A 72,089-nucleotide genomic window follows, 5' to 3' on the forward strand; every position below is an offset into this window, starting at 1 on the left:
CCATCCGGCTCGTTGGCTCATGAGGTGTGTGCAGACTACATCACACACTACACCTCTCAGGCTGTTAGTGAGGCTGCAATATGAGAAAGAAAAAAAGCCTGCCTGAGGTTACATATGACGGAATCACTCAGTGGATGAATCTTTCTCAATAAGGGGGCACTCAGAAAAGCCAGCGCTATACTGTTTTGATCCTTTATCAGCACTGCAATGGCTTGGCTGCAGAATCGATAGATAGTTGCAAATCGTCAGAGGCTGCAACATAGACCATTAAATGGATGCACACTCCAGATAAGCGCATAGCAATGGGGGGAAAAGTTAATGGGAGACAACATGGGCCTTCCGTTCCTCTCTATCGGCATGTGTGTGTTTCAGTGATGCCATGACAGATGTTGCTTTAAATGTTGTCGACTGATGAACTTGACAGAATCAAATCGTGCTGCTATTCTGGACCTTTGTGCAAAAGAAAAATGTCTTGTCAGTGCCAAGTGTATTTCAGATGAAAGTCAGTAAAGATTTACTGGCACAGACCGAACATCACCTACACACATGTCTGACCAGATGACTTCAGAACATTCCTGCTGCCATAGACTGTGGCCATAGGCTGGAAGAGTGGAAGACTCACCCCAAATAACATGCATACACACACACACACACACACACCCTGAATTTAAACACACACACACACACACACACACACACACACACACACACACACACACACACACACACAAATATAGTATAAACAAATAAATACGACGCATTATAAGGCCTTAAACATGTTTACACTTTTTTTATGATTTTATTTTATTTGAATAACTTAGTCTCATATTAATTTCATTTTTAGCTTTGAATTGAATTGAACTGAGCTGATTTTAATTTGATTTAATTGACTGGGGGCAAGAATCTAACTAGAGTAGATCTGCTGTCCCTGAAACCAGCATGTGTCACACGGAGGTGCAGAGTGGATTCACGCGACGGGTTCAACTACAAGTCTGTTTGTTGCTTGGAGGACCAATGGTGTGTCACTTCAGATCAGATGAATGTCCATCAAGCTGACTTCTATGAGGGCTGAATCAAATGTGACGATACATTGATGAACCAACATAACGGAGGTAAAACCTAAACTGCCTGAAGTCTGTTTCACTGAGGCTGTTTTTAGCTCTGTGCACCGTCTCTTGCTCGTGCAAATAAAACACTTTTGGTGGTGTTTAAGAAATATATTTCCTACTACACAATGTCAAGATAATTACTTGAGACTTTGATTGCTATCCAGTAAAAAAATTCAGAGACATAATCCTCTTCCTCGTTTGTATTGGAGTGGATGGCGGGATCAACTTCTGGGCCCGGGGACAGCTATAGACAGGCATTATCTTGCAATAGCTTGGCCACTATACCCATGGTTGCTTAGGAAGCTGACACTGATCCTGGGGGCCTAGTTAGCATGCTGACTTTAGCCTTTAGCTCAAAATGTGGCTTCATTTGAACAACCTCATGTGGGCCTCGGGGCTTTGAAGATTGTTTCCCTGTTAAAAAAAAGATTCTATAGGATGTACATGCAGAAGACAACAGGTGGCAGATTGACATTATGAAAACATACATTCATGTGCATGTTTAATACTATTCTACTTTGCACTGATTCTGTTTGTCCAATACCAAAGACTGTTAACTCCCCGGTCCTCTGGAAACATACATGTTTGCTGCTGATACCTAAAGTGCTGGTAAATGTTGACTCTGGTTCAAGCCATTCAAGCTGAAGGGATTTCTCTTCTTCTCCCTGCAAACAGGGCCAGCGTGTCCAGCTGGTATTCGGAAAAGGCTCCATATCCAGGCTGTGGCTCCAATCACAATATTGCAGCATGTTTGATCAGTGTGGGAAACTTCCAAGTGTAGGCGCAATGCAAGATGTAGGCTAGTGTGAGCCCGGGGCGAGGGAGCAGCAGAAGGCTTGGCTTGTGTGCAGTCTGGTGGGACACATGTCTGGGTCTGGGCTGTAATGAGGACACCACATAGTCACAGTGTGTAGTGTTGACAGAGCCCGTGGTGCAGCGCAAACTCTAAGGGGCTAAATCAGACAACAGAAATTGACATCTTGTCTTTTTTTTTATATCAGAGAAGTTCGAATTTTCGACTGCCATATGTTGTAAATTGGTCTTGAGCTTTGATACTTTTTGTTCTTACAACAAGCAGGACATACACACGTTTTGTTTTCATAAAAATAAGAAAAGGCTGCATACAAATGTACACATAATTAATTTGATTGCCAAATGTGCACATTAATTCAAACATTTCTGGAAAAAAATTGTGATTCAGAAAATAATTGTTCTGATGTAGCCTGGTTAAACCATCCTATAAAATGTTGAGATTTTTCAGTGTGTGTGGTCTAAAGTGGTGGGCCGAAAGACATTGCCATCCAGCGTGGCTGATAGTGTCTAATAGTGTAGCTGAACTGGAATAATTTAAATGCAGAAATAAGAATGCGCCATGGACCTACAGTAATCACACAGGATTCATCACCAAAAGCTGTTTTGAATTGTTGAAGTGTTAAGGGCCTTTTTTCTTTTGCCAGAGTATCACACACAGGTCAGATGAGGAGCCGCTCATTAACCACAGTGAGCAGGGTAATCATGTTCACAGCATCATGACTGCAGGGGCTCAAGCCATGCCGAGTTGCACAACATTCTGAGAGTGCACTTCTTGGTGCTAAGTGGCTAACGGTTACAGCAGTGATTTAAACGGTAGTTCAGTTGATTTTCTAACATTTGTCAATATCACTTTTCTATTTACAGTGCAACCATCAAATGAAATAACTATTTGGAATATGGATTTTTTTTAAATGTAAAATATCAAACAGGAAATGGCAGTGATTTTTGACAGTTGCAGCCAAGCGACTCACACAACCCCCATAATACATCAATCAATTATAGCCGTTTTGTCATCACCATGTTAGCACATTTTTAGCTTCTTGGTTAACTATTTATTATCAGTGAGTCAACAGCAAAAACATCAAAGATAATGCTAAAGATGAGAGACAACGAGGTGTATACAATAACAGATTAGTGCATGACATGTCCAATTGATAAAGCAAATATAATATTTTTTTTATAAAAGTGTCTAAAGACAAATGATGAAGTTTTTTTTTTCTTTTTTTTAAGGTATTTTTTGGCATTTTCATGATTTATTGATAGTGTAGACTAGAGACACAGTTGAAATGGGGCAGAGAGGGGAGTGACATGCAGAGAACGACCACGGGCTGGAATCGAACCCGGGTCCGCTGCTGGCCGAGGCCCATGGGGGGAACACCCTACCAACTGAGCTAAGGGCACCCCCTACAAATGATGAAGTTTTGTTAAAGGAAGCATTCAGGATTTTAACTAGAATAGTATAGTCGAGAATTTAAAAAATATATATATACCTGATGATGTAGATGTAAATTATACCTTCATTGTAAAATGTTCTGACCAAACACATTGACACAATGTATTAAGGTATAACTATAGGTTTGTTTAAAAGATGAACAAGATGATCCTCAAATAGCCTCTCTGTTGTTTTATTCAATCTCCCTCATGTTTTGTTCCTGCTGTCCATCCGATTTTTGACGAGCAAGGTAAAAGTCTGAGCTGGGGCTATGTATGAGGAAGAAAAAAAAAATTGCGAATAATAGTGAAGGCTTAGTGCCAGCGGCTTGAGTTTTTGACTGTATGGAGAAAAGAAGGGAAGTGTTGTTCTAAGTGCTGAAAGTAAACCTGAGAATTCAATAAGTCTCCAGCCACTTCTATTATTCAAAAGACACAAGAAAGAACACAATGGGAAAAAAATGTGTGTTTTTTTGTGTGTGCGTGTGTGTGTGTGTGTGTGTGTGTATGTTGCAGGCTTATACGTCTTCCCATCCACACCACACTAGAAGGCTTGTTGCCTTTCGGTGCATAATAAAGCTGTGTTGTATCTGTCAGCACTCTGTGGGACATCATTGTTCTACCAAGTTGACTGAACTGTAAGAAGTGCGTGTGCCGTACTGTTACATGCTGGTCTATCTGTTCCCTGGACTACACAGGCTGTTACATATATGTATATAGTAGTCCTCCCTCAACCTTTGACATTCTGTGTTTTTTAGCTTTTATTAAGCAGGGTCTTGTTTTCTGTCAATGACACAAGGTAAATGTGGACCCAAGATTATTTGAATCATTTATTTAATTTGGTACTGTTTAAAACCTACGTGAGTTTAAGAAGGTTTTCTGTTTTTAGACTGATTGTACTGATATATAAAACTTTATCACTACGAAGTTTTATTTAAATTCATGAGTGGATTATACTGACTTTTCTCCAGCACCACCAGTTAAACATTTCACCCTTAACACAGTGAATCATGTCAACATCTACAAATAAGATGGACACAGTATTTTGTACATGCCATTATGGAGATGACTTATACTCATGTTACTCTAGTGCCTCCATATATGGTTTACATTCTTTTGTTTTGGATCTGGTGAGCCATTCACCCACACAAGCAACATCATGGTCTTAAACATGTTTGAGTATACTGTACTTTTTGTTTAGTGATTATCATCTTATATTAGCACGCTGTTCGCTAAACTATGAAGGCGGACATGGTAAAAACTATACCTGCTTAACATCAGCATGTCAGCTTTGTCATTGTGAGCATGTTAGCATGCCCAAGATTGCATTTACAGTTTTTCAAAGCAATGTAAGAAAAGCCTCCCAGAGTTGCTAGCGTTGCTGAAGTCCCTTGTTACACTAATAGGATTAGAATTTGTTAAGCTGGGTTTTTAGTAACATTTGTTTGTAATGCAGAACTGGCTTTTCAAACTTTAGTCGCTTGAATCCAAGAGACTCCTGTGATTCAGCAGGTTGTAATTGATTCAATATTTTCCCCCCACACCAGTTTCCATGTACGGAGGCAAGACATTGCCCAATTCAACACGTTTAAGTTCTTTATTTTCAATTAACACAAGCAGATTCACACAAGGTTATTGAACTGTGTCTTTCCGCATATCCCCTCCCACATCTCTAACACACCACATACATGCAATTCTCCAGAGGGGGTCATGGCGCAGGGTCGCGAGGCAGCCCTGGAGCAGTTTGGGGTTAAGTGTCTTGCTCAAGGACACTATGGTAGAGATGGTGGACAGCATAGATGTAATACCAGCCACCCTCCAGCTGCTAGTTTTACAACTAGCACCCTCCTGTCTGTGTCTGTCACTACTTCAGCCAAAGTTTAGTTTTTCATATGTCTGTTTCCTGATTCTAATCTCTCATGTCATTTCAGACCCGGCCACTCCCTCCTGCTCTGCACTAGCTCCTAATTACATTCACCTGGCCTTCCCATACTCACCTGCTCCCCATCAGCTAATCAGCCCCTCAGTATATATTCCACTCCATTTCCCTCAGTTCTCTGCCAGTTTGTCTTATGTGTTCACATAGCGCTCCAGCGTCCTTATACTAGTCTGTCTGTCTGTCTGTCTGTCTGTCTGTCTGTCTGTCTGTCTGTCTGTCTGTCTGTCTGTCTGTCTGTCTGTCTGTCTGTCTGTCTGTCTGTCTGTCTGTCTGTCTGTCTGTCTGTCTGTCTGTCTGTCTGTCTGTCTGTTTGTTTGACCCACCCCTTTGGATTTTGGATTACCCTTTTGCCTGCCCCTATTGGACTTGTTTGCCACGCTACTACCTGGTTTGACTTCCTATTAAACTTTGTTGCTGCACCTGAACTGTTTGCGGTCCTGCTATTGGGTTCTTGCCTGCCATTTTGTGTAAACCTGACAGTCGGCCACTCTTTCCTCTAGGCCGCCCTACTACCCTAGCAATAACAAAAGCAGTTTTGTTATAATACACATTTCGTGCTCAAGTTAATTCAACATGTTTTACACATACAAAATAAATAAGGATGCAAAGTACATACAAAAATAATTTCATTAATTCAATTCAATTGTACACTGGAGTTGTATTTGGTCTGAAGGAAGGTATACTGCCATGCCCTGTTTGGCTGTGCAGGATTAACTTGGCATGGCAGCAATAAAAGACTGGAATTCCAGGTCCATTGGGATGACATCACGTATTACCATCTGGCTGCTTGATCCATGGATGACTGTCTTTGTCCAAAGATAAATACCTTCCATGCAGGAGGGGCTGTTACCACAAAAGGCCTGTCGGTCTTAAAGCTGAACGGGTGAAATAAAAATAAAAAAGTGGCCATCCAAAACAATTTTTTATTTTTATATTAATTGATGAGACATTTATATTGGATGTACTTGTTCAATGTATGACTGAAGTACAAATGCACTCCTCTCTATGTATCTAACCAGGAGGTCTCCCTGGGATTAAAACTCTACTTAGCCTTTCTTAACTGTTTAGGAAAGACCCGGCCAAGAAATAAGCATCATGACAAAGAATGCCGCCGCGGTGCACACTTAGCATAATTGCATAAATATTCATGAGGAAAAAATTACAATTAAAGTCCCGTGGAGGTAAATACTGAGTCAAAAGTCTTTCTGCGAGCAGTAGTGCAACAACATGCTTATCAGTAGCAGCAACAGGAAACAAAACTGAAGGTGATTTAAACTAAACAGAGAATGATCAGTTTCTCATTGAATCTGCCTGGAAATCCTTCCCTAATCGTTTTAAACTTACACAGAGATACTAACTCTTTTCCCTATAGGCTGTGGGAGCAAAGTACATGAAAGCCCTTTGGTCCAATTCTTTTTTTTCTCTTTCATAAGACGAAGAGAGAGAGAAAAAAAAAACACTGCCATGATCATACGCAGTTACTGTACATTCCCACAGGTCTCACAGCTAAGAGAAGGGAACGCGACGACAAGTTTATTGGCTACAACGACTGGTGAGATGTTCAGTGTCAGTAATAAGCCTAACAGTGCCAGTGTCACACACACACACACACACACACACACACAGGGAGGAAGTATGTGTATATTAAACAAGGTCAGAATAAAGAACATGGGCTCTCCAGAGTCCAATGAGCAGAACAAACACTAAAGTTAAACTCTGGTTCCGTCTCCAGTGATGTGTTGTTTTTAATTGTTTTAATCACATTTCATACTGATAGAACTAAACCTTTTTTAGCAATAGACATACTGTATGAACATGTCAGAGCAGGAATTTTTTTTTTATGACACTATAGTGCCGAAGCGTGTGCCTGCATTTGTATAGGAATTGAGGTATTTATATGTGACTTTGTAAGATTAATAATGGTAATATGATAGTGGTGAGCAATGTCAATTTTGATTTAATACTGTTCAGGAAACACAGGTTGTTCTGGTCTGCCTGTCGTAAATCGTTCCTGGGAAAAATGTGAACCGTGCAAACGCATTAATAACATCAATATGGTTGTTTACGCTGATGGTCTTTTGCTGTTCCAGGTCATTTCTGATCATCAGGAAATTGGTAGCTTGGTTTTGATCAGGACTGAAACTGATTGAAAGATTTATCTCAAAAAATTGGAAAAAATATAAATCTGTTATATTTTTATAGCAGCTTTTGGGAACTGACATTTTTGTCCGTTAATGGCCCAAAAGGGTATTATATTAAAGTGATACTTTGAGGGTTAGTGTTATTTGTAACACCTGTGCCCATGACAAATCAAAGTGTGTGTCTTAATGAATGATCCTTTTCTGGATCATAGTGAAACCGCATAGAAAACATACTTCTGGTTCTAAATAAATTATGATAATAAATACCTATTTATTCAGCGGTTGGATGTAGAATTTGCAGCTATTCAAATGTTCTTAGATTAAAAGCAATTTTGAGTAGGATCAGGTTGCTATGTGATTATGTTGTTAACATAACAGCAGTAAAAACATGACCAAACAGTAATGTTGTAGTAACAAAAGAATATTAATAAAAAATAATGTTTATGATGATTTTGAATGATAGATCAAGAAAAAAGGATTGTGCATTCAAATAAATAAATAAAAAGTAAAAATAAACTGCTTGCTCTCTGAAGAAGTGGAGCAGCCCAGGATAAGCCCTGCGCTATCTGGCCACATGCCAAAACGACAGAATCATTTCTGATGATAATGTTGCTCTAAGAGACAAAGTTTCTTTTCCTTGTGCTCATGTTATCTCAACTTTTCTTTGATTCCACCAAGAGGTTTCAGATGTGCATTCACCAGGGCAGACACACACAGCATACATGCTCATGCAGAATGTGTGTCTATGATAACCAATCAATTGCTTACATTTTTGGTAGTGAGATGACTTTAGGAAACAGACTTCACTCACTGAATTTGTCAAGTAGGCCTAATTATATATTCTGATTTAAATTGTATTTTAGTGTTTTCATTCAAAGAGTTGTAAGGCTTTTGTTTGCACATATTATTTAATATTTTTCTCAGTCAACTTTATCTGCTCTTGTAAAAATGGAGATGGCCTGCTTGGGATTTCTTGGGGTGTTTCTAACAATCCCTTGTTTATATAATATCGCCTCTTTTCAGGGTCAAAAAGACACATTCAACATTGTAACACACGCGACTGCCACACGTTGACTTACAGCACAAACCTAGAGAGCAGAGCCTGAAGGCAACAGTGTGTTTAAAACAACCACACCTGGTTCATAATAGAATCTCTGTTGAATCACAGATTTGCATGTGTTATGTAATACAATTCTTATGCATGCCAGCATAATTAGACACGCTCCTATATTTAGACATAATTACCGGCAGGAATGAAATATGCAGGGGGACTATCGCAATAATTCCAGATATACATTTTAGAAATGGAGATATCCAATGTTGGTACGCACTTTAATGATCATGTAAAACAGTCACAGATATTAGTTAGTTACAGCACACATATTCAGATCCAACCTTCTATCTGTCAGCCTGCTGTGGCACTGTTTGGAGAGGTTGAATAGTGTGTGACGGGCATTTATTCCAGGCTGCATCAGCTGTCATTACAGAGTTATACCAGGGCTCAGTAGGGAGAGAAAACTGCTTGATGTAAGCAACGCATGTCACTGGACCTGGAGCGAGGCCATATACCATAATATATCCACTCTGACAAAAACAGGACTTTACAGACTGCGCTTGTTCTATCATGTGAAAGGGATAAGAGAGCTCCGGGCTGACATGGCCGTAGTGCCTGGCTGTCACTGAGCTGACCTACAGTCCTCTGACAGCACTGTGATTTAAAGTATGGCCAGGGAAAGATTGTAAGTGAATATTTTATTGAAAGGCTGCCAAATTATATACAGTGTTATAGATCTATGGAAGTTCAAATAGACACACACAGACACACACGTGTGCACACACACACACAAATACACACACACACACACATAAACACAAGTGCACACACACACGTGCACACACACACACACACCCACACACACACACACACACACACACACACACACACACACACACACACACACACACACACAGACTTTGACTAGCCTATTTATTTTTCAATTTTGTTTTTCAATTTCTGTAGGCTACAAGAACCCCAAACCAATGTGTTAGTCACACTCAACTGTGGATTTATAGTGAAACTATGCCATACCAAATAGCAGGGCTGGAGCTGACATTGGGGGTGGACCAAATCTGTGGGGGTCCCCCCTCCCCCTTGATAAAGTTCAAAACTTCCTGTCCTTCCAAAATACTTCCCTAACATATTGATTGAATGTTTTAAGTTTGGAATTTGTTAAAATAGCCTAATGCCTATTCGTTCGGCTTTGCCCCCTATGTCCCCCCCACCCCTTTTCGTGCCTCTCATGTTCTGAAATTAATTCTTATTATTGGTCCAGTGGTACAATAATGTGTCTCAATATCTACTGATAGGATTTTTAATCCTTGGACAAACCACACGCAGAACTGCAGTAAACAATAAAAGTAGACCTAGTAAATAATGGCCATTTAAGTTTACTTAAAGCATATTAATATTTACATTTGATGATTATTATTTAGTTTAACACTGCATGCCTGTCATAGCATAGCACTTTCTTCACCTATTCATAGGCTATTGGCCTACCTTGGCTATTTTATTTATTTATAGGCCTACATAAGCCTACATTAGGAGGGGGGTATTTAGAGCATATTGGAATAACCTATTGCGTGGGACCGGTCTAGGCTAAGGCTATTATAAATAGGCTTTAACCTTGCCAAATAGCTTTAATGATAAAATTAGGATAGGGCATACAGCTTTAAATAACTAACTTATAACTAAGTTATAGATCCTCTTGACACTTTTCTTTCTTTCATTTGAATACGGATAAGTGTGAATGCTTTCTTTTGAATGCACTCTGTCGCTTCTCTCTCTTCCATCTCACAACCAACAAAAGACTGGAGGCTGGTGGTTTCCTATCTGAGCTCCCAGCTGCAGCTGCTTAGGCTACCTAGGCTACAGTAGTAAAAAGCCTCCCACATCGTGTCACCAATAAATTCTTGTCCGCGTGAGTGATGCTTTCGGTAGCTATGGAAACCTAATATAATACATGCCCCCTCCCTCCCTCTTTCGCTCGCTCGCGCTCAGTCACTGCTTATGTCTCTCTCCCAGTCTGCATCCACTCCGAAGCTCTGTGGTTTACTTTGCGCATGTACGGCCAGTCAAAGCGAACATTGCATCGACTCCAAGATGGCGAAAACACGTCTGGCTTGCCTCCTGACTCTCCTCTCAACTCACTGTAAGTACAAAAAGCACGTAAACTTTATTTTGTTTTCCCCTGCTCTCCTCGAGGAGTGAGACGCCAAATGCTTTTTACTTTCTGCTACTGTTTGGTCGAGATATGCTAGCGTTGTTTAAATAGATTCCGCTTCACAAGTAACCCTATCTGGACTCAACTAACGGTCAAGTCAAGCCGGACTGACAAGCAAGATCACTAGCTCTCTCTGACGTGAAGTAGTTATTATTTAGCCTACGCGAACGAAATGACAAATGTAGTCGTCATTTTTTATACAACTTGTCAACAACACGACTGGCAAACGTAGCCAACGGCTCGAGCTCGAGCGCTGGTTTTTATACAGCTATTGTTTATCCCATCCATCGCTTACTATCCCTCACTGCTTTATTCATGTTAAATTACGACTTGTGTGGACGTAGCCACGTATTAGCATAGCGGGGGCGACTGGGCGAAAGGTTCAGTTCATCAATTAGCGGTTGGATACATTGTTTATTTGTTTTATTTTTGCATTCACGTTGAAAAAGTTTCAGCCTCTCAAGTTTTTTGAACAGAGGGTTAACATAGTATCCTATTTGAATTGAGGCTTGAGAGTTTCTTTGCCCCGCGCCGTTAACTATTTAACGTCGCTCCGGAGCGGCGGTGGTGATGGCCGAGATGTTGGAAGTAGTGATGCGGAGATAACGGTTTTTTCCTGAGGTGGAATAAAGCAGGCTGTCCTGCGGGAGGAGCCAGCCAGGCCAGAGAGCGCCCCCCACCGCTACACCATGCCTACCCCCTTCCTCCGGACCCTTTCAAACCGCTCCAGAGCCGAGCTGCTAAACAAAAACAGCCGTCCGAAAATCAATTCGACTCAGTTTTCCGCTCTTCAAGACCCCCATAACTCCACTTTATCAGTCCGACACACGCTCACCTGTAGCCTAACAAAGCAGTTGAGTTCAATGTAACGCAGAGGAAAATCTCTTATCATGCTTTTAATGATAAGTGACGTGACGCACGTGTTTGGACGATATTTGGAAGAATTGCTGAGTTAAATTGCTCCTCATAGGTGACATTCTGTGATTAAGGAGGACATATTAACTCCTCCGAATGTTTCTCACGTGGTATTTATCTAATTAAAGCGATGAGCCACTTGTTGCTGTGCTGTGGCAATTGGCTGACACATGATTTTGTTAAATTCCTCTTTGACAAAGGGTTTTTCTCAGCTGGTCCCAAACGAAGATTAGGCCTATGTAAAAACAACTGTTTACATACAATTTGCTTCATGTTAGAAATCTTTTTATTTTTTATCCCTCGTTGCATATCTTATATAGACAAAATAATATATCCTCTGCTTGGCCACACATTTAATGGTTTCGTTCAGGAAATGGTTTTGAACCTTGTCTGGATCAGAATGAGGGCACGGCACCTTGAAATGTTATAAGACATTTTTTCTTCTGCTCAATACATGAATTAGGCTACCGGGCTTTGGTCATACATTTCACCATAACAGTTTGCCATGAAATGTGGTGCTGGTTTTTCTCTGGTTTTTACACCTTGCTTGAATATGTCTGAGGGGTGAGAGGACAGACGTACAGATGAAAGGGAAGCACAGGCATTAGAATCTCCTGTGATCTCTCATGCGTGTGAATTGGCTTATTCTCTTTGCTTTAATTAGTGGTGGCATCGGAGCTGGTTTGAAATCTGTTGCTGTACTATCAACACTGTCTCTTCTACTGACACACCCGGAGGCTGTGTGCTAGATGGTTTGATTGATTTTTTTCTTCTTCTTCTGTAGGCGATACATTTCCAAGTCAGTACTCTTAATGATGTTCCCCTGAGTGAATCTGTGACAGCCATGGTAGCGGCACAATTGACTTTTTTCAGGGGGGTAGTGAGTGAGTAAGCTGGCCAAAGATTTAAGAATTTCTTTTGTCCTGGCCTGGACAGGGCTTAACCATGTGGCCGAGTGGCTCCCAGCCAGCATCGCCACTCTCTGCACGACAAATCTGGCTAGACTAAAGCTGACTGCGGGCCTTGTAACGAATTACTACAGATAGCAGATAGCCACTTTATAGATACTGACTGTAATTAAAATGCTTCTTGTATATTTTAATAATCTTTTTTGTAATCTCTACTCTAAATTAAATTTTTGATGTATTATAAAAATGAATTCTGATGTAATTTTAGATGATCTATTTTTAGAAGGACATAATAATTAACAGGTGAGTATATGAAAAGAATAAAAAATTGCATTTTATGGGGCTCCTTGGTAGTGGCAATTGCCTATCTTTGCCTAGTGGTAAGTCCGCTTCTGTCTGTAGGTCACGCTGTTATTTCTGTGTCTGTGAGAGATGTGCTTGTTATTTTCAATTCATGACATTCTATGGGTAGCAGCTATATCACCTTAATGGCCACGCAACCCCGGTTATACCACTTGAAGGGTAAACCCAGCACCGACTGAACAGAGCTGCAAATATCAGCCCAGTCATCTGTCAGCGCAGTGAAAGACGAGGGGGCCATTGTTATTTTAAGTACACATGCTCACAGCGGACTTTCCATTCTCATCTAATGGAATGCACTGACTTTTTTTTTTTACCAGTGTTGGCTTCTTCACCTGAGCCAATTTCACTTTGAATATTCCCAAAGAAAGTGGTTCGCACTTTAGGCCGACAGCTGCCAGAATCCTCCCTGCCAAGTGAAGAAGAGCATGGCCAAGATATGTGGAAGCTTGGAAGATGCTCAAAGTAGATTAGTGCTCAGCAAAATATAAACCTTGAGATCATTTGCTCTGACTCCTACAAGAAAACACCTGTGGACATCTGTACATTTCAGACCTCGCTGCTGCATTTATTTTCACTTGTGTGTGCCAAAACAATTCACGATTACAGTAAAACCCGAAAAAGGAGACTCATTTTTGCAAAGGCAGTTTATCAGCTTTTGGACTGCTCAAGTTTATCAAATGATTTCTTTTCATGGGCAATTTACATTTCTATGGCTTGAAATGATCTTTTTCTTTGACTTGTGGCTGTCAACCCAATCCATTCCCAGCCCGTCTCTTTTATCTGAATGGATAAGATAAGGGAGGAAGCTGTCTGCTAGATTGTTGTCGAGCCTCCCCTTGTGTTCTCTGCCGATAAGTCATTGCATCACCCAGTGGGAGAGCTTTGAACCTCCGCTGACACACACACATAACTGGGATGCTGGTCGGGTGACGTTACCCTGCTCCCATCTTCAAACATTTGTCTAAATGAGAAAGCCAAGTGTCTGCCTTTCCTCATCGTGTGGCATGTGTGGCATAGCCGTTTTGGCATGGCAGGGGTGGAGAACTGTGGATAGTGGCTCCCCTAGGAGGTGCATGTTGTCAGATGTTTTCCCCTACCCCACCCCGAGCTTGTGAGCAAATGTTTGGAGCACTCTCTGAATGGCATGTACGGCCCCCGTGGGCAAGTCACATACAGTCTGACATTTGACTGCAGAGACAGTAAATGGCAGAGTGGAACAGGGACAGACAAACAAAAAGAAGTCCCTGGCTGCTGAGCATTTGTTTATCAGTTAGAAGTTGTTCTCTCCTGACGCCCCCCGAGGTGTCAGTGGCATTAGGGTTGGGTCGATGGGGCCGATGGTGTCATCCATCGGCGGTGGATTCGTGACCATCGCCACATAGTGATTTAAAATAGCTCTGCGCCTGCTTGAGCAAATCAAGGGCGAGTCTTTTTTAAATATCTTAAAACGTCCAGCAGTGAAGGTATCCTGAGGTACTTTTAGAAGTGGCTTCTTTAAGCTACTACACTGAAATATGCTTAGTTTATTTTTGTCACTTCAAGACTTTATCAGGGTATGCGGGTTGCATGCGTAGCCTACAATTAAATGTAATATTCCCTCCAGGTAAGACTCCCTTACAGTAACAGTTGTCTGTTGAAAAAGAGAGAAGATGACACTAGCATTTACCGTAAAGCTCACAATACGGTCGCACTTTAAATATCGGAGCGGCCAGTTTGCCCAATCAAAGACGAGAGAGGGCTGGCATGACTGCAGTCCATAATTCCTGCCCCCTCCCATCACAATGTTTTACAGTGGAAAACATCGTGGACTTGAGTGGCATTTAGTTGACTAAACACATTGAGTTGCTTTGGTCTCAGTTTAGATGTTACAACAGGAAATAATTCTGCATTTCGCAATTAACGTGTTTGTGCTTATTGGATAACTGAGGATTGTGTAATAACTTTAACAAAATCACACAATTGCGTTGTCGTTTTCTTTTTAAACCACTGCTGTCAGCCGTTTAAATAGATGTGCAACAACAGTCCCTCCATGGGATAAAGTGGAAGTGGCACATGGCCTGTGCTGTGGAATGAGCCCAAACAGCTGAGCAGGCGTGGGTGGTGGTGTTTTGAGTCGCAGGCGTAACCAGAAATATCTGCTGCGTCCCTCCCAAACCTGAGTGTGTGTATGTGTGTGTTAGCAAATGCAGCATTCCAAATAGAAAACACATGGAGGCCCAAGCCTTCTCATCATATGTGCACTGAGTCACAATCATAAGCACCTGTTTTCCTTAGAGATAAAAGGGCGCCATGTTGATGAGTTGGCTGAGGTCAGAGCAGCAAGGGGGAGAGTTGTGAAGAAAACTCAGCAGTGTTGCAAGTTGAAGGCTTTTAAATGAACAAGCTGGGTGTGACCATACATCTCCTGAGACACAAATCCATTTTAACTTGACACAGAGAAGGATTCAGCACATCAGTGTTTCACTCGCTGCAAGCAAGCAGCAGCAGATGCTGAACACTAACACGCTCACGTTACAGAAATGGCCCTGGCATGTGCGTGCTTCAAATGTCAATAAGACTACCATGTGAGAAAAGCATCGGCCATAACCTACAACCCTGCCCCAGGGCACTACATGTACTGAACCAAAACTCCATACGTAAAACGGAATATTACAATGGTCTCTCTGTGAGGAAATGGAATGTCAGGGTTTGTCCATAAACCTGGTCAGATATTCTGGAGAAAAAAAAAAGTTAATTGTGGTCCTGTTTAGGGTAATGAGCTTTTGGAAATGACGGCTTTTCCTCAATAGAAGGCTTAAGTGGTTGTTTGTTTTGACAAGACCTCATTATTGTATGTTTAGGCCAGATCAACAGGATAATCTCTGAGATGTCTCGGCACTGTCTGCCTGAGCTCAGAGAGGTTTTCCTGTTGGGTGATCTTTATCTACTGTATACGCTCACATAGTCCCTGGAGGGAGGAAGTGCCGTAGCAGCTATGCTCCTGGGTTCACTGGATTCTGACGGAGTGCATCAATATGTCAAAAGGGACTGCTATCGATCACACATCGGGATGCTGTCAGCTTAGTGAAATAATTAGAGGCTTCATTAATGACATGGCAGAGGCAATGAACTACATGCGGCTGAGCTCTGAAAGGAAAGCGCTCGGGGCTGCTCTCCCACTGAGAGTCATAACCAGATAATCGCTCCGGATTCATCTTTTGTTTACCAGGCTGCAACCAAAAAGGCCAATTATTTTCTAAAAATAGCCATTAGGCAGAATCACGTGACAACATCAGGTGTTTGATCACAGTTCATCTCAAACCGTTGGGCCCACCATTAAAACAGTCATTGTTTTATAATGATTGTCAACAAAACACACTTATATTTTGTTCGACTGTGGTTTGAAACTAACTTGCCTAGTCACACCAGGATCTATAATAATGTTGAAAAGCCATATGTGACCTTTAAATGTGTACGGTGTGTGAACATTGAACATAAACCATCATTACAACTCATCCTGACAATGTCAGGTCACATGGATTTTGAAGGACTAATAATTATGGCAGGAACCAAATGCAGGTGAGTCCTTAAATCAATCTAAAATATTGACATCCACATTAAAGGTAGCCAGTGTCTGGCTTAATGATTTGCTGCCCCATTTTGCATGAGTTGGGGTCAGCAGGCAGGCTTTTAAGTTTCCTTGGAGTTGACAGTTTCAGTAATGAAAAGAAATAAAGCAGGGAGACTTCAGGATGATGAGAATTTAAAATGACTTTGAAGAATTTTTCTTGGCAAGAGAATATATGACCGCACAGTCCTTTTGACCTGTTCATCAGAAATGAGATCTGGAGATTTCGTGTAAATCTCGTTCTCTTTTTGGGAGTGTCCTGATGTGTATCGGAGCCTTGGACGGTGTTACGCTGGTTTTGGCTTACAATTTCAACAAACTTATTTTCCACTTCATGCTGTTTTGGAGCATTAACAGACAGGCTGCAGCAGCGTATTGAGATTTCATCTAAAGAGCTGTACTTGTGATCCACAGCAAATAAGATTGGTCCATCATTATTATTACAACAAGCACTCTTTCAATCAGAAACAGTCAAACATGCATTTCCTTTCTTCCATCTTCTACCCTATAACTAGGGGGTTTCCACAATTCCATCCACCACCTCCAGGTACATGTCAGGTCTGCTACACGCTACTGCGGAGGCGCAAGATATGTGGCTATCAAAATAATAAGCGTGTAACATCCAGAATGTTAAATCATTTCAGGCTCATGCTGTGGTGATGTCCATGTTTAAAGCAGGGCTGTCTGACAGGGGGCCGTGCTCATGGTTTGGGGTAAATCCAGCCAGTTTAGCAAAGACACTAAATGTCAAAAAAGAGGACCTCGGGTGAGTTACTGGCACCCTTCAGGGAGGCAGTGCTAAATGGGTTCTAAACAGCACAGCTTAGAAATGATAGATGGGACTTGGTCAGAGAGCGAGACCTAGACCTTGATGTTCTCAGCTTAAAAATAAATAAAATGAGCAAATTATTTATTACATGCTTGCAAGCCTGGCATCTCCAGACTCGGTACTCATTGTAGAGTAGGAATGACAAGCAAGTTCTACAAGACAAAGTTATCATTAGTGGTTAGAATCCCATGTCAAAGATTGATCTTAGCCTTCATTTTTTCAGAGAGGGTCTCAGTAGCTCCATACTTGGCAGGACAGTCTGCAGGGAGGGGGTTTTGGAGAGTGCTTGGGGTAAGACATGACACAGTTAAGGGATGATTAACTTGTGTGGGTGGGGGGTGGGGTGATACAGTGCATTTCTCTGTAGAATGTTTCTTGCTGACCCCGTATCGGCTTTTTGGTTGTATCACCTCAGTGAGACATTCACCATTAAGGCACAATGAGGTAAAAGCTCAGCATCAAATCATCTGCAGGCATTCTTAACACTGTCTCAAGTTCAGTTTAAAATAATATAAGACACTGCTGACTGTGAAAATAAGCCACAAATTAGATTTGGGTTCAAATTAGTTTACTGCAACTGCCATAGCTCATCTAACTAAAGGTATTCAAATGTCTCTGACTATTTCTGAGAACACATTACACTTGATAACTAGTCATAGTAAACCCAAGATGTATTTTCTTCATATTAAAGGAAGTTCAATATTAGTTCAATATTTTGGGAGAGGTACTTTCTTACATATACTTTCATGTGAAGATACCACTGTCATTAATGTCTACTTCATATGAAGCTAAAGCCAGCAGCTGCTGAGCTCAGCTTAGCACAATGACTGGAAACAGGAGGACACAGCTGACCTGGCTATAAAGAAGGTAACAAAATCTAACCAAAATAGCACCTTCAAACTGAGCTTACTGAATAACATGTAATATCTCATTTGTTCAATCCATTCAAACACACCGGTGTAGAATTCTCCCTCTGACTGGGGATTATTTAAAGGACTATTTCTTGGCTGGGAGCAGTAACTTCCTGGAGTCTCCACTGGTTGCCCAGCAACAAGTTCTTGCTCGGAGCCCAATAAAAGTTTGCCACATAACCCCCAGTAAATGTCAAATTGTACAGATGAAACAAATGAAACAAGAAAAATATATAACATGTGAGCTTCGTGGGTGCAGTAAGTCGTATATCTATAAATTTAGACAGTGTTTTCCAGTCTTTATGCTAAGCTAAACTGCTTGCTGTAGCCTTCTGAGATTGGTATCAATCTAATTCTCCACCAAAAAGCTAATAATTATTTCCAGAAATATTCAAGTATTCTTTAAATGAGAGTAAATGAGAGTAGTAGACAGCATACATCATATTTTGCCAAGTAAACTAAAAACGCTGTATTGTAGCTATGGGCAATAGCTCTGCTGCTGTAGAAACTAGAAAGCCCACCAGCACTGTCAGAATGCATTCAGCTGACTGGACAGATAGAGTTGACAGATTGTAACCAGACCAGACCATGTGGCCATATGGTGTCAGGCCTAGCGCTTCTGGGCTACTCTGTGCTAAATATGTTGAGATTGAGCTGGAATTGATAGCACTGCTATGCTGTTATAGAGCTCACGATGATATATTTTCACAGAAAATTATCCAAATGGCATTTATCTGAGGCCATGTCCTAGGGCTGCACGATATGGACAAAACTTCATATCCCGATATTTTTAGGCTGACTGGCGATATACGATATATATCTCGATATAAAGCTATTGAGGAAAAACATATAGATTTTCAATAGATATTTTCATATAAAATAGCTTAAGCATTAATATAACATTTCAAGAGGTGTGTCCTGTATTTTCTGGTCTCGTGATGTGTGAAGCTATTTATTAATTTGTTAAATAATGAATTAGGCCTACACATTTTACATTAAAATGATTCTGATACATGAGCCATGACATTTAGCCTATAATATTACAAATGCAATGATAAAAAGTCTGCATGGAGGTATTGAAAAACATCAGTTCTGTTTTATTGACATCAGGACAGCAGAAAGTCTACACATCTTCCACTACAGGCTAAAACACATTCACTTCCAACTGCACCTTGGCTAAGAAGAATATGATGGTCTAAAAAAAAATTATAAAATAGCTTGAAGCTAATAAGCTACATGCTTCTTGCTGTTCTGGGTTTGCTCCCTCATGGTTGAATTAACTAATTGGAAGTCGCTTTGGACACAGTGTCAGCTTTTTCAATGTAAAGTTATGTGTTGACAGTCCTTAGAAACGCTGCCGATGAATGTCAGAACGCCGATTGTCCAACCTAAAACTAGTTACCCGCGCTACTTCATGCTGCTGTTGTAAATGCTAGAAGAGATTGGCAGTGCTTTGCAACGTTTGCAACGTGTTTCTGTCATTCTCTACAAACGCCCCGCTTCTGCAACTCGTCTGTTCTTTTAAATCAGAGCCGATTCCAAGTAAACGAGCCGTTGTTATATTGCCGTTTGGTTTAATTCTACCGGCGCTGTGTCACTATGCCTAGCTAGCTTCCCTCCATGCTTGTTGTGTTGTGAACGGAGCGGAGATGTGCAGAAAATCAGAGAGGGGAGGGGGAGGGCTCACTCCTCTGGAAGTCTCACACACACAGACACTTCATGCGATGCGAGGAAAACACAGACGTTCGAGGCAGAAACTAATTATTTTAGCGCAGAATGACGTGTATCGATGTAAACGATAGTGTCCAATTTTGTATCCCCTTTGGATTTATATCGATATATCTTACAAACTCGATATATCCTGCAGCCCTACCATGTCCACACGTCGTACACGGGTATATATTCATGACCTTATCTATTTTTATATGCGGTTTGGCCTTTTGTCCACATGCAAACATCACAACCGGACACTACAACCATGAATGTTTTGAAAACTCTGGCCAAGTGGGCATTTTGGAAAACTTGTTCTCTTCCCCCTGCTACCACTGTGTGTCCTCGTTCAAAGTGTGGGTTGATGGAACAGGAATGAATAGTTAAAGTGAGGTAAAATGCTTGATATCTAGAAGCATTAATGGAATTTCTCGATCCTGTCAGAAGAGATTACGGCTGCCTGGATTGTCCATGCTTTTTAGGCTTTGTTGTGAATGGTGCTGGAGGAGAGGTTCAGCCCACACAGCGCTGTTTGCCATATGTGTGTGAGGGCATACTTTGGGTAAGTAGGTGCCTCACATATTTGTCAGGATGCCAGACATAGGCTGCGAGTTTGTAACATGGTTGCTGGCCCCTGTCTGAGAGCTCAAATAGAAGGGGGCTTTGCATGTGGGGCTGCTTGCCTTCTGTGATAGAGGTGAAAGAGGAGAAAGAAATGTGGGTGGATTCCATGGTGACTCAGTGGTTTGTCAGGGCACTGGTCAGGCCACAGCCTCAAAGCTGATCAGAGATGTGTGTATTAAGTTGTGACTGTTCTATATCATTTTAGCTACTAAACAACAATGGAGACTTAAGTTAACCGTTGACATGAACAAGACTGTCAGACAAAAGGCAGCACAGTACTTAAATGTATTTTTTAAAACACTGTACTCTGTATTGGTCTGGGCTAAATGATGGAAAACAAGAAGAGGGGAATAAATGGCATAAAAACAGAAGATGAGCCTGTGAAAATTCCACAGCCCATCTGAGTTAAGGGATTTCCTGATGGTATTGCCGTTAAGTTTGTAATTAAACTAAATTGTCAGTTTCTCAACATTAAACCTCATATCCTGTAAGAGAGGATGTTATCTACTCTGCCATTTCCTTTCACAAGACCAAAGTCAGATTACTTTATTTATACAATGGCCATTATCAAAGCTTAAAAAGTAACCTTAAAAGAACCCAACAGGACCGTGCCAGCCTTCACAGCGCCACCATAAACACAGAGGGGATTTTACAAGACTAAGAACTACTCTAGCAGCAGAGTTACAGATATCTTAACAGTCAGAGGTTTATTAATAGCTGTATATTTTCGCTTTAACAATAATAAATACATACTGTAAGTTGACAGTAATAAGGCCAGAGTTGTTTCCACTGTTGTCCCTTGTGAATCTCCTAATTGAAACTACACATAATGGGTACAAAATTAAAAGGAGAAAAAAATCAAAGCAGGACTATGAGGACAATCCTTTTTGAACTTGCTGTCATGTCACATGAACGAGCCCAGCTCTGTCTGTGATCATTTGGAGTTAAAACAAAGTGAAGCAGTAGAAATTGAGATATTGTCTTATTCATTACACTTGCTGCCGACACGACACACAATGCAACTTGACTGCCAAGTGACACATCGCTGGAGGCAATTCTTAACTTGGTACAACTGTTTTCACAGTAGTACTCCCAACGTACTGTGAACCCACTTGAAGGTGGAACATTACACAACAGCAGGTTTCACCCTTGCTAAGACAGACTTGTACCTGGTTTTAAGGTGCCTCGACTAGTGTCTTGATCAGTCACATTAGATCTTGTCTTGCTCATCTATAATTGTATGGATAAACAAAGGCATGTCTCAAAGTGATATCCCTAAACCCAAGAATCAAGACAGATGTGCGGCGGTTCCTAAAATATTCAACATACAAAGGCAAAGAGCCAACGAATAATTTATGGAGGACCAAAAAAAACAACAGCAGAAAACACAAGAACAAAAGCCATTTAGTCAGAAAGGGTCAAGTTTATGGTGTGTGCACACTAGGCCTCAGAATATTTGCATGATATGTGGTGGTGAACAAGACGGGAAGCCTACAACAGGCAACCAAATCCTTGCACTCCTCCCCAAAGTTGAACCCAGAGCTCCCTCACAGCTTTTCATTCTGGCCCAATCTGGTTTTTAGCTGGAACGAGGATCTTATGCTTTTGTGAGCTTTCCACCAGACTTTTCAGAGGGGATCTGTATCTGGGTGCTGACGAGTGTTAGTGAACGGCCTCCGTCCAGCAGCCAGTGCCCCCCTACTCACCCGCTCCACCCTTCCCTTCCCTCGCCAAGGATCACTCATGCAGAACTGAGCCACTACAGTACAGTTTTATCTCAGATCATCAACACTCAACATCATCAGTGTTCACATCTGTGGGCGTCTTCCTCTGGGGCCATTGTTAGCGTGGCAACCTCCTTCACTGAGAAGTTGGCAGCTCTGCGTTGAGAGACTGCTGTGATGACAGATTGTACATAGAAGTACAACAATATTATGATTAAGACTTAAACACATACATACTTTATTTTTTAATTGTTTTAATGTATTAAACTGCAGACAGAGCCTGGCGTTTTGCTATTCAGTGGTGGTCATGGTTTATTGGGAGGGGTCCTGCTGAGCACACAGTCTGGATAATTCTCACTGGAGGCCACAGGCAGACTACTGACTCTAGTTTCTAATTGATGGAATATTCTGCTTACTGTGACTAACGTTAAAGTTGTTCACTTAAAATGACTTAGCCAGTCATTTGTTTGTTTTGCTTCCCTGCATCATTCCTTATTGATGCTGTAAAGCAGCAAATCTGTATGATTTGGACCGAGATAAACTCCAGGAGGTTTGGATTTCCTCTCTGGACCAAGCTCCAGATGTGTGCAGGTTTTTGTGTAGCGTGTAGTGTACACACCAGGGAGTGCGTTGTAATCTGCTTAGTAAAATAGTCTTGCATTCTTAGCTGTAGGATCAAAAAGATTCACTCAAGAAAAAAAAAAACATTTGAACAGGACATCACATGTTTGCCATGCTCAGCCACACAGCAATTGAGTTTGATGCAGGCAGAGACAGCAGACGACCGAGGTCGCCAGCTGTCCTCTATTCTTACCATGAAAGCACTTTGGAACTTAGCCATTGTTTCCCCGGAGCAGTAGTTCATACTGTAACTGTGTACAGCACACCTTTACTTCCTGTGTGAGTGTGCGTGGGGTGGCATAGTTGACGGGGCCTGGAAACAGAATGGGAGGCATGAAATGCTCAGTCATTCGGCTGTCTGGTATTTCCCACGGAAACCCATCAAGGATTCCTTACTGAGCAGGTGATGGAAGTGCAGCTCCATCATGGGGTGTGTGTGTGTGTGGGGGGGAGGTGGGGGGGCTCAGATGGTTTCCCTACCCAGCTGTTGTTGAAGCAACATTCCCTGTCCCACAGCTCAGCCAGCCTGTGCAAACTATTTGAGTCTAGAGTATGCCTTTATGCACATTTGTTGTCTGAGGGGGGCTGCTTGTTGGCAAATTCCTGCTTGGCAATCACACACTTTGATGTCTCAATATTTATTTTTGATTTACTGTGTTTTGTTTTACAGGGTTGGTAAGCACATAATACAGTTTCGGGGAAATGAGTAGCATACATGATTTATTCACAGCTCTGGTTCTTGCGAAATGGGATTTGGAATCCTGTTTCCAGTATGTGGCTCATGAGAGCAGGCGTCTCCACCCTTTTTTAATGCTGAGTTATTTCATGTGAATAAACACAAGGCAAAAACAACATTTTAGTTCATCTCTAATATTCAGTTGCAAATTTCCAAAGTTCAAGCTTCCCCAACACCTAAGACATGAAAGAATTGTTTGCTGCTTAATGATACAAGTTTGCCAATGAAACATCCAAAGGGCTCCTAAACAAACACAGAGAAAGTCATGTCTCTATTTCCTAATGAGCGTGCCCTTGTGCCATTACTTTCTCCATTTAAAGTCTTGTGTTTCTCCAATGCGGGGGCATGCAGTGACCCCCCAGTCCCCTGGACCACGCCTGCCTGTCAGAGCTCAGTTCACCTGTGACCAGCCGTCCCACACAGTCACACACTTTTGGCGACCTCACATTCTGCCCTCCTCCTCATGTACGCAACATTAGTGCTTAGTAAGGAACAATGAAAGACTCACAATTGCTTCCCACAGCATTATACAACACTCAGACCAGTTGCCGTAGTTTGTGAGGGGGCTGCGTTAAAGGAAATCTTTGTCAGAGTAAATCTTTGAGCGGTAACATGTTTGACCCTCGACTCCCGACTTGACCGTGCTGATAGACTTCTTGTCTTTCTCACAAAGTCAGCAGACCTGCAGCACTCCCTTCCTTCAAATCAAATCAACAACTTCTATATTGTATTCCCTTTAACGGCCTAGAGTGTGTTACTTGGGTTTCATAGACAGATCATTAAATGTACTTAGTCAGTACATCAACTTTTAGTGCTGGAGACAGTTACTGGTCTAAATGGTGTGTGGAAACAGTTCAATAGAATGATGTTGAATGGTCCTTGTTTGTGAAATATACCTGTATATTATTTTTACTTGTAGAATAGGTAAAGGCCATTCCACCAAATACCATATTTATGATTTGTAGGTCACATATTATGCTCTTTTTTTAGGATAAAAATGTTTATTCATGGTGTACTGTCCAGAAAATTCTTCATATTTATAACAGTGCAATTGCTGAATCTCCTCTTTTCAGCCTCTGTCTGACAGGGTCCGTTTGAAAGCCTCTGGTCTTAAATCTAACTACCGGTGTGGAACTATCTGCCAGTTAGATTCAGGGCGACTCGGGGATGTGCTTTCATACATTTCTATGCTACGTTGTCTTAACTTTCATTCTGACTTTTAAGGAGCTTGTGCTGGGTTAGTGGTGACTTACAGTATGACTAATTTATGAGCCATCCGTTGAAAAAACAAAAATCATGCTGAATGAGCTCTGAATACACATTTCATTGCCAGTAAACCTTAAAGAGGTTCTTACTGTAACACATGTCTCCATCAGTGACCAAAGAGGGCATTATGTCAATCTAACCACCATGCTCTTCCAGTATTCAGACTTCTTCTACACAAGATGGCTTTTGTCCCACAGCGGAAACAAAGACACAGTTATTAGTCGAGGCGTTGGGAAGCCAGCGTTGTAAGAGCAGACTTTAGACATTGTGTGGTTTGTCGTGGGCCTGCTGTTCCAGAGCTGATATCATCTTGATGACTGAGCTGAACGCTGCTGGGAGGCCCTATTATAAGACTTTACAAGCTGCTTCCTGCTGCCATCTCACACGTTATGCTCCTGAGTGTAAAATGTGCAGCCACACAATTCCAGACATGAGTGCATTTGGCTACACTCTTAATGAGCGTGTTTAATGCAGTGTAAAACATGTTCTGATGGCAGTCATGCTTATGGTTAGTGTTATATAGTCACAATGAGCCTAGCTGACTTAGAAATCCGTTAAAAAGCCAATGTCTGTACCTTTTTATTACCCTTAATATATTTTGTTCTTACGCTTATTTTATCATCAGAACGAGGGTCTAATTAATGTGAATGAATAAAATGTGTTAGTCTTGTGTTGATCAAATATGCGGCGCAGGTGGGTCTGGTAGAGGCAGCTTTTGTTTAGGGGCAGCGCTCCTCCGTTTGCAGTGTTTAAGTGCCATCGCCTTTTCCACTTAACCTGTAGCAGTATTGGTGATTTGAAGGAGCGTGCTGCCCTGGCTAATGAGTTTAAATGTAAAGCTGTTAACACACATTACGGGTAAAACAGTAGGCTATTACAGAGTTTGTAAAACAGCTCATCATCTGAGTCATATGAGCCAATCTGATGTTGTTCCGCCCTTTATTTCAGCATTGGAGTCAAATTCATTTATTTTCTTTGACAACTTTGACAACTTCTGCGTTTTTGTTATCTCTGAATTCATAGGGCCGTAGTAACTACAGAATAACCCCGGTCCATTCTGTATGCTGTAGTTGGTTAGGTTTAGGGAGTGAAAGCAGTTCAAAATCAAAGTCAGCAGAGTTGCAGCAAAAGTTGTTGTACATCCCTAAAGGCTTGCATGACAAACAGCACCCTTTCAGGCCGGCTCTTTTCAGCGGGCATCCTTGGAGCAGGCAGGAAGTGAGGCAGATTAAACCTTTTGGACCTGCTAAGTCAACATGTCTCTGCTGTGTGCTGTTGTATTATTGTTCAGTTGTCAGTTGAGCCTTAGCTCATCGTGGTCGACGTCCACCCACTCAACAATGAGCGCTTATCTCTGCAGGCCGGGGCAGAGTGGGGCTCAGCTGCCCCCCCCCCCCCCACACACACACACACACACACACAAACACACCTCTCTGTGTCAGTGTGCCGGGCCACATGAGCATTATTAGCTACAGGAACTGCTGGCTGGTCAAAAAAATAAAGTAAAAAACCCACCACAGTGTTAATGTCCCTGTATCCAGATTAACCTGATATCTGCAGATGATGTGAGCGTTTCACTTCTTTTTATGATATAGAGGAATTATTAGTTAATCCTTTGTGGCATGCTGATGGAAAGCTTTAGGAAAGGGGGAATTTTTCTATGGAGGACCGAATGTGTGTGCGTGAGTGTCATCGGGTGGGGGAGGTTCTGGTGTGTGTGGCTGAAAGGACAGGCAGCAGAATGTTATCCAGGGATTTACCAGCATGTATTATTATCTGACCAATTCATTGTTGACTCACAGGGAGGATATAGGTTAGTGCACAGTAGCAGTAGTCATTTAAAACCCTGCTCTCTGGTGATTGGTTTAAAATGCGTCACAATCAGTGGACTCGTGGAATCATGAAATAATACTACCCATGAGCCATTGCTGTAGCCGCACAAACGTTTATTTTGATCATGCTTGAAAAGGGCCTGTGCGAACTGAAGATTGCATTCCTAATTAGGATTAAGGAAGGGGTCAGGCAGCCCGGACTAGAATGTGAAGCATTTGCAGCGAGCGCCGCTGATGCCATCTGTGCAGAGTGTGGTGAGGAGCTAATTCTGGCACTGAGTGTGGCGCGATTTAACACAGATTTTTGTGCGGCTCCAATTGAAGCATGGGATTTGGACTCTTGACTGCGGCCCGAAAAACTCTTGGAGTGGGTTGAATTTGCCCCCCCCCCCCCCCCCCCCTTTAGATGTGCTTTAAGCTGACGCCATGGAGCTCCCCAATTCGCTTGGACATCCAACATGTGTGGCATGTCAGATGGTTCGCATAGCAGAGATGCTGCGCGAGGGGAGGCCCGCTCACCCTCTTGGCCTTATGCTTCGATCTGTTTTGACAAGGCGCTCTCACTGTCTCCCTCAAGAGGCTGACCTGGGCCAGAAAAATATGAGCGGCCAATTATTCCATCATGAAGTATGATCACGGTTTCCCTGGATGCCTGGGAAAGGCGGGAGCTAATGCTGCTCCACACTGCTTACCTGTGAGGGATCCCAATTAGCAGACTGCGTGGGCTCTGGCTGGTGCTGACAGCCCCTATAAATAGTGTGTGGGCATTTGAATGCTAACCTGTTCTCACTCTCGTGAGGAGCAGCTAATGATGGTAGGATATTACCTACAATGCATCATTAAAGTGCCGTTCAGTTTCAGGACTGTGTCACATGTCATCATTTGTAGGCTTGTTATCTCCCTTCCAGCTGCTTCCAGACATTGGCGTTGTCACTGATAGAGTGATCTCAGTATGATTTACTCAATGGTGGTCAATGGTGGTTTAAACTGATGCTGGTAAGATACTGTAGTTTGCTGCTGACTCGTCACTTACTGGCCTGCTGCTTGTCGAGGCTCCACTATCAACACTGGGTGGGGACTGTCATTTCTTTCCTTCTGCGTGTTCAAAAATTGTCCTAATATTGCTGCTGATATTGACACTGGTTGTGCTGTTGCCTGTCTTAGCTGTCATGTGTCTTAGCTTCAGTGTTTGGAGTGCACTGAGGGTAAAGAGTAGCCTGGCTCCGCCCGCCCGCCTACTTCCGGCCAAATTTAATTTTCCCTTCAGTAGTCAGTCTGGGGCTGGGTGGTATTAGTGGAATCTAGCTGGAAAATTTCCGGCCGTCCAATCAGCGAACAGAGCGAGTGGCTGAGAACGATGACGTTGAAGTCGCGCTCCAGTTTCAGTTGAATGCTGCATTCCTTTATACTCGGAAGAAGGAGATTTCCGACTTGGTAGTTCCGAGTTCCGACCTGTCTGTGTTCCAGTGCATCTGCTCGCGAAAGTATGGGCGCCGACAACCTTTCTCGTCCAAATAACTAAACGTTAGGCTCTAGCAAGTTACCGTTGCCAGGTACCGGTAGATCCATAGACCACAATATGTAGTGATTGTCAGAAATTTCCGAGTTCCCTGTCCAACTTGAACGCACCGTCAGAAGCCGGCTCATGACACACGTGACGACCAAACGTTATGCGATTGGTTGGCTAATCCAGAGTGGCACTGGGCAGATCCAATAGTTTTAAACTTCAACAGACACCCGCATCCAAGTGAGTGAACGTTTGCCAATTACAGCAGTTCCAGACCTTCTGTACAAATGAAATGAAGTACGATGGTCTGGTTGGACCAGGCTAGGTAAAGAGTCAAAATACCTCCAAACTACTGAAGTCAAGTGACCTTTCCTCTTGTTGACGATGGCTTGGTCCTGCTACCAGCTGCTCATGGCCGAGGCCTTCTCTTTAATGTTGCTTGTTATGAATAAGTATCTCTGTTCTAACTACAAGCCTGTAGGCCAAGTCTACCTCTATTCATGTTACATGATTTACTGTGTGTCATTTTCTTCTTCTGTTTAATGGCAGGTGGCAAATAGCGATCAAGGAGCATTAACACCCCAGTCTAGTGTGGTTTAAAGTCACAATATGTAAAAGTAACTTCAGTATCATATAACTGGATTTCTGTTCAATAGGTCTATGCTTCCACCCTGTATGTGGTCCATTGTTATTTTGTGCTCAGTAACAATACCCATCGACCATTGTTCTGCTTAATTAAGCATTCATTCACTCCCACTGCCTGAAACTGTGTCACAAAACAAAGGTCTCCATTGGCATGCACTGGTGCTGCTGGGGCCATGTGAAGAGGCAGTCTGACACTAAACAACAGTACTATTTTTATCTGATTATCTCAGGGACAAGATGTTTCACATGACTTAATGAATGGGTAATGTTATCATTGAAGATCATCCAGCATGGAAGCAGCATGCTTTAAGGTGCTTACACACCAACTGTGTAATGCTGCATTATGTGATCAACCTATTATTTATGATTATAGCGCATGGAAATATTATAATGCACTTTTGTAAGACAGGCAAATGTCCACAGCCTTACAACTATGATCCATCTTTGTTATGCAAATTCATGTGATTGCATGGCTTGGGTTTGTATAGTCACAAACATATGGCAAAATGAAACAAAAAAGAATGTTTGTGAGACAGTGTTATAGGTATTTCTATAGCTCCACATGTCAATGTCTGCTCTGAATTATCAAACAAGCTTGGTTTGGTATTTTTATTTTGATCAGGAATAAAATACCTTAATGCTCAATACTACAATATCATTTTAACTTTGTTGTTCAGAAGATAAGTAAGTGTGACTTTGTGAGAACAGCTTGAAGTTGATCCATGAATATACATTTTCAGATACATTTTCCAAACTATTTAGCGAGTGTGAAATCCATGGTTCCCCTGATGTGAAGGGACTGGCATAGTGCCAAGTGCAAAGCGCTGCGTAGAAGGTGGAAGAGTAAAAGTTGCTTTTCCCCACTCTCTGGTCCAGTCCATTTAAGCTAGTCGTAGTTAGCTTGAGGTTAAAGTGAGATCAGGCCAGATGTAGACGCTAACACTGACACACAGTGACAGGTTCCCAGGCATTCAGTGACACCATCAGCTTCCACTCTCTCATTGGCTCAGACCCAGTCTTTGACCCTGGCTGGATCATAGGGCTCAACCAGCAGCAAGGCACATGGCAGGCCCCGGCCTCACAGACCAGCGCCCACGGCAGCCTCATATGCTAATGCAGAATAAATGAATGAACAAGGAGCCGCCGTGGGGAAAGCTCAACCGTGTTGGAGAGTGCACCTGCAAAAGATAGGATGCATTTGAATGAACTTCTGATGCCGGGGTTCAACTTTTAGTCAGACAGAACCAGTTTATCCACCAGGGGTAGAAAGTGTCTGGGACATTACCCTGAAAACATATAAACATATTAAAAGGGACGTTTGGTTGAGCTTTATGTCTGGAAAAAGTTACTTCATTAAAATGCGGCCTTTCCGATATTAGATGAGTTAGATGACTTTTTAAGCATACTCAGATGAATTATCAGTATGTATACTCATTCACCAACCTTTTATTTATACTCAAAAGATAATTGAGGGGTGACCCTGATTACCAATGACGTCGCGTCAGTCATTTAAGTTAGGGCTGTGACTTAATATTCGAAATTCTAATATTCATTCAATGTTCGGTGAAAAGTTCATAATGGAACTGTAATGATTAATTTGAACAAATTACATGTCATTTTAAATGTGTTTGAACTTTTTTTTTTAAAGTGACAGCCCTTATATTCGATGTATACGGTGCTCTCTTTTATCTTTACCTGTCTGTACTTTGCTCCCCTGCCAATTAATGCTGATTGTTTGTAACCCATCTAGCATTCTGGACACAATGTTAGCCTGACCACTTTCATCTCTGAACACTATGACTCTATGGGCAGTATGCTATCTCCCTAATAGCCACAGAGGCACTCTGTGACTGGGCTAATCTACGCAGCGTGCTGCTGGATGCTGCACTTTTAGTTTGAAGAATAGTTTGATGTTCTGAGAAATATGCTTTTTTTTTGCTTTGTCGCCGAGAGTTAAACTCACATGTGATCTGACACATGACCCAAATACTGATATGCTGTTATTAGAAAAGCATGACTGTAGCCAACCACTCCACCCCTCTTCAGCATGTGAATGGTTTATACACAGGTTTAATATAGCTGCATATTCTACATACACTGTGCTGCTCCCACAGTGCTAGGCTACTCTGGATCCATCAATGTCTTCTCTCAAACATGGTGACGTTTGCTCTCTTTATATTTATTTTTACTCAACACGTGCGTTTTCCGTTTTTTCCTTTTGACACAATTCTGAATGACAGCACCAGAAATAGAAAGAAAAGCTAAATGAATGCCCTGGGCATTGGGCAACAGCATTAGGCCACAGATCATTGTATAGTTCGGCTCAGGCTCACAGCAACTTTAAGTCTGCCGTTTGAAAGCTTCTGTACGTTATTAAAAAAAAAAAACTAAATTGTTTTTCTCTACCGGAGGGTAGAGAGGATTTCCCCAGTCGATCAAACAAAGAGATTACTCGGCCCTGAAACCTTACTATGTTTCATTTGATCTGGTGAATAGATGATCTGTGGCTATCTGAATTGACCCTGAGTTTTCTACAGAGCTGTCAGTCACAACATGGACAGTAGAGAGGTACAAGTAGGTGTGAGGGAGAAGAGGGCTGACACTGGTGGTGGATGACCACAGCTGTGACAACACAACCTGGGGTCATTCTCCCTGCCAGCTCGGCCCTAAAAACCTCTCCCAAGATGTCTGTTTCTAATGGAAGAAGCCTTCTGAGGTCTGTTGAGGTAACGTTCTCCCAACCGCTATACCAAACAGGTGGGTGGAGAACAACGTCAAGTTAGACGCAGAGAGGAATCCAGTTACTATGGAAATATATCAGCAATATACATTGCTATGGGAACTGGAGCGTGCTTTGTCTAGGGTGGAGCTGTAATCGTCCCTCAGAAAAGCAGCTTATGGTAATAATATGCAATGCTCTTATGAATTAATTTGTCAGGCTTTGTGTCCCAGCTGACATCATAGACTTTTATCAAATGGAAATTAGCGTCTCCTTAGGGGTAAAGCATGGGCAAGACATGAGAGTGCGTCAGTGATTTGCTGGTAATCTTTATTCTGGCCTCCAGTCAGCATCCCAGTATTGCAGTGTATGGTTTATATGTCTATAATTAAAGAACCATTTCACTAATGATTCTCAATCACATCATTTTCTTTATAATTTGGCTATAACACAATGTTTCCCTAATGGTAAGACAATTGTGATTTCATTTTTTTAAATCTCACAGCACAATTGGTCTAGATTGATTTGATTTATTCTTCTGTTCCTTTCAGCTCTTCCTGGTTGTGCTGGAGGGCCAACCTGAACTTTGGAGCGCTGTGATCAGAAATGTAGCGCTCATGTGTGCAGTGCCAAAGCCTCTAACCTAGTTTGTTGGAAGAAACACATAACATTTACACTCCTTTAAAGATGTGCTGTTTGCTTTCAGAGACGTTCCAACAGTGACTCCTTTAAGGCTTGAACTAGTGAATCTCCACAGGAGATCTGGCGTCTCTTGCCCTGTGAAGGGCAGGTCTTAACTCTTTATCTATCCGCAGTATCTGGGGTTCCTAAAGCCCAGTTCAGACCAAAGATTCGCCTCGCAACGACTTGCAACGAGACAGTTTAGAACGTCGCGGGGGAGAAATGGCAGCAGTGTGAACTGCTTGTTTCAGCGCGGCTGATGTCGTTGCAGAAGATTCATCATGTCAAATCGCCAGCCGGGCCAGCTCGTTGAGATCAGTTGCAGTTCCGTCTCATTGCGTGGCAAAGCTTTGGTCTTCCTACTACTTCCTGAAAATCCTGGCAAAACCATTGACCAGTTTGACTCCGATATAGGCCTTGTTATGAACTTACTGTTTTGTGAGTCATTTTCATAATGATAATTATGATTATTTTAGTCTCATAACTTACTACAACATTCAGATTGACATTGCTAAAAGCCCTCTTGTTGATTTCTTGTTGTCTTGTTTAGCTTTTGATGGGATGTTGAACACCTTGTCTGTTTTGCTTGCGTGGCCAGGTTCCTCTGTTGAGAGGTCGGTAGAGAATAATATAAGCATAGGGCAAAGTGTTTATGATTTATGGAGCAATGCACCCAGCTCAGTCTCCCTCAGCATTTACAGCGTCTGCTCCTCAACCAGCCATGTTGCTGTTTTCTTCCGTGCCATGCTTGATTACCTGGGTTAAAATAAGAAGCATGGTGCTGAATATGTATCAGGGGCATCCAGGCCATGTTATTCATGTAACATAAGCTACATGCAGTTAATATATAGCAGCACATGTATGTTCTGCTAACCATGAACTTTGCTTTGAACCCATGTTTGGATGCACATACTCAGTCTACCTCGCTTCTATACGGTGAGAGATGCCTTTAATGCAGCACGGGAAGTGGGTGACACATACAGTATATTCTCTCATGTGGTCATTTTTTATAAACAGTTCCAAAATACATCATTTGGAGGCCATGGCCTTGGAGGTGTCAGCAGGGGATGTGTCAGGGGGAGCTGGGGAGTGTTTTATTGAGATGGCTGGTCACTTCTGATGGACTGGGAGAAGGAGTAATTGCTCAATCCGCACTTATTGAACAGACAGCACTCCTTCTCGGGGGAATCAATTGAATCCAGAAATTCAGAAATGAATCAAATATAATTCAGGGTACCCACTTGAATGCTTAAAAAAAAGGCATTGAATTTAGTAAATATTCTTAAAATAAGGCCTGTAAAATATTGAATTTCCTTACAAGATCTTACATTTTTGATTGCTTCATTATATCTTTCCTACTGTTGCCAGTATGGCTGATATTGGCATTACATTTAATTTTAAGTGGTATTGAATTCAACTTTGACATTCCTAGGGGGTACCCTGTAATAAAATGATATGTATTACATCCTATTTTACAGTAGTCGCCGTCGGTCTTATCAACAGAAAGTCAGAATGGGCTGTGATGCTCCGTTAAGCCTCAAACAGCACTCTTACAGTACGTGCAGAGTTTTTCAGAAAGCAACTGGTAGATAGTTAGTGAGGAAGTGGGTGCATGACTGCATGTACTTTGATGTGTGAGCTTCCATAGGGGGCGTGGGAATATTCTCCCCAGGCAGCTTCCACAGGGAGAACACATATCGCTAGGTTGCTTAATTGAACCTTTTTCTATTTCTGGTATAACAGCCTCACCTCTGTGGATCCACACAGCAGCAGCGCTACAGGAAACCAGCCCCAGCTTCCCAAGGGGAACAACAGGGGGAAAAAAGAGGAGGGATTCATTACAACGGTGCAAGGCATCATGAAATACCCAACTCATCCCCTCAGCCTATTGTATAATTCACTCATGTAAAAACCTGCTGGGGTTTAGAAGGGTATTACACTAAGATTACAGAGGGGAAAAAACCCTGCGCCCATCACGGGGGCGGCAAGGAAGATATTAAAAAAAACACACTAGAACTTTGATAGAGATTTGCAGATTGCCAGATCTCACACAGCTGGGTCCAACCAAGATGGAAGAAGTAGAATTAAAATGTCATGGTATATTTAGGACCCTGAATACCTGCATGCTTTGAAAGCTAATCAACGTTATTACATACAGTGCTGATGATGACCCCGGTAAGGCTTGGCTGTAGCTGTTTTTTTTTTAAAGACGTGGATTCAGAAACATTGACTTGTCACTGCTTTTTTAATATATAATGTAATTCAGACTAAATCTTTTTGTGTTTGTGTAATTACTGTAAGATGTCCTTTTGTGTGGTCTGGAAATGTTTCACAGTTGCTTCTGCCTGTCTTGGGTTGGCCAGGTCTCCCTTGAAAAAGAGATTCTTAATCTCACTGGGACTTAACCTGGATAAATAAAGGTTAAAAAAAAAATAATAATTACAAGTGTGTTAAAGATTTGTGTCCTATTTCCCAATGACTTGAAATACAAAAAAATAAATCTTAGTAGTTATCAGTATCTTAATTGATACAAGGCTATTGAAGGAGACAAGAGCTCAGACAGGATGAGTATGACATCGTGAGGGAAGGATGTGTCAGTCAGACTGGAGGAGAGATGGAAACACCGCTCTCTTAACACACGCTCAGCACATCCTGAGCTTTGGTCCAGCTCTGACACATGACTGGACAGTCCAGCTGTGTGTTGCAACCTTTGCTGAAGGACACCCTGAAGGAAGCAGTTGTTTCCTTGATTGCTTAAATGTTTTGGAATATCAGGCCGAGTTCTGTAGCTAGCTATACGTATAGGAAGAACAAGTAGAACATGTGTATTAAGCCAATAGGAAAAGATATACATTTTGAGTATCATTCCAGAGTACTGTGTAGAAAAAAAAGCTGTGTCCCTCTGCATCATTAGATGAGAGTGGAGGGTTAGTGAGAAAGTCTATGCAGTTTATCATTTTAACATTGTGCAGCATCATATACATTCAGAATTATGATGCATGCATTGAACACTTCTTTCTCCTTTACCACACAACAGAAGTTCTCATAAATTGACTTATTTCAGTTAGAAGTCAGAAGTGGTTAGTTGTTCATGTTCGCTGCTGGCTTGAGTTCTGGTATAAATGATCTTCTGTGTTGGTCTAGTTTACTGACTGGGGGGGTTTCATGTATTTCCTGGACAGCTGTTTCCGTGGCAGCCCTCCTCTCAAGCGTTTTATCTGTACGTCAGGCTCACTTAGGCACCTATAATCTGCACTAATACTGTCAGAATGAAGGAGGAGCACAGTGGACAGGGCTCTCTACCATTAGCCACATCCCACAGCATCACAGTTGAACCTGAGTGCAGCATTTAATGGAATGTCTTAGCAACTAAAGGGCTCACCTGGAAGCACTTATTGTCAATTTTGGATTCTATTTCAATGCGATGTATTCTGATATATTTTGGACTCATACTCGGCCCAGTTAGATTGGGTTAGATCAGGTTACACAATATGCAGTACATTGGAAACTTAAAACCTAGAAATGGGCACTGATGGCCTCGCATATATCAGAAACACTCATTATGTTAACTGACGGGATTTTTTTTATTAAAGCGCATGCTTCTGCACATTTTTCGTTAGAAGACAGTATACATCAGGGCTATTCAATAGGCGGCCCGCCTTGACTACCGACAAGTGGTGCACAATTAATGTACTAGCACGTGCGATGTGTGCTTTTGCATGGTCATAACTGCGCGAAAGGCCGCGATCTGCAGTAAATAAATGTGCACATGTGTCTCCAAGCGTTTCTCTATCAGCTGCTCTGTGTATGCAGCTTTGCGCGCGTGATTGTACCGCAGTGTAAGTGTATGGTCCATTATTTGTATTTAGTGTGTCTGCATAATATTGCACCAGTAGAACTTTGCTTTGCACTGTCTGCATGTTTGCACAAAATTGGTACCTTCACATAGCAAACACATTTTTGGGGGGAAACACTTTAAGGTGTTGCGCTTAGAGTAGCCTACATTTATTTCTATGTTTTTTGATAAGCTGTTGCACTCTTAGTAAACCTAGGCCTACCTGTATTTTGATAAGCTGTTGCACTTAGAGTACATTTATTTCTATGTATTTTGATAAGCTGTTGCACTTAGAGTACATTTATTTCTATGTATTTTGATAAGCGTTCAAGGTTTGAAGAGTTAACTTATTGTGTTTTCCTGAACTGATAAGATTGTTAAACACTTAAACAACAGGCAGCCTATGTTAATCAAATAGGTATTTTTTTTATAAGCTGGTGAACTGTATTTGATAAAATAAAGACAATATATGCACTCCTTGGTATGTCGTTGTAGTGTTTTACAGTATATGCAGCTATTGATCTCGGCATCTGGTTAGATGATAAACTCACTTTTCATTTTCATATAAATAATCTTGTTTGTCGACTACGACAAAAAATTGGCTATTTTTATAGAAATAAAACCACCTTCCCTTTATTTAGTAGGAAAAGGATTATTGAGGCAGTTTTCATGTCTGTCCTTGATTACGGTGATGTGGTCTACCGGCATGCATCACATTCATGTCTTAAACTCCTAGACTCTGTTTTTCACTCTGCTTTAAGGTTCATCACAGGAGATGCTTATGACACACACCATTGTCTCTTATATGAAAAGGTTGGGTGGTCCTCCCTTAAAGAGAGACGTGACGCACATTGGCACATTTTTATTTACAAAGCCTTGACTGGGAAGCTTCCTCGTTATTTAACAGAAATGCTACACATTTCCGATGGGCTTTATCAAACCCGCTCCACTGACATGCTTATGCTTTATGTCCCACAAGCCCGGTCTGAGCTGGGAAAGACAGCTTTTAGCTTCAGTGCCCCCGACTCCTGGAACAACTTACAGCTAAAAATTAAACTAAATACATTCATATCCTTTGGCCAATTTAAACAGACTATCCTGCCAAACTCTACTTGTAACTGTTTTAATTAGACTATATTGTACTTTATTCCTTTTAATTGCTGCCACTCTTCACCACTTTGTAAATGTTTCAATTGTTTTTTTTTTCTCTTCTCTTCACTTGTTGTGTATTTGATATATTTGCATTGAATATTTTGTATGTATTGTTGTTTTGAATTTATTTTGAACTCGACGTCATTGAAAATGAGGGTCACCCCTCAGTTGGTCTCTCGAGGATAAATAAAAGTCAAATGAAAAAATGAAAATGAAATGAATTGATGTGATGCTCATCAATTTTAGGCATTTTTTTCTGGCCCCTCATTTTGGATCATTTCCACCAACCGGCCCCCATTCAAAACTAATTGAACAGTCCTGGTATATATAATGCTCTTAGAAACTCTGGCAGATGAAATATATGTCTCCTCTGTACACAGCTTGCTATTGTGTTTTTCTGCATACAGCTCTGTGGACAGGATGCTAAAGAAGTGACAGGCCAGATGTTTTGGTCACGTTTGTGAAGAGAAGTGCAGTTTCACGTCCTTTACTCCTTTGCAATTCTTTACATTTTGAGTTGAAACACTTCCCTTTGAGATTTTTTTTGCTAAATGTTATCACCTGGGACCAAACCTTGTTGGTTTTGCTGCTGTGGCACAGTGCAGAATAAATGAACTGCCCTATCAATTATTTATTGGGATTTACATCTGTTTGATGGTTGTCCTCAACTTTTCTAACGCACACTGTATTTCCCTACAAGCAGCTTCAAATGATGAGCACCCTAGAGCTGGTCTGGAGTCAGATCATTTTTTTGATGGAAGACTTTCCTCCATATTGTTCGTCGCCAACATCAGAATGAAATATAATCTCCACTTTTATGGAGGACTGATCTCAGCGAACACACAAATAAGAATAACCTACTCTGTATCTGATACAGGAATATCAAGACAAACTTCAACTTTTTAAGCATCTCCCCGAGCGTGCATCTCGTTGTTGTCAAACGTAGGCGTGACCTACTTTTGCCCTTCACGCAGCGTTCTCAGCTCGAGCGCTGGCTGAAAACAAGCTGTCGTCTTGTCATGATCTCCAGAAAGACTGTGGGCTAATCAGCTTAGCCTGTCTGCTTTAGCAGGTGACCCCCAGACACTGCTGTGTGTCCAGATGACACTTGCTGGAGGTCATGTTGACTGATTTGCAGGCCTCTTTTGAATGAATGGGCCGTGACCATTTCAACCACTAATTACTAGCAGACTACACCTACGCACTGTTTACGCCATGCAGGGTCCGTTCAGCTAACCTTTGTGCTGGATCTCTCTTTCATCCTCCTTGTCTATATTCATCCTTTAATCCCTCTTTGATCTTTTTTTACTCATTTTGATCATTCTTTATCTTTCTGTCATGGCATCATTAAAACATGGAGTCAGCTGTTCTGGAGAGCGCTTGTTCACAATCAAAGCACATCAGTGAATATCTGCTCATGGTCTGCTCCCTGTGTGTGTGTGCTGAATAGAAAAATCCAGTGTAAACAACCTAGGCTCTGTAAACGGGCATGGTGAGCCCCCTTTGTTTAAATACTTGTTTAGTTTACAGAACCTAGGCTGTGTATAATCAGCAGCTTTTGTTCCCCAGTGCGCGCACAATCAGATTGTGAGGAAATTTTCACTGATGTAGACAAAATGAGCTTTTGACTACAAGCGTTCTCCAGAATCACTGACTTCACCTTTAGTATTTGAAACTTGGTCAAGATTATTTACCACCAGAGTTGGGCAGCTACTGAAAATGTGTGTGTGTGTGTGTGTGTGTGTGTGTGTGTGTGTGTGTGTGTGTGTGTGTGTGCGTGTGTGTGTGTGTGTGTGTGTGTGTGTGTGTGTGTGTGTGTGTGTATATATATAAAATAATTAGACTTAGATGTATCATGACTTAAACGGCCAGTATGCTGTATTCTAGACCTACTTAAAGTGAAAGTAGCATCTTGCTGACGTGTATGTTCAGTAAAAGATATGAGGAATACATCTTAACTATGATTCATTTATAGATATTACTGTCGTTTTGGCAGCTAAAGAGGTTTCACACATGGCGATTAGGCATTCCATAGACACTGACAGTTTGTGTGCGTCCAAGAGCCATGACTATTATTATATGTCACTGGAAGTTCTTTTCTCACTAGTGTGTTCTTAGTTAACGTTAATATGGGAGTGACTTGGTGTGGACTTGTTATTTGACCATAGGGCTGTCAGAATGACTCAGCAATGCCCCCTCACAAGGCCCTTAGCCCTCCCCCACATACAGGCACACATCTTTCTAGGGTTCTTTGGCACTATCACTCCCACATGGGCATTGGGCAACAGCATTAGGCCCAGAGAGAGAGAGAGAGAGAAGGGATGGGCAGGCGCTTGAACTACTGGCATGGTGTGCTTGCCCTGAAAAGGACACATGCCTCGCTGCGCAATTATCCACTGTGCACAGAAACAGCACCCCCCACACCCAACTCAACACAGACACACACATAATGCTTCAACCAACACCACAACATAAATGGAGGGTGGCTGGTTAAAATGAAAAAAACATGGTCAAAGATCATCACCAACGATATTGGATGGACAATTATCTTGACTTGAATTGTGTTTGTGAAACTGCAAAGTGTATGTGAGCGTGTTGTTCCAAACATACCCACGGGGAGAGTTAAAATGAGCACAGGACATCAGCTGGTGTTGTGCACGTAGTGTGAAATCATCAACACTGTATCATGTAAATTCCCGCTGTGGAGAAAGTCCTGTTTGTTTGATTGCCTCTCTTCTTCTCTCTTCTTCTGCAGGCTTCCTCAGTGTCTTTGCCGTGGTGCTGAGAACAAACGACGAGTCCCCGTGGACCGACGAGTTTGACAGTAAGAAGCCAAAGAACAAACACACACCCACATACAGACGATATACCTGCATCACATCAGACATAGAACTCTATTTAACTCACAATGTTTTCCTCTGTGCCGCAGGAATTGAGTTATCGTGTTTGATCGAGACCATCTCTACAATCAACCCCAGAATCGAATGGAAGAAGATAACGAGTGGTGGACCAAGCTATGTGTACTTTGACCAGAAGATCATAGGTAATGTACAGCATACAAGTCTAATTTGCATATTTTTTTATATACAGTGGGTACATTTCTCGCTGTACATGGCCAAGTAAACAGCAGTTTGTGTTCACCTTAATCAGATTAAGGTCATAGTCGGAGTAAGCCATTATAACATTAAGACATGTGGAGTATTCTGATCCTTGTCGCATTACTGAGACATGTAACCTTAATCACACGAAATATTCCCACTGGAGTTTTTTCGCTGACAGTTTGCGACACATGTCCTGGTTTAGGGCTGTTAAACTAGAGGGGCTAAACCATTGCGTAAACTTCATTAAAAAAGGAGGTGTCACAATTTTTCACAGTTGATGTTCCTGTTATGCTTAAAAAGTAAATAAAAACTTCAGGGCAACACCTGTTATTCTGTTCTTTTCTCATCTTTTTCTCCCTAATAGATACATTACAACTAAAAAAGAGGCGGTGTCAAAGCAATGCAAAACAACCATAATGACATAGAGAATGTTTATTTTTCCTCGGATGGGGCTGGAATTATTTTTGGAAAAGAACACGCTGACGTCTGATGTCATGACTCTTCTCCTACTGGTCAACGTCTCTGGTTAACTCAGAATGTGCTGATTGACGTGTTAACAGGAGCATTCCCGTAGCTGCTGCTCATGGAAACACCTTATTTAGAACATTGTCTGAACCACGTGTCTGTGCTCTGACAGGGGACCTGGAGAACCGAGCCATGATCAGAGAGCCTGCCACGCTACTGATCACCAACGCCACGCGGTCGGACACGGCCAAATACCGCTGTGAGGTCACCGCCGCTGCGGACGAGAAGTCCTTTGACGAGCTCGTGATAGATCTGGTCGTGAGAGGTAGGCTGACTTACCTTACCTTACCATCTCTATGTGTGTGTGTGTGTGTGTGTGTGTGTGTGTGTGTGTGTGTGTTTGAGACCCGGAACTGCATATGTTGGGAAGCTTCTTCTCGACGCAGAGAAGCAGAACATTATTGTGCCCTTAAAGAGAGACCTTGCCTGAGTGATTGACACTTCAGATGCTGTAAGATGAAACCGTGTTGTAGGTCGCAGCAACCCTTTGGCATACATATGAGGATGTGTTATGACCGGACCTGCCCAGCTGCAAAGGCGTGTTCTGGGCTATAAGAGGAAAGCCTCTGAAACTGCATCCGCTCTGAATTGCAGTGGCTAAAGAAAGCAAAGCGCTGCGTGTTTTCAGTGGCGTTTTTTGGCACTGGCCGAAAAACGTGCCCCCCCCCCCCTGTCGTGTCCTGTCCTGTCCAGTCCGGTGAACCTGGTGACACTGTGACATAATGAAAAAGCCTGCAGCATCGTGTCTGTGTCAGGTTGCTTATCAGTTGCTCTTCAAGTTATGTTCGGGGCAAGTCATCACCAACTAGCTAATTAAATCTAGGGGTCGCTGAGAGGAACCTGTCAAAAAAACACCCATAAGAACAAATAGAAACCTTCACTGCATTGCCATAAGGGGTATTCTGTTGGGTTATTTCTTGTTTGTGGACTGTTTGATGGTTGATGTTCATCTGTTTAAGCCGACCAAGTTAAACATCATGGATGATCATTGGACACTGATGGATACAAATTGAATTTCTATTATCAATCAATCAATCACACTTTAATGGAATAGCACTTCTCATACAAACAAATGTAGCTACACACACACAAACACACACAGAGATATGCACATACAGATTTACACACATATACAAACACAATACCCACAATTCCCCCATTCATCCACCCACCCGGCCCCAGAGCTATGACTTTATGATCAAATGAAGAAACTCATTAAAAACAGAAACTGAAGTGAGATGAATTACACCAACTTAAGTGAGGAAACACCAGAGGCAAGTCACTTAAAATGAAAATATACTATGAAAACATTTTAATTAATAAATAAAAGCTCCAAACAGTGGTCAATAGGAATATAAAAAAAAATGATTTGTTTTTTTTACTGATTTATAACAAACATACAAACAACAATGACATGAGACAGACCTACAACCCCCCCCCCCCCCCCCCCCCATCTATCCCACCCACAGGACTTGCAGACAAATAATACATTATAATGATATTTTTACATTTTCAGCTGCATCAACTAAAACATTCAACTTCTTTGGTTTTGCACCATGTGATCTTGCGACAGACTGTTCCATGTTGAGAATGTCCAAGTAGCCACTGTTGTCTCTGGAGACACTACCAACGCGTCCATCTTTGTAGCAGCCGTTAGGCGGGCCAGCCACACTCGCCCTGGGTTTGCCTTTAAAAACATGAACACTCTCCAGGGACCTCGGAACATGAATAGTGTATAAAAACAGGAGGGGGTAGGACCAGAACACTTCTGAACTTCTTCCTGCTATTTTTGAACATGAATGATATGATCTGAGTTACTAATATGTTGCTGAGGATCCCGTTTGTTTTTATTTTTTATTGCTTTAGAGTTTTACTTTGTGTTTGTATTATTTTAACAAGTTCAACAAATTGATTAAAAAGAATGCTTACACAACATACATTTTCTGTAAGTCCCCTTATGAAGACTGTGCTCATGTGTTTTCATGTCACCACAGTGAAGCCGGTGGTGCCCAAATGCAGCGTGCCCAAATCGGTGCCTTTTGGGAAGTCTGCCGAGCTGAGCTGTGTGGAGGAGGAGGGCTTCCCCAAGTCTCAGTACCAGTGGTTCAAGAGCAACGAGGAGATACCTGACGACCCAAAGACCAGCCTCAAGTTCTTCAACTCCTCCTACACGCTGGACGCAGACACAGGAACTCTGGTTAGTATGGCTGTGTGTGTGTGTGTGTGTGTGTGTGTGTGTGTGTGTGTGTGTGTGTGTGTGCGTGCGTGCGTGCGTGCGTGCGTGCGTGCGTGCGTGCGTGCGTGCGTGCGTGCGTGCATGAGTGTGGACAAGGACACACACATGAGTGGCAAGGGCGGGGCAGCCTGGACGGTGGCCTGGCGCCCAGGGGTGGGGGCAGATATTTTGGGGAGACAGTTGATGGTGCGAGAGGGGCTAGAGCCACGAGGGGGAATGCACTGTGCTCGTTTGCACATTCCTCACATCTCGCCTGCTTTCCAGCACAGCTTGATCTGCGCAACCTTCACACTGGCCTGCTGAAGCCCCCCCCCCCCCCCACACACACACACACACTCTCTGTCTTTTTGTCAAACTCAATATATAGCCAGTGTAACCATTGAAGTCTGTAGTCATGGCTGGAAACTAATGAGCTTTTTTCTACTCTACTTATCCTGTTTTGACAGTTATTTTTAGACCGACGGTCCACAGGAACACAGTTATCACTCCCCCTCTGCTGCTCCAATGTGAGGGGGGGATGTGAACATGCCCACCACCTGACAAACACAGTGGCATTTGTGAAATGTATTTTTTTATTTTTTAGTATTAGATGTGATTACAATTACAGTATGTGGCCGGGAAAAGTTTCAGCTTTTTTTTTAAACTTAAAGAAACCCAGATCATTTCTTGTTCATCATGTTTTTTTTTCTCTTAACATTTCTTGTTATTTTATGGGACCAAACATTTGTGATTTGCATGAATCTACAATGTATATATATACTGTATATACACATGTGGTTTGCATATCAGAGCTGGTATTTCCCTTCATGCTGCCTCTTTGCCACTTCAAACTGAATGTATGATATTCCAGTATGTTCTAACACTATGGCCTAATGAGATGTATGTCTGTGTGATTTTTGCGATGCAGAGTTTCATCGCAGTGCGGAAAGAAGACGCAGGAGAATACTTCTGCCGAGCGAAGAACGACGCGGGCTACGCTCAGTGTCCATCGCAGAAGATGGAAGTCTGTAAGTGTGCCACAGATACAGAGTGTTAGAATGGACGTGTTGAGACACCTTGATATTGTGTTAGATATATGGCCTCCATTGTGTCATCTTGTCTCTGACTGGTTCCTTCCCTCTGGTCCTCCTCAGATGATATCGATGTGGTGGGCATCGTGCTGGGAGTGCTAGTGGTGGTCGTAGTGCTCTTATGTATAACGGTGGGGATCTGCTGCGCATACAAGCGGGGCTTCTTCTCCAGCCAAAAACAGACGGGGAACAAGTAAGTCACCAAGCCTAAGGTCCCATTCACACAGTCAACAAATACATGGATTCCTCTATTAGCAGCACTGCTTTAACCTGGCCCCCTATGAAATAATAACGTGCTCTGTGTTTTATAGTTACAAGGTTCCAGCTAAGGGGGATGGAGTGGACTACGTCAGGACGGAGGATGAGGTTTGTAGAAAGCACTTATCAAAACACTGCTAGTGTAGAGTCAGTAGTAATACAAAGTATATACATGCTGGTTAAACATGGCATGAACATTCATTCTGCTCTGATGAGCCACGCCTGCTCTACATCCAGCCCAAACCAGGGGCCAGATGGTGCGCACTAGAAACCAGCCAATCGCATTTCCCTACATATAAAGTCCTTTCTATAATAGACACATGTGAGGTGAATCACGTACTTCCCTTGTTTGTCTATAGCCAACCAGGGCTCATATGATAAAGTGGATATGGAAATCAAAAAATCAATGGATTTTATTGGAGACATCATATTATTACACAGTGTGTCTTTCATAATGAAGCACTTTACAGTTTGTTGAGTTATCTGTACTGAATGTATTACCTCTCTTGACATTTGATCATAATGATAAGAGTTCACAGCAATATCAATTTGAACTCAAATAATTAGAATGCATCTTCATTTTTATTGGTTAATCTTTATGAGTGTGTTCCCTGGCGTGGCTCACCTTTCTCAATGTGTGTGTATACAATATGACAAGTTAAAGGTGGAGTCCGCGATTCTGCAGAAAATACAAATCAGTGAATATCTCCTCACATTCCACTACCTGGCCCTACTGTGTGTGATGCGTTGAAAAATAATCTGGTGTTAATACACAGCCTAGGCTCCGTGAACTGGTATGAAGACAAAGGGTATCATACAAAGTAGGTTTTGCAAGATTGCAACATGCCTGTGTACACTGTTCCTTAAGACTGGATATTTTTTCAGCGCGCACACAGTACGGACCGGTAGTGGATCGCGAGGGGATATTCACTGATGTTGAATAAAGCGATTTTGACAACAAGCATTCTCCAGAAATGTTGACTCCACCTTAAATGTATCAATTCAAGATCAAGAGGAAAAATCTGTGTATTAATTTGGAAGGAATGCTTGACTCTGATGAATCCCTAACCATGGCTCCTGTTCTTCTCCACAGGGGGACTTCCGACACAAGTCTTCATTTGTGATCTGAACAGAGAGAGGACACTGAGGCGCATTGTGCTGAGTGAAAGACATGACATGTGGGACTGCACTCCTCGCTGTCTGACCACGGAGCTGCCACAGCTCATGCTCTGAGACACTCAGCATGACTGAAATATACAACTACTCACGTTTGCCAAAGGTGACAAGATTCCACAGGAAAACAATATGTAAAAAAAAAAAAAAAAAAAAAAAGAAAAAAGGCTACACATGTACGGAGTGATATTCGCTTGTCAACTTTATCACAGAATTCTTTTCTTTTCCTTTAAATTATGGAGTTCTTAATTTACAGTTATTGCATGGTTTTAAAACACCAATTGGGGGTGGAGACAATAAAAATATTTTTTGTTTTGCTCTGCCGGATAGTGAAAAAAGGAGGAGTCTCTTTCCTTTGAAAGTCAGCCAATCATGACGCCTCCACTGTAAACAATTTAGCTTCAAACCTTTTTGTCATTTGTAAAACATTTCTTTTCTACTGTTGAAATTTTCAGACTATTTTTGATGGAATATATTTTAAAATGCCTATAGATAAAGGTTTACTTTTTTAAATATTTGTAAAATACTAACATGTTTTTTTTTTCTTTTTCTTTTTTTCTTTGGTTGTGGATAAAGAAATATGTAACAATTTAAACCGCTTTGCGTCAAGCTGTAAAACAGTTACACCTTTTTGCAATCGGAACAGACAGAGAAGAAATGGTGTCAGCATATCAAGATGTGGTCGTTGATCGGCGGTCTTACATATTTTATTTCTCCGCCGGCGATGCCCCGGTTTCTGTTGTAGAGACACTTCCAAGTTGATGTTTTGTAGATAGTCTTTGTAAGAGGCTTTGAAGAGTGCCAGTCAAATGCTGTGAAACACTGTATACGCAATCAGTGCTGCATATTTCTTGATTTTAAGTGTCCTTCTATGCTTGCTGTTAATCTTGTATATATTGAATTGAACTGTCCAGGAATAGAGTTGTTTGTGTGTGTCATACATATGTTCAGTATTACACTATAGTAATGATGATAATAATTTTGAGACAGGGTGTGTAAGTTTACCTTCCAGACCTATACAAAACTAGAGTGACTGCATTCAAAAAAACTACACATGGTGCTTTAACATTGTACCTTGTAAAAAGCCTCTGTTTGAATTGTGAATGGAAACCAATGGGATGGCCTGTGAAATTGAAATTGGAAACTACTGAGTCACTGGTTTTTAGACCACATTTACTATAGTTACTATTTCTACCACGGTCATCCCAATACACCATCTTCAAGATGGGTCCCCAACCTGTTTACCTTTGTTAATTCCTAGTCTAATTAGGGAGTAGACATCGTCTAACATTTCTAAACCTGAATCCTATCTAAAATGTTTAGTTTGAAAGAAAAAGCTGTTAGTTTTGGCTGAAGCTCATGTTGCACTCATTCCTCTCACACAGGACTGACCTTACACTTCAGTGTGACAGTTATACTGGGGTCTGGAGGGTTAACAGCTGTACTGATTGTATATAGATTCTTTTTTTGTTTTTTTCTCTCAAGATTATGTAAAAGTGTTGAGAAATGTAAAAATGTCCTATTTGAGGCGACATGAAACTCTTTCCATTTGTAAGGCTGAGAAAAAAGGTAACATTTTATCATGTCATCCATAACACGTGAACAAGAGCTTCCTCACAGCAGCATGGCAAAAATTCAGTCATGGTTCCTGGTGTCAGTCTTAAAAAGACATGCTGTACAAACTAGGTTGTGTTACTTCTGGCTCCTTCACGTCATATTTTGGAGCTCCAACACTGACACACACACCCAGATGTACCAGCATTCATGTCACTTCCACGCAGCTCATATGGATCTCTTGTTCATCTGTTATGAACTGTTCTAATCTACCACTGTGGTAAAGTGTTAACTGAGTATCAGTCATGGTAGAGACGATCTGCCCAACATTTGCACATAGGAACTTGTCAACACTGCTTTTTTTTTTTCTTCGATTTTGCATTAAGGAACCAAGAGAAAAACATTTCGAAGTGTGCTATCTACCTAACCTTAGTTCCCTGGATGAATCCTGTTTTCACAGCTAAATGACATGGTGAAAATACAGGTCAGGCAGCACACAGACATACATTTCCCCGTTTCTCATTTGTACAAAATGTCATTCCTCTTAAGTGCCTTCTGCCTTTCAAAGAAGTCCAGCTTCTCTACAGCCAAGCTCTCTCTCTATATCTCCCACTTGTACAAAATCTAAAAAAAAAACTTGTGTTTTATGCATTCATTGAAACCACATGCACGGCGTTTGAGAGGAATGATATCAGCGCAAATTATTTCCACTTCCCCTTTTCTTTTACATGCGTATCTGCAAATTTGTAAATAGCTTTTTTTTTGTTTTTTTTTCATAGTTTTGAAAGGTGTAGACATGTTGAAGTAGACATAGAACTATATTAGTGCCTAAAAATATAGTGGGAATTATTTTTGGTAAAAAAAAAGACTGATAGCACTATTAGGCAAAAAAGAAATAAAGATTGGACACATCCCCAAAGCAGGGTCACATATATATATACAAGTTGCAGTTTATAACCCGGTTTGAAAAGACTGTAGTGAACTATGGGTTCACCACTGCTCAGCTGCTCTCAGTATTCATGTGAGTGTGTCACACAGCTGTAATGGAGCTCTAATTATTCAGACAGTGTGAGGCGTTTGGTAAGGCACAGTTCATGCAAAGTGTCAGCCCACCAACAACAGGAATCCATGTACGTTAGCATTAGCGCTACATTGCAGGCCCACATTTAGCCCCAGCACAGGACTGGATGTTGGGAGGCAGCGGTGATAGAGATTATATTTACATCCCAGTGAGAGGTGTTCTTCTGTTATTAGGAGGTCAAACTAATTCACCATTGTCTTTCCAACTCGAGGATAGCAGCGCTCCACTGATCCAGACACTGGTGTTGACTGGTACAACATTACTGAAACCAAACTCACACACAGTAGAATGTCCACTTGGGGCCTGCTAGGGTTGTTTTTTGTTTTCATTTTGTTGATTTAGAACCACTCTATTTGTGATTAATAAAACTCACTTCTAATATTACTGGAGACATTGGTGTTTCATTTTGTGTATGTGTGTTCATGAAGTGATGATGCATGTGTACTGTGAATACTAGAGTCTTCCACTGTTAACAGAAATCCTATTCAGCATCAAACATCCCCCTGGCAACATCTTTCTTGATGGAAAGTCGTAATCTATTAGCAGGAGTTCAGCCATCTCCACTTTTCTACACTGAAAACAGCTTTCTTGTCCGTCTGTGGTTTACTGTGCCAACTGGCAGCAGCTTCCTGAATAAAAAGCATTCTAATCAATGAGGCCGGCAGGGGTGATATATTGTAGATTGCAGCAGAGCCCATGGACACTTTTATTTAATTCACGGAAACATCCATTTGGTTCGACTTGGGATGCAAGAAGACCTCTCTGAATGTGAGCATGGTGAATCATGTCAGGTTTATTCTATCATTCTATGTTCAGGGCAAATTCTGACTCATGCTACCGCCCCTAATTTACATTCACAGCCCTGCCATACAACAGTTAACCTGTGATGATGATTTTCCTTGTTTTTTTTTACACTGTTTTCTCAGCATTGAAGTGTTTTCTACTAAAATAACACAATCTGTTTTTTTAAGGGTGGGTGTGTCCCTGCTTTGTTTGTATTGCAGTATCTGTTGCATTAACTGTTCCACTGATGGACTGTTGGTGGTAGAAACAAGCAGGGAAGAATGCAAATGTGCCAACAAAAGCACTGACTAATAGGAATCGTAAGATGGTTATAAAACAAAATTAAAACAGCTTTGCATTTTCTTTTATGAGGTAGTTATTAATTCATCCTGTTTGATAGTATGTTGGTGATTTATAGTGAGTGTAAACAAATGCTTAAATGGAAATATACTGAATACATTTCACTTTTACCCAACCATTGGACAAACAAAACTTGAGCAATATGAACGGCTATCATCTAGACTTGACACTTCTTGAGTCTTGAGCAATTCTGAAGAATGCTTGTTGTCAAAATCAGTGAATATCTCCTCACAATCCGCAACCTGTACGTACTGTGTATGTGATGCGTGTACAGAGCCTAGGCAGTGTATTAACACTGGATTATTTTACAGTGCACACTCAGTATGGACAGGGGATTGTGAGGAGCTATTGACTAAATTCTACTAAGCGTTCTACAGTATCACTGACTCCACCCTTAAAGCTGGGGTATGTGATTTCTGATTGGTCAAAGTTAACATGAGCTGTACACTTTGACCAATCAGTGCGAGGCTCCGATTCTCTGTTCTTATTGGCTGTTGGGACTGTCCATTCACTTTGGCACGACTTTGTTGGTGTAGAGCGTGTCAGGGAGGGACCAAAAAGAACAAGTGGAGCGGTTGAGGTATTTGGATTCGAATCTCTATCCCAACTGCCATTTTCTCCCCAAATCCTCCACCCCAGCTTTAACTAGTGAATCTTAAAAACACACTTAAAATCAAGTTAATGAAAGTGCACCACTAAAATTTAAAATTGGATTAAAAATGAATATGACATTACAGATCTCAGACTTTGGTGTTCCTTCTCAAAGCCTCACCATGTCCTGTCTGATACGGTTTGATCAATTCTGACATATTCTATTTGAAAAGACAATTTCCTTTAAATATGCTCTAATAACTCACAGGGATAGAGTGTAACCTATATTGTACAGTGTCAAATCTGTTGATTTTGACACAGGAGGGGTACCAATGCAACACCTTGACAATCCATCAGTCTAATTGTAATATCAACAGACATTTATAGACAGACACCTCCAGTCAGTCAAGCTTGCAGACAGAGGTGTGGACAAGCCAGGGCAGTGAGGAGAAAATGCTACTTGACAGAAGGATGGAGCCTATTTAGAAAATAAGCCAGCAACGACGTGACGAACTGACACATTGACAAGATATCGGTTTGTATCAGAGGAGGGCTGCAGCTGCACCCATGCACTGCTCTCATGAATAATTGCATTGAGTCATTTCAGGACAGCTCCGAGGGGCTCCTCTGCTTGTTTCGAAAGGCCCCAAACATGAGAAGGAGCTGTAGAATTTCACCATGTGACACTCATCATGTGTCCAGCATGCTGTCTGTATGTCCAGGGACTATTTTAGACTGTTTTTTTATGTCTCTGAAGTGAGTTATTGCTACGAAAGAATCTTGTAACATCTCTGCTCATGCTACCAAAAAAAAAGAGGCCGCAGGGCAGTTGTTTAACTGTTGGGTTTGATCATAAACTATTTATCATTATTATCTTTTTTTTATAAGCCACCACAACTTGTTACGCACCCAAGGGAATCTGTTTCCCAAAGCAGCCTCGTAATGATGCACGTGACACATGCACGCTAAACACATACACATTTCCCTTATACATATAGACACACTATATTTCATAATTATTGTAGATTTGTCAGTGGTTATATACCTTATGTGTGACAACTGTGAATGAGTGGTGTTGTCTCCTTTGACATATCAGCTTAATAAGTACATTTAATTTTGAGAAAAGTTTGCTTTTTATTACACGTACAGTCAGTGTAGTGTTTATCAAATGCCAACACTGCACTGGTTGCCGGTGGGAATCTTTAAAGTTTTAGAAGCTTTTTAATCTTATCAAGAATGACGGGGTAGATAGAAGAAAAAGAGAAAACATATCCCATAGTGCTTATTGTGTGTTTGTGTGAGAGATGTGTTCTCATGAAGATGTTAAAATATTGAATAATGTCAACAAATAACAGGAATGCCATAATCTCCCTAGCTGAGGTTGAATTAAGAAGGGCACTTTGACTCAGGTTAATGCGTCAATCTGTTGTTATTCAGGTCTGCCCTCTAGTGGTGCAGCACTGCCATCACAGAAGAATCCACAATGTCTTTCTTATTTCACTCATTGAGAGAATTGTGAGTGAAAGAGTATAGTAAAAAAATTATATGACAAACTGACTGTAAATCTGAAGACTGTCACACGGATACATTCATCGTTACTGTGATATTTCTAGAAATCCAAAATGAGTTCATAGAGATATAGAGATGGTAGGCTATGACCAAATTAACATTGCGCACTGCTGACCTCTTGTGCTCATAAGTAGTATTGCAACACCATTCTGTCATGTGTTGCTTTTTTGGCCTCAGTCAGAAAATTGAGGAAAAAATAATCTTGTTTATAATAGGTAAGCATTCAATGATGAGCTAGGTTCATTGTCAAAATGTAAAGACTTTCTCACGGGTAGAACTATATCCAGTCCTTATACAAGTACCTTCAATGAGACAGAAACAGGCATTCAGTGCCAGAGAACAATACCTTGAGATCTGGATAACTTCAACATGACCAGACAATTAAAAAAACTTATCAAGAAGCAGAATGATCTTTGATACACTATAGCTTTGGTGTTGTGACTATGAACAATCCCTCTGTGGTTCACCTGCTCATAACTCATACCCTGCATTCCAAATCCCATACTTTTCCCTTTTACTATACTACATACTGAATCATGCTGGTTTCAATACTTCAAAATGTAATTGGATGTATTAGGGCCTGGCATGTTTGGCATACTTCATTTGACATGCATGTATTGGGACATCCTTATTCTTTTTCTGGCATAGCCTACGTATGGAAGTATTGGTATTGGAACGCAGGGATATTGAACCGTAATGTGGGGTTGTCAAAGGCATTTACGACTCAGAGGAAAACATCAGTTCATTATAGGACTCAGCACGAGCCAGAACGTTTTGGAACCACCGCAGGAAATGACGTCTGCCTGATAAGCGAATAAAAAGTACCTGAAAGGTTGTACTCAGGGCAGCAAAGACTCACAAAGGTTTGTTATCCCTTCCGCCTGTTGATACTGTGCCAAAATAGTGCAGACTAAAGATACAATTATTTAAAATGGTAACATTCAACAATATAGTTGTTGTTAGTTTAGCATCGACAATATAGTTTTTACCAAAAGCGGAACAAAAACTCGTTTGATAAATAAAAGCTTTCATTCACATGACAGTCAACGCATGCGCAGTCAAGCGGTTGTAACTCGAAGTACAGCATAATCTGGGAAGCTGTTTGCACTGGACACCCCACAGCCAAGACGAGACCAAACCACCGTGCGCTGCTTTTACGGAACAGGGGGCGTCTTTATCAACTGGACCCGGACACCGAGCGGGACTGACCGGCAGCCATGAGCTTCTTCGGCTTTGGTCAAAGTGCGGACATTGATATAGTTCTGAATGACGCTGAAACCAGAAAGAAAGCTGAGCACAAGAGCGAAGACGGCAAGAAGGACAAATATTTCCTCTTTTACGACGGAGAGACGGTGTCGGGGAAAGTCAACGTCACGCTCAAATATCCGGGCAAAAGGCTGGAGCATAACGGCATCAAAATCGAGTTTATCGGCCAGATAGGTGAGCGACTGGCGGGCCCGCGACTCACGGCGAGCCCGCTGACAGACACAAGTAGCCCAAAGTACAGCAGGAGGTGTCAGGGAGCTAGCTAGAGGCTCACTACACTATTAAACACTCACACTGTCTACTTTATTATTACATTTATCTTAATTGGGAACGTGTGGAGTCCACTACAGAGTACAGTGACTGCTGAACTGTGGTTACAAGTGTCCGTTTGAAGTGTCAGGTCTCGTGACAGATGTGGGTGCTAGCTAACATCAGCTGACACCGCTGACACATCAGCCATTGGCTAGCTGGCTCATTGAACTTTGACCCTTGTGTTTTTTTTCCTTGTTTTCTTTTTCTTGTTGACTTGTTCCGTCTGATTCTGATTAGAACTAGAGCATAGACTGAAAAGAGCTTGAGCCTTGACTTTTATACTGAGAAAAAGTTAACGGATGTGTGACGTGACTCATTATGCTATGGAAGCCTGTTTGCTGAAAACTGAACAACTTTGCCTTGTTAATAAAAATGTCCCTTATGGTAAATCATAATTGAGTCAAAAAGTCATAACTGTGAGATAAACAGTCGTAATTATGAGATGAAAAAGTTTTATCTCCTAGGTTGTAGCTTAGGTAAGTAGGCATATAGGCCTAAGTTATCGTTTATTTTGGTTCATAAAACTATGGACTTAATATCTCCTAAATTCGAATTATTATCTCAAAATCATGAAATGGGGGGTATTTCCGTTATCAAGGCAAACATATTCATTGCACGTCTTCCATAGAACGCAGTTGGCAGCAGGTCAAAACATATTAGTTTGCTGTTTTGCTCTTTGCATACTGATCCTGAACATTACACACATAGCCAACTAATGCCTGCTAGATGATTCCCAAAAACACAAATGCATTTAATCTACTAAATGATTGTACTCAAGCACGGTCTTTGTGTACTTTACCAGAGACTATTTATACGGCCAGGACTTTTATTAATAATTGAGTGCACACACTGATTTTATGACAGTCCGGAGGACTCCATAAGAGAGTGGTTGTGTCTTCAGAGGCTAATGTCAGCTTTGGTAGAAGCGTTGTTGTTGTGTAAGGGTGCTGCAAAAATAAAGAAAAATGTCAAAAGAATGACTTTGAAATCTGCAACATATTGCACAAAGGTTGCACTGTGTGAAGCCTGAGTCAACTCAGTGAAGAAAAGATAACCCCTCACCTTTCTACATAGGTCCATGCCCCTCACTCGCCCTTTTCATTCTTTCAGACGTACATGTACTGTCCTATTTTCATTTAATTCATATTTAAATGTACTTTGTCCAGTTAAGCTGAGTTTGCAGCAACAGTGGGGAGTTCCTCTTTACTTCTTGGTCCTTAAAACAGACCATGATATATAAAACATTTTGACATTATTCATCACTGCGCCACCGATCCGTTTCCTCTTTTTTTCTGGCACCACCGTTTGTCTCATAATAATAATAATAATAATAATAATAATAATAATAAAGAAGAAGTGCTTTGGATCAGGGGAAGAAGGGCAAGATGGCAGCATTAGTGTACCACGGGGCTGCCTAGCATCAGATTGTTTGGAGCTGCGCTGGATAAACTATGATTAGATCACGAGGCTCCCGCAGGTGAAACAGTTTGAAAGGGATTTGGCTCCTAACACTAGTCATGACATATCCATTATAGTGTTCTCCTGTTATCAGATTGAATTGGGACTGTTTTCAGATGGCCATGAAGGATGAGCATGTCCAGAAGTCTTTATCAGATGTTTAATGTGTTAATCTGCTCCACTGTTGTTGTCTGATGCTATCAATGTGTCTTTTATGCAGAGCTGTACTATGACAGAGGAAACCACCATGAGTTTGTGTCCCTGGTCAAAGACCTGGCTCGGCCGGGCGAGCTCACACAGTCACAGACGTTTGACTTTGAGTTCACACATGTGGAGAAGCCTTATGAGTCCTACACCGGTCAGAACGTCAAGCTACGGTAAGACATACTGAGTGCTCTGTGTTGTGTGCAAACATTATTTACACATTTGCATTTGGATTTAATTGCATCATAGTTCATAGGTAATAGCAACATTCATGTTATGTCATCTTAATTAAGGCTAATGCTGCATGCACATGGAATACGGCAGACAATACACATTAGACGCCAGGTGACAACTCCTGACCGGCACTGAATTATTTTTTGTTATTGTGATAAAATGAATTAGATACAATTATTTTATAGTCTATATTTTCTAATGCATGTAGCTGTACAATGCAGCTTTCTCTTAATAATATATTGCAAACTGTAAACAAATCTTAAATTATTTCCAAAACGTAAGTTTATTCATTCATTTTCAAAATGGACAGTGAAATAAAGACTGCATTGGTGTGGACCTTGTTCATTATTGTGTGAAAAAAGGGAAAAAGCTATTGCACCAAAAATATCAGTTTTGTTGTCAAGTTTCATGATGCATTTGAGGAGCCACGTAACATCCGCTTGTAAATTCCATTTGGAGACCGGCAGAACGTTTATTAAAATTAAACGTTAGATTGCTATATGCCGTTGCTGTTGCCAGTATTCTCTGCCTGCCAAATTCAATGTTCCTGTCCTGCTCTCATCCACTTCAATGACATATGGTTTGCTGTCTACCAGTTGCCTGATTCCATGTGAATGCAGCATAACTTAATTATTTAGTGAGCTTTAGATGTGCTGGTAGTTGGCTTTTAATCAGTTTCTCCCAGTTTCCTGTCTCTATGCTAAGCTATGCTAATGGTCTCCTGGCTTAGCTTCATGTTTAACACACAGGCATTAGGTGGTATCAGTCTAACTCTTGGTGAGAAAGGGAATTAGCATCTTTCCTAAATGTTATCTTACATGATAGCTAACGGCAAAGCTCAGCCTGATGACACTGACCCTAACCCATGACAACAAACCCCAAGGTAAACCCCACCCTTTTGCCCCACTAGTGGTTAGATTCTAAGAACATCCATCCAGGAACTTGTGTTACTTGTGTATTGAGCAGTACAGTGGTTACAGTGTTTCAGTCTTGTAGTGTCGTTCTATGACCATGTGGTCTCTTCTTCTTCTTCCTCCAGATACTTCCTGAGGTCGACAGTGAGCCGGAGACTGAATGACATCAGCAAAGAGCTGGACATTGTGGTTCACACCCTCAGCTCCTACCCTGAGCTCAACTCCTCCATCAAGATGGAAGTGGGCATCGAGGACTGCCTACACATAGAGTTTGAGTACAATAAGTCCAAGTAGGATTTTACTTTGTACCACTCTGAATTTATGAGTTTCTCCTTATTTTTCATACCGGCCTCCTTCCTAAAAGCAAGTCAGAGCGATTTGGTATTGACGGATCACTCTGTATGTTGCAGGTATCACCTAAAAGACGTGATCGTGGGGAAGATTTACTTCCTGCTGGTGAGGATCAAGATCAAACACATGGAGATCGACATCATCAAGAGGGAGACCACGGGCACAGGGCCCAACGTCTACCACGAGAACGACACCATCGCAAAGTACGAGATCATGGACGGAGCACCAGTCAGAGGTGAGGATGAGACCTAGTGTCTTCAATGGGTAATGAGTGGTGAGTGCTACTCGTTGAACCCTGAAGCTGAGTGTGACCCCTTGTGCTTCCAGGAGAGTCCATCCCCATCCGGCTCTTCCTAGCGGGCTATGAGATGACGCCCACCATGAGGGACGTCAACAAGAAGTATTCAGTGCGCTACTACCTCAACCTGGTGCTCATCGATGAGGAGGAGAGACGCTACTTCAAACAGCAGGTACACACACACTGCACTGTGGCTCCATCACGCTAACAACTGATGACTTCCAGCCAATGGTGGTTGATTTAGTTTTCCTGTTGGAGTTTTATTAAGTCAGTCGTAGTGAGGGTCAATGCTTTCTCCCGTAGCTGAAAACTTCAGCCTGCGATAGACCATTCTGAATATTACAGAGGCACTCTACTGATTTCTCACATTAGGTTTAGTTTACTCTTTCACAAGGAGAGGATAAATGAACCCTGATGAAATCAACAGGGTAACAGCAGTATGTCACCTAAGGCTTGAGACTTAGAATAACTAGAACCACCACCTGGCATTATTTGCCTCAGCAAGGCATACAATTGGTGATAGGCAATGCTTTAAAGAAGGTAAAGCTCCTAAGACGCTACAATTTGGTACTAGGTTAATGCGTCTTGACAATATGTAAGTTGTAGTAACCTTTGACCTCTGTTTGAAAGAATACATTCTACCTGATTTATAACCATGCATACTGTTGACCAGTAAGCTGAATTCATTCATTCGTGCATTATCCGAGCAGGCTACATGTATGTTGTATATAACTGGTCTCGTATTGTATTGTCTGGTTTTAGGAGATCACCCTGTGGAGGAAAGGTGACATAGTGAGGAAGAGTATGTCTCACGGAGCGGCCATTGCCTCCCAGCGCTTTGAAGGCTCGTCCCATCCAGAGAAGACCCAGAGCAACCAAGACGACAGCTAGAGCCCGCCTCCAGTCTCAGCAAGTTCTCAATGTGAAAGCCTTCTGTTTGCATTGAGATAGAATGCGCTGCAGTGTTTTTCAGGATATGTGTGTGTGTGTGTGTATGACTGAGTGAGTGAGAGAGATAGGCTTTGAAATGTGACTGTGTGTGTTAAGGGAACAAACAGTCAGACCAGGCTCAGACTGTAGTCGTAAGTCATTACATTTTCTTTTCTTTTTTAACCACCTTGAAGTACCAGCCGGGTGAAGTTTACCACATTCAGACATAGTAATACAATGATAAAGCTGTGTAATCTAGAGAGACACTGCACTATATTAAATTTGTAAAATTTAAACATTTGTAACGTGTTTTACTGTTCTTCTAGAGTTCAGTTTGGCAAACTTCACCCATTAGATGCACTCAGGGCGCTTTCACACCTGTCCTGTTTGGTTCCATTGAAACTCGTTTGTTTTCACCTTTGTTGTGGTTTGTTTGATCAACTGACAACACATCAATCGCATTTGGCACCAAAAGCGTACCAAACAAAAGATGGAGACCTTGTTGAAGAGGTGGTCCTGGTACGCTTCCAACCAATTCTGCTGCGGTTTGTTTTAGGGTGAGAACGTGAGCGTACTGAGTCCGACCTAACTGCAGGAAGCACTAGGTAACAAGCTCCTATAGCCAGCTGCGCTATGCATTATGGGATGAGGGAGACCATCTACTTCCTGTAGATTTTTCTGTAGTTTTCCCATTTTCCCAGTTCAGGAACTACGTTATTGCTGACCAATGAGTGAACAGAATGTTCTCACTTGGCCTATACCACTGCATTTTGTTCGCTTCACCTACTCATCAGACCAGAGGAAACGATAGATATGAAAGAGAACCCGTTGAAAAATTAAAAAACAACTTATCATTCTCGCATCTGGTGCGAACCAAGGGAGCCAACTAGAAGTGAACTCAGCGGATCAGGTGTGAAACCGACTTTGAATATCATTAGCAAGTACTGATCAGCCCATCTCTTAAATTCACGTGTGTGTGTGTGTATGAATGAGCAGTATTTGGCAGAGAGCCACCTCTGGTTTATTTCTAACAAACGTACAGTAGGTTTCTAAAAGAGTGGGAAAACAATAGATCTTACGTCACATTTCCGTATTGGAATGTGACATAAATTCATTCAAGATGATTTCACTGCTCCTGCTTCCATTTGGCTTGATTCAAATATGTGATTCCATTCTTCTGCCTCTTTTTGAAGAATGGAGCAATGACTCTTTGATAACTAAACAACTTTAAACAATAAATGCTCTCACTGAAGGGGATTGATTTCCATATAAGTCATTGCTTCAAATATTTTTACATTCCATTCCAAGGCTCTCATCAGACACAGGCATGACTGTAGTAGAGTATTTATTTTTTAAGGAAAATTCCATTTTTACCCAGCAGCCTTGAACATGTTTGATGCATGGGGTGGCCGCGGCTCTGCGTCAGGTGTTGCCACTGCTGCTAAAACAAATGTGGCACTTTGTGAGCGCTGTGGGATTCTCCTTCATTCAGTGTTCCAGTCTCTCATGCTTTGAAGGCCTGCTTTCCTTATTTGCACTATTATTTCCTTCTGCTTTGTCTCTGCTCTGTGTGCTGTGTTCATAAACCTACTGGACTCATAACTCTGACTGTGCCGGGGCATCTCTTCAGATCTTATAGACAGACAGTATCACACTTGTGCTCAGTAACAAGGTCCACATAGATGTGTGTGAGTCCTGCTCACTTGGTTAGTTTAGCTTTGTGCCTGAAGGATTTATTGCCAAAATGTGTCAGGAAAGTGCAATAAAAGAAGGCAGTTGCAACAGCGCACTGCTACCCCACTTTGTCCCATAGACTGTGCTCATCAGTTTATCCACTACGGTCACTTTTCATCAAGTAAAAAAAAATGGGCCAAGTGTAAAAAGGTAGTTTAAAGTGATGATATTGTGGGGGGAAAAGAATGTATCCAAAAGGCTACTCGGGCGTATAGAGCAAATTCACTTCCAGTTCCTGTGCCATTACTTCTTTTTATTTCCTTTCCTTTTCTAAAATATGTATTTTCTCAATCCTGTTAAAGAAGCGCACTAGTGAGAACAAAGTGTGAAGCACTGACCCTGGAGCCCAGCACTCTGCCTGTTGTCTTTACATTAGCCCTAAGCCTGCAACCTTCTGCTTGATAAGCTTGTGCTGTGCAAATTTCGCAAAAAATCTATCACTGTGTTATCATGTTAAAGTTTCAGACCTTTTTATATTTCATACCTTTCCCTGGCAGGAAGCTCCATTTGTATCATGTTGTTTTTGTTGTTGTGCGAAAAAGCAACATGTCCACTGTCACCAGACTGCTGTTCAGGTAACTGCTAAAATACAGGAAGTGTGTTCATTTGATACAAGACCATTTGATTTTGACTCATGTAACTTGACTTAAAGATACAGTGTGTAAAATGTATTGACATTTTCCAGACCAGACTTAGTAGAAATGGAATATAAAATTCCTAAGTATGTTTCAATGGGTGTATAATTGCTTGAAAATCAAAGTATTTTTTTTATTACCTTAGAATGAGCCTTTTATATCCACATAGGAGCTGGGAGCTGACATTCTCTGACGCGTCCTCCTCCACTTATCATTTCCCCACAGTCCCTTAGTGTTATAGAAAGTAATCTGAATTATTTCCCTACACAGCGCTGCATCCTTTATTTTAGCAGTTACCTCCATTGATACAGTGACACCTCACTCAAATATGTTAAAGAAAGAAAAAATACAATTTATGAAAGTATATATATATAGTACATACATGCTTTTATTGTGTTGCTCTGTTCATTTCTTGTTGTAGTTGCCAGTACTGGTACAGACACACAGTAGCTCAACTAACCTAGTTTATAACAGAGAATTAACAGAGATTTAAATAAAGAAAGAACGATGAAATGTACAGTGTAAATGCACAATGTAAATGCAAGCCTCCTCCTTAATTTGTTCATGTCATATTATATCTTCCTGTCTATAAATGTTGATTTTAATCCTTTTCTATTCCTGTTTTACTTTGAATTAAAATTGAATAAAAAAAAGGGAGTAAACTGAAAAGTGCATGTGATGAAGTGTGCTCTTTGTGGGTCTATGACTGGAGAGAGACTGCGCTTACTGATAAACACATACATTGGTCCAATCCCTTAAAGGTCACATATTATGCTAAATGCACTTTTAAATGTGTTCTAACATATCCATGGGTCCACGGTGTGCCTAGAGACTGCCAAAATATTTAAAAAAATAACACTCTCCTTTTCTCACTCTCCCCCTTTCTGAAACCACCACCCCTCCCCCACCCAATATACTCCAGTCAGAATTCTCCCCTTTTCTGACCTCACAAACTGGAAAGCCAGAAGCTTCCACTGTGCAGCCCACACCCCTATTTCTTATTGGTCCACGGCCCTGACAGACAGAGGGCGAGGCGTATCTGGCTTCGCTTCCGGACAGGGGGCGGGGGGAGCTCAAAGATTGTATGTTTACGAAGGGAGATGCAGCTCTTTTTAAAAAAATAGGCCATTGTGAGATTAGCTGAACATCAGCATAGTACAATAAATTATCTGAAAGTTTTTTTCAGCAAACAATTAAAGAAAAACGTATTAGGGACCACTAAGACCATATAATATGGTGTATAATAGAACCGAAAAGTGTATAATATGGGAGCTTTAAATAAATCCACAGCTGCTGTAACTTTGACACACAAAAGTAGTTGGCAACCTAAGCTCACTACGCTCTCATTAACCTGACTTGGATGCAGTCAAAGGCTGTGTTCGAAAAGCCATACTAACGTCCTACTCATACTAATTTTGAAGTCTATTTGAGTATGTTGTGTGGTTATGTATGCGAGTTTGTGTTGGCTAGAAATGCCCGGATGAGTACTTACTTCCGGGAAGATTGTGCGTATGCATCGATAGGTTACTTTTCCTACTCAACCGCCCCACATTGCATTGCGTCTTCTCAAACGACACAGAAGTTTTTTTTTAATTCTGTATGCTTCTGTATACTTCAGTGTAAACGGTCGTATACGAACCTCGCATACACAATCGATCGTGAAGTAGACAGTATGTGGTATACATGTTGAGTATATAGGAGGGAGGACGTTAGTACGGCTTTTCGAACACAGCCAAGGGGTTTTCGCAGAATTGTCTTTCATTTTCACTCAAATGAATCGGACTGGTACAGTAGCTGTGGCCAGGCCCGGATTAAGAGGAAAGATTACACTAGGCATACCGCATTTTTTTGGGCCCCCTCCAAATGGATACTTCACGATTTGGTGAAAAAACTACATACATTTGAACTGCCACAAGAGTATTATGCTCATTAATTTGTTTAAGAGTTGCACGTTTGTAAACGGGAGTAAAGAGAAACGTACCCGTGTATGCGAGTTCACGTCTGTTCGTGAGCTCAGTGCAGGAGCATTTATGTAAGGTGCGTGCAGAGTCCAGTGTGGGAGCAATTTTTCAAACTGGATGAAAAACAGTGCCGTGCAATGCTTTATTCAGCATAAAGTTAAAACACTTGTGCAAGCCTGATCTAAACACAAAAGCCTTGCGCGAGCGAAGCAGCGATTCACCTGGTGAAACCTGGCGTGGAACTCTATGGTGGGTAAAGGCCAGGACACACCGGCCCGATAATCGCAGTCGTAGAGTCGGGAGGGGGCGGGGACACGAATCTGTTTTTTTTAAATAAACTCAATACCGAGTGATAAGTTAACCTCGGATGAACTGATTCAATTATTAGGCTATTAACTATCCAGACCAAAACATTGTATTCCTTTTTTTGTATGATAACTTACATTTGCATAATATGATGTTAATATCAAACACACATACTAAAAAAAAAAAAAAAAATACATTTTTTTTTTTTTTTTTTAAATCCTTCTCACTGGGCCTCCTAGTGGAAATGGGCCCTAGGCACGTGCCTAGAATGCCTATGCCTAGATCCGGCCCTGGCTGTGGCTGTAAATGCATTCACAAATAACTTAGGTATGATCACTAACTGTCTTAAATCCTGTGGACCAGGAGTTTTTTTTTTCAGTACAGAATTGTGAATTTAAATGTATCATGATAGTCCTCAGTTAATGCCACAATAGAGTATGTCAGCAGGAGTGTGTGGGTCGTATGCTGTCACTAGAGGGCAGGTTTGGATCAGATCTTTGGATGAATTTCAGAGCAAAGAATGAAAAATTGTGTGTGCATGAAAAGGTTATTGTTAATATGCAACACTTACATGGTGACATGTTATAAGGAAAGGAGGTCTGTTTAGACTGTATTATTATATCTGTTAAAGGTGCACTAAGTAACTTTGGGTGTGTCAGAGATGTGAACATTATATCTAAGGTATATTCTTATAACTGAATAAACAAACCTTCCTCACGGGAAAATTGGATTCCTGGAACAATGTTTGAAGGTGGAATGCTACATTAAAAGTCACTGTTTCACTGTTGTTGTTTTTTACAGCACAATAAGATAGCAGGAGGTTCGGATGTGTTGCTTTACTGCCGCTAAAACTGTTTCCAGTGACTCCTTCATCGCACTGCACAGGGAGAGAAACTCTAGCAGTCCAATAGATTCAACAGGAACCACATATAGTGGTTTGCCATCATGTGATGAATGTGCATTCTCCATGTCTAGAAAGAATGTCTGCTATGTTAAAGAAAACTCGGCTGCTAAAGGGACAACAATGTATCTGTATTAAACGGGGAAGGTTCTATCATCTTGTGGCACAGCTGTCACTATATAAGCTTCCTCTGAAATGCTTAGTGGGTGTTCAGAGTTACTGCATAGTGGCACAAGAACATGGCGGACATCATCAGAATTCATGTCACGAGACAGAAGTTCAAATAGATTCAATTCAGCAGGAATGCAGATGAAGAAAGATATATTCCTGATACAAAACTCCTTGATATGTGGCTGACACAGAACCTTTAAATATATGAGCTATATGAGTTAGTGAAAGCCTGTAAGTTATGTGCAGTATGTAATAAGAATGTGGGAGGATAACTTAAAAGGAGCACAAAGTGTATGAATCATGCAAGCAGACATTGTTAGTTGGTTGTTCATCCTGTGCCATAGACCCAGGTCAGGCAGGCAGAATCAACTGTACATTTAAACATTGAAAACATTTTCAGAAGATTTTTTTACTTTGGAGAAATATATTGTTTGGACTATGGGGAATGATAAAGAGCAAAAAGTACTTCTGTGTTCATTCCGTGTTATATAATGGTTTTAAAATGTATTTGTGTACATAATTCATAGTCGAAGTAAGATGTATTCTGTTAATGCTACACATTTTGCTAATAGGTAAGACGGGGGTAAAAAGACTGTTCGGGGCTGTACGTACCACAGGGGGATGCAAGCTCAGTGTTATGGGGGCACCTGAGCTCATTCTCTTTGTGTGACACAGCCTCTGTTGAAGGTTTCTGCTTTTAGAAAAGGACAGGTTGTTTCAAAAACCAATATGAACCAGGGTCAGCTTCAGTTTAGTGGTGCTAGCTCTAAAAAAGGACATCCCTGTCTGTAGGTGCTAAACAATAAAGACAAAGGATGTGATGTTTGTACTTGAGAGTGCTGAAGAACAAAGAAATGTGTGGGTGACAGCTGGTGAGGTGAAATTGGGGCCAACAATGTACTTACCTGCCGTATCTCCTCGTGATTTGCTCCAAGCGCATTGCTTTCAGAAGATGCAGTATCTCTGTGAGTGTCTCACACATTTCATAACCCTAACCGGGTTGACTCTGTCGTCTCTGGGTTAACTTTTGATGTGAACTGTTTGTGTCTTAATGACAATCTACTGTTGGGTAAAACAAAATGTCGTAATGCAGCCAAGTTGCCATTCCACGCAAGCAATGAGACAAAGTACTGAGTTATCTTTCATACCCATGTTGTTCCATATGACTCAAGTGTTACCAGTGCCTGTGAATTTCATTTACCATAAAGGTTTGTAAATAAAATACAATTTTCCTTGAGTTAATTCAAGAAAAATACAATTTGAACTCGGGGTCCACATAGTTGCTTTTTGAGGAAGAAGTATGCCCCTGGCCATCCCCTGCGTTTTAATTAAGTGCCGACCTCTTCTGCTGCAGACAGCCTTGTTGTTGTGATGGATCAGCTTCCTATAACAAAAATGGGCTCTTGAGTGCACTTTGCTACTGCTGTGCTGCCTTCAGGCGCACCTCCTGTCTTCCCAGCTTCTAATTTCCAACATGTAACTTTTCTCTATTTTAAACCTTGTATGGGGATATAGCCTAATGTGCTGTTTGGCAGACATGTTGGAGATCTGGAATCTGTTGGGCATAAAGGCTGAACAGTAGGCTATACTCATGATAAATTATGTACTGTATGCAGCAACTTGGTATTGGCCATGAAGAGCTTCATCTCCGGTTTTCACTCAAACAAAAATAAAAACAGCTATGTTTGCTTTAGAGTAGGGCCTATTTGCGAATTTAATTGTGTGGACTGCACCTAAACAAGGGGAGTCAAAACTACAAATCCATTTATTTACCTTTGTTTGAACTCACATCAACAAAGCTTTTTCTAAATGTTTATTTTGGAAATTGACTTTAAATTATGTTGCAGCATGAAAAGGTGGAAAGTATGCTACTCAACAGCTGGGCTGTCTAATCACTGTTTAATTAACACAGTAGCCATATGCGACGTTCATAGTCTGAACCACTAATTCACAGCCTAATAAAACACCTTAAACGCAGGACCAATAAATAAGAATAAGAATTCACTATAGGGTCGCTAAACCACCCTGTCTTCCCGACAAACATGCATGGCTGACATGAGAAAGCCCATTTCACTTTTGCTCTATTTTCTCAATGGTTAAAAAAATCGTTCATGCTCACTGTATCCGACGGCACATGAAGGCAGCACAGAAAGATAGCGCTGCTCCCGGTCAGTATCCACTATCCACTCCACGGTGTGCTCTCTCCGTTGACTTCCACACGGAGGAGAGCCTCTTCTTAACAAGTTTGAACATGGAAATAGTGGCCAGTGACTACAGAACAATTCGAATTTAGTTGGACTATTGTTTCTAAAGGAAAGCCGTGTTTGTTGGACCGCAATAGTCTGTATTCCCCCCTCGGAAGAAGAGAACAGCGGTGGACTGACTGAACGCTGCCTGTGTGTGAGCCGTGTTGTCCCGGGGGAAGGCTTTTTGTTTTTTTTGTTAGGGGTTAACCAAACTGTGAAAAGAACTGGCGCGCTTTCCCTTAACTCGGGGGGAGTAATTGAAAAATATTATCAAATACTTTGTGCCCGGCGTGTCTGAGTATGCTGCTGGGCTGTGCTGTGATGAGGAGATAATTTACCAGCGGTGAAGCGCCATACGGAGACAGCGAAAGCTAAGCTCATCTCCCAAACCAACGGTGCTCAGCGACCAAAAATACAGGTAGGCTACTTCTTGTTTAATTAAGCGCATTTGTGCTACATGCTCATTGTGTGTGCTGTGCCCTCTGTCACGTTACTTTGCTAGATAATTTAATGTAGAGCTGTATTTGGTGTTTAGTGGCCAGACAGTGAAATTTCCTAATGTGAGACGGCGCGCATGTGTGTAATGTGTGAGAGTGAGAGAGAATAGTGGTGTGTATGTGTGGAGGGGGGCGACAGCGTCTCCCTAGTCAGTCATGGCTTCATAGAGTTGGCTAATCCTCCCGCAGTCAAGAGAATTGTATGATGAACCCCATTCAAAAATAGGGCAATTTAACGCTGCTTTGGCTTCAGCGCTATCCGCGTAATAATCTTTTGTTCTTGGTCGACTGTACAACCAACGGCCACCGAACTCGATAACGAACCCCGCGAACTAAAAGTTTCATATATTTATTCTCAAATGCACGTTTTGTGGTTCATAATGTAATGGTTTATTCACTGGGGACCCCTAACGAGTATTATGCGGTTATTGTTTATGTCTTATCTACGGCGAGCATTCAATGAAATAAAAAAACAAACAATAAAATGCTAGAATTTAACGGACTCTGGGTTATGGGGTTCACTCATGATAAGTGCACGTGAGAGGTAAGGTGAGCTGGTATGACGCGGCCACCGTAGTCTCAGTCCGGCAGCAAACCATTCATTTGAGTGTCAGCTAACCTTTTAAAATATCCCTTTTGCAAATCCCCTGAAACACATCATTGTTTAATTTCAGTGTAGCTGCAGCTTCCATATTTATGTCAGAAAATGGTTAGAAAGGGTTATTTTTTATTTTATTTGTCATTCTCTTTTAAAATTATTTTATTTGAAATGTTGAATTCTAAATTAGGTGCTGTGCTAGACAAGAGGGGAAACGCAACCCGCTCCCTCAAATGCTATTTCATCCAGAGTTCCAGCGATGTTCTGACACTTCCCTCCCTATGTAAGATTCCTATTTAATCAGATATGCATAGGAGCCCTTAGTCCGTATTTAACTAGGCAAACCAACCAACTACAAATAGAGAGGGAAATACACATCAGTTACATCCTTGCTGCCCAGTACAGCAACGGCGCGGATATACCATTAGGCGTCACCTCCAGTTGGAACATTTAGGTATGTAATGCCTTGCTCGAGGGCACTGTGATCATAGTTTTCCCAGGACGACTGAAGTGTGTTTTCCATTCATCTCCCTTGGGCACACTTCTCACTCAGCATGACTAATTAGTTCTTGCAGCACGCCTCTAAAACGTATTACATTTCTGGAGTGGAACAGTTAACAAGCCATGGTTCATTATGGATTTTGCTGATGAGGGTCACGGTTCATTGAGGTATGTTTGCAGTGCAGCAGGCAGGAGGAAAACTACCTGCGCTAGTTGGCGTGCGTGTGTGTGTGTGTGTCTTTATGCAAACAAACACCAAGTTCTTATCTGCATTAGTACAACTGTGATAGCATTACTAGGTGCTTGAAATAACCCTGCATACGTCTCTGGTTTGTATTTTACAGTAGCCACTTTCATTTTCACAACGCCAGACTCTCACTGTTGGGAACAGAAAGGCTCCACCATTAATACATTTAGTAATTTCTGTCTAAAACGTAGAGGCACAGTTCAAAGTGGTGCTGTGAATCCCTAGGTAGACATGAGTCTTTCTGCATGTCTAATGTCGCTTTTCCATTACATGATACCAGCTCTACTCTACATTAGCAACTTGTAAGGTACTACATACTCACCTTTGGTATCGGGTCTTTTCCTGGAGGTGGATTTCCATTACAGGATAGTGTCATGATAGTACCTCCTATGTGTAGCTTGTCGTCATATCAACGATTGTGGCTAATGTTAGCGGATAATGCATTTTTACATGCTTCATCAGAAAGATGAATTTCGGGGGGGCGTCCTTAGCTCCGTTGGTAGGGCGTCCCCCCCATGGGCCTCGGCCAGCAGCGGACCCGGGTTCGATTCCAGCCCGCGGTCGTTCTCTGCATGTCACTCCCCTCTCTGCCCCATATCAACTCTGTCTCTACACTATCAATTAAAAGCATAAAAATGCCCAAAAAATATAATAAAAAAAAAAAAGAAAGAACGATGAATTTAGTACCGTGTGGTCCCTCAACCCTCAACGGAGTAGGGAGGGATTCAGAAAAGACAGACTGGTGCAAGGGACTTTTACTTAGTGGAAAACCAAAAATAGGCTAACAGAGTAGAGTAGAGCCCGTACCATGTTGTAGAAAAGCGCCATAATGTATCGCGTTACCTGATGTAACATTGGTGGGACCTTTGACCGAGTGGAACATTGGTCTGTAGGAACGTTATACCAGTCTGTGTTGACCTTCTAAATTGTAGGCAATTTCTCAAAGGGTTTTTCATATAGCTAGACACAATTTTTTTTATTACAACCAATCTTCACGTCAATCATGATTTCTATTCTACTGACTTTTCTGGATGTCTGGAGTTCATTTGTTGATTGGAGACATGCCCACATCCAATAGTTCTTTATTTGCCGTTGTATAATAAAGGCTTTCATTTGAAGGTTCAGACCATGATTCACGTATAGTGACGCTGTAATTACAATAGGAGATATGTATTATGTTCTTCGCTGACGGCACATTTAAGCTGACATGAGTCATTTTTATTGTTCTGTGATTTTATTTTTCTAACCGAGGAGAAAGTTAGTGGCTACATAAATATAACGGACACAGTAAACAAATGACATCACATGATTCACTGAGTTAAGTCCAACCAAACACTGGCTTTTTGCATATGAAATATACGACAGACAGTTACAGTATCTCACAAAAGTGAGTAAACCCCTCACATTTCTTATATCTTCTCATGGGCCAACACTGAAGAAATTAAACTTTGATACAATGTAATGTAGTCAGTGTACAGCTTATATAACAGTGTAAATTTACTGTTCCCTCAAAATAACTTGACACACAGCCATTAATGTCTAAACTTCTGCAACACAAGTGAGTACACCCCTAATGCCTTGTTTCCACTGAGTAGAGCGGGTCAGGTCGGAGCGGCTCAGAGCGGGACAGCTCGCTTTTAAGAATCTCGGTGGTGTTTCCACCGCTGACCCTACCCTTACTTGTAGGGCAGGGTTTTTAGGCTGGACCGTGATAGCCGCTGCCAGAATATGGGTCAAACTATCGGGCTGTGGAACAACTGTGGTCAAGCCAGCGGTCTCGCGCTTTTAATTGGTCAGACCAGCCGCTTCTTTATTTATTCCCTGTGTTGTGAGCGTATTACGCCGGTAAATGTACAGAGATGGCTCGGAGCAAGCCGACAGACAGTGAGCGAACATACACTCAACAAAAATATAAACGCAACACTTTTGTTTTTGCTCCCATTTTTCATGAGATGGACTTAAAGATCTAAAATTCATTCCAGATACACAATATTACCATTTCTCTCAAACATTGTTCACAAATCTGTCTAAATGTGTGATAGTGAGCACTTCTGCTTTGCTGAGATAATCCATCCCACCTCACAGGTGTGCCACATCAAGATGCTGATCTGACATCATGATTAGTGCACAGGTGTGCCTTAGACTGTCCACAATAAAAGGCCACCCTGAAATGTGCAGTTTTGTCTCACAGCAAAATGCCACAGATGCCACAGGCATTGAGGGAGCGTGCAATTGGCATGCTGACAGCAGGAATGTCAACCAGATCTGTTGCTCGTGCATTGAATGTTCATTTCTCCACCATAAGCCGTCTCCAGCAACTTCGCACAGCCATTGAAGAGGAGTGGACCAACATTCCACAGGCCACAATTAGGGCTGGGCGATATGGACCAAATCTTATATCACGATATAGGTAATTTTATATCACGATATGGATATATATCACGATATAGTATTTTTCCTTAAAATTCAATGGATTACAATAACCGTACTGAACTTTAATCACGTAAGATTATTTTCATCTTTTGCTTGGAACTTAAATTTCCATACAAAAGAGAAACTGGTGCAAAATACCACACCAGTCTGGCTTTAGTCAGTCAGTGCAAAATAAAAATGACAGCATCAACCAAAGAGCCTACATTTTCCAATTGATAGTAGCCTATATCAAAATAATGAAAGACTTGAATTTTCCTGCAGTATTTGCTCATCTTCATTTAAAAAAGCTGTCAAAATTAACTAATGAGCAAATGCCTGGTAATACTTTAACTCCAGCTTCAACACAAATAATATTTTCAAGTTTGACATGTTTTAAAGTTACATAAAACCAGCCTTGCTGGCTGTCTCCAACAATAACAGCACGGGGTGAAGCCCCGAGTAGGCTAAAGATGTCATTATTAGCCAGCTAGCTCACGAGAGCTAACCCATGTAGTTTGCGGCTTAAAACAAGCCAACTCTGCGTCACGGCAACAGCACGCTGAAGCAGCAAGCAAGTTTCCTTTGCCCGATGACATTTTTGACCGTTAAAACCAGCTGCTCTGCCACCGTGACACAGAGTTGGTTTGTTAACTTTAGTGACGGCGCACCGAAGCTAGACCATGAGCTAGACAGCTAGAGCAACAGATGAGGCTTCTTCTGTTGCGGGTAGAGAAGCTGTATTGCAGCCCAGAACTCTGCAGCAGAGCCCCCGTGTGGCGCGGCGGTGTAACTGCAGTGTAACTATAGGGACTCGGAGGGACAGCTGCCTCCCGCTCCATATATGCTCCCGCCACATCAACTTTGTACAGGGTTCAACATAACTTTTTTTTCCTACTGGCCCACCGGGCCAGTGGATCTGAGTTTTACTGGCCCCTTGTATATTTTCACTGGCCCTGCACACACTTTTTTTTTCTTCATAATTTAGTGTCAATAATTATAATACCTGTATTAGAAAAATAAAGAAAGATAACCAGATCTAAAGGGAATATCTATACTGTAACAGTATAGATATTCCCTTTAGATTTGGTTATTTTTATTTTAGTTAATTATATGAAATGTTGATATTGCTCATACACATAATATAAAACCAGGCAAACATATTGAATTAGAAGCCTACAACTGAAAGTATGTTGAAAGAGTCGGCCAGTATTTTAAAGTCCAGTAGTTTGATTTTATGATTTTTGATTGTTTTTATTCTTGAATTTGGGCAGTTTAATGAATAGTTCACCTGCAGAAGTCATGTTCAAACATAAAAAAAAAATAAGAGATGAAGGTCTGATCATTCTTTGTGGTGTGGTAGGCTGTTTTTTACTTTCTCTATATGCATTAGGGATGTGAATGTGTCGACCGAATGACCGGTTTTCCACTTGCGCTCAAGTTGACTTTAAAAATAGAATAGAAATACGAAAATCAGGGGGTTATGCCGTTTTTTTAATGGGATATTTCACCGTGTATGTGAGTTCACGTCTGGTCGTGAGCGCGCTGCAGGAGTGTCACTTCTCCATGAAGTGTCAGCTTCACATAAGAGTCCGGTGTGGGACCATTTTTTCAAACTATTGATAAAAAACAATGCAGTGCAAAATATGCAGCATAAGTTAAACGCTCGTCTGAGACTATGACGTTAAATCACCTTAGAAACACACAATGCGTTCGTCCGATCACAGCAGCGTTTCACCGTGTGATCTCGCCAGCGAGTGAGCCGCCGCGCAGATGAACTGTGGTTTGTGGCTAAAATAATAACCGGGGATATTCTCCCCGTTAGCGATTTCAATGGGAAAGACTTCCGCGATTTGATTGAATGTCTCGAGCCTGAAAACACAGTGCCAAACTGCGCGACTATAGGAACTGTACAGTGAGCGGAGTCCCTCCGTTCGTTTCTGTCTACAACCGACACAATCACCGGAGACGCATTCACAGCGTTTAAATAACGCCTCTCATTTGTATTACCATTGGGGCTTGTATGCAAATACTGTAACATTACGGTGGCAGATAAAGGAAAAGCGCAGTTATCACTTTCTGCACCTCAACCTCTGCTGTGGGAAGAAAGAAAGGGGGCAAAGCAAGTCGATTGATTTGTCGACTCGCAGGCGGACGGTAGGCAGCTCTGCCAACGGAGCGAGAGTGCACCCGCTTCTTGCTCCACCTGTCAAAACGCCCACGCATCGGTTGTCCATTAAAAAATATATTTAATATTAGGTTTATTATATTGAGTCTTAAATAAACACTGCTTTCATTACGACTCTCAACGCGCAT

At 41.6% G+C, this 72,089-nt stretch overlaps 2 protein-coding genes across 2 annotated transcripts; both read left to right on the forward strand.

The window, feature by feature from the left end:
* Positions 1 to 10,500: 10,500 nt before the first annotated feature.
* Positions 10,501 to 48,681, forward strand: LOC307260288 (junctional adhesion molecule 3B-like; the record flags this gene model as incomplete). The annotated part of the gene is made up of 9 exons (XM_080040488.1): positions 10,501 to 10,642; positions 40,055 to 40,123; positions 40,229 to 40,342; positions 41,038 to 41,190; positions 42,920 to 43,122; positions 44,069 to 44,168; positions 44,295 to 44,424; positions 44,543 to 44,597; positions 45,583 to 48,681. The coding sequence occupies 9 exons, from the start codon at positions 10,501 to 10,503 to the stop codon at positions 45,616 to 45,618; spliced, it is 1,002 nt and encodes a 333-aa protein (XP_079896614.1). The 3' UTR covers positions 45,619 to 48,681.
* A 3,997-nt stretch (positions 48,682 to 52,678) lies between these two features.
* On the forward strand, positions 52,679 to 60,568 carry LOC307260266 (vacuolar protein sorting-associated protein 26B-like). The gene is made up of 6 exons (XM_080040457.1): positions 52,679 to 53,040; positions 54,857 to 55,013; positions 56,114 to 56,278; positions 56,399 to 56,574; positions 56,667 to 56,809; positions 57,400 to 60,568. Exons 1-6 carry the CDS (start codon positions 52,818 to 52,820, stop codon positions 57,526 to 57,528), a joined length of 993 nt encoding a protein of 330 aa, XP_079896583.1. The 5' UTR covers positions 52,679 to 52,817; the 3' UTR covers positions 57,529 to 60,568.
* Positions 60,569 to 72,089: the final 11,521 nt, after the last annotated feature.

This window comes from Ammodytes marinus, assembly GCF_949987685.1.
Source record: "Ammodytes marinus genome assembly, chromosome: 14".
Taxonomy (NCBI): Eukaryota; Metazoa; Chordata; class Actinopteri; order Uranoscopiformes; family Ammodytidae; genus Ammodytes; species Ammodytes marinus.

What these genes read in the sequence shown, in the direction of transcription:
- LOC307260266 (XM_080040457.1), top strand. Translation starts at nt 52,818, where the DNA reads ATGAGCTTCTTCGGCTTTGGTCAAAGTGCGGACATTGATATAGTTCTG. An exon ending in CGAGTTTATCGGCCAGATAG is followed by an intron (nt 53,041 to 54,856) that starts GTGAGCGACTGG and finishes TCTTTTATGCAG; the next exon opens with AGCTGTACTATGACAGAGGA. An exon ending in GGACGGAGCACCAGTCAGAG is followed by an intron (nt 56,575 to 56,666) that starts GTGAGGATGAGA and finishes TTGTGCTTCCAG; the next exon opens with GAGAGTCCATCCCCATCCGG.